Source organism: Rhea americana, unplaced genomic scaffold (assembly GCF_003343005.1).
Source record: "Rhea americana isolate MKP2758 unplaced genomic scaffold, rheAme1 scaffold_282, whole genome shotgun sequence".
In the NCBI taxonomy this organism is placed as follows: Eukaryota; Metazoa; Chordata; class Aves; order Rheiformes; family Rheidae; genus Rhea; species Rhea americana.
Genome location: NW_028186404.1, coordinates 36,173 through 104,034, shown reverse-complemented (window position 1 = coordinate 104,034; position 67,862 = coordinate 36,173). Strand labels below are relative to the sequence as shown.

The window sequence follows — 67,862 nt, the reverse complement described above, 5'->3', positions numbered from 1 at the left end:
CATCTTATATAAGAGATAAATGGTTGAAAAACACAGAAAGAAAAGACAGTTGGCCATGTGATATATGAACACTTTGTTTTCTAGTTAGCTTAATATAAGTGGTTAAAAATAGTCTGAGAATTGCAGACCCAAATATACGTAGTTAGATTACACAAAAGTCAGTTTGGTTTGGCATTGTGCTTAGTCTTCTGGCTTGTAAGCTTTAATACTTTCTTCCATCTTCAACAGAGGGATAAAGAGAGAAAAGGATGCAGACAAACTGAAAGACAGAAGAATGGAAACAGTAGAAGATACACTGAATCGCAGAATTGTTGAGTTTGGAAAGGACCTCTGGAGATGGTCTAGTCTAGTCAAAGAAGGATCAGCTAGAGGAGGTTGCTCAGCAATATATCCAGGAATGTTCTGAATATCTCCAAGGATGGAGAGACTTCATAACTTGTCTGAGCAACCCATCCTAGTGCTCAACTACCCTCACTGTAAAAAAGAGTTTGTTTAAATGGTACTTCCTTTATTTCAGCTGGTGCACATTGACTGTCATTGGCACAGCTGAAAAGAATCTGACTCTGTCTTCTTTAATCCTCTCAGATAGATATTTATATAACCTGATAAAATGCACCCAAGCTCTACCCCTTCAGAGTAAGCAGTCCCAGCTCTCTCAGCTTCTCCTCAYATGAAAGATGCTCTCAGCCCTTAATCATATCTATGRTTCTTGGCATTGCTCCCATATGCCAATTTCTCTCTTGCATTGGGAGCCAAGAACTAGATACAGACCTTCAGATGTTGTCTCACCAGGGCCGGGTAGAAAGGGAAGGTCACCTTCCTTGACCTGCTGGCAAAGCTCTTCCTAATGCAGCTCAGGATGCCATTGGCCTTTTTTGCCACAAGGGCACATTCCTGGTTCAAGGTGAACTTGGTGGTCATAGTTGTCCATTATGACTTGCTGTTCCTTTTATCAAAGTTGCTTTCCAGATGTCAGCTTCTAGACTGTACTGGTGCATGAGGCTATTACTCTCCAGGTGTGATAGTTGTTAAACTTCATGTGATTCTTGGTGACTCATTTTTGTATTGTATTTAAAAGAGTTAGCACTCATCTCCTACCCCTAGGAAGAGCTCCAGCTTCTCTCTTATGTAAAGTGCGTCTCCATCTCYTCATCTTCTTGGTCTATGCTTCTGGAAGAGCCTGTATCCACCCACTGGAGTGATGGCTCCAGTTGTGAGCTATTCCATCATATCTGTGATCCCAAATCTGTGATCCCAATGAGATTTTAGCTGTGCAACTAGTTGTCCTTGTGACACACTTCTAGAGGGGCGTCTGAGATTTTGGGGTTAGCTGCACTGAACTCGAGAGATCATCATTTGTCAAGTATGAGAATTTATTAAAGAAAAGATGTAAAGTTATAACAAAGCTAAAAATATAGTAAAGCTAGAAATATAATAGAGCTGAAAATGTATACACAATGGGTGCACAGTACAGTGACTACATCAGCAGGTGACCTCCCACTCAGGCCACAGCCCTGCTCAATGTGTAGCAATGCACACATTAGCAGGTCATTCTGAAGGGAATGGCTGCATAGGAGCAAGAAGTCTATGGTGTAGGTCTGCGATGTCACTTTTCCTTTGTGTGGACTTGTCAATCATGGGGTCATTAGAGGGTGTGCTCCCAGGCTACAGCAACGCCACCCCAGAACAGATCCCTCTTCTATGGGCCCCTCATCCAGAGTTCCACGCTTGTCTGTGTGGTGTTCTTCAGACCGCTTGCTTTTGTCCCATGCTTTGTGTAGTAGTATACAAACATTTCAGAGAGAAACACCCAGTTACATCCATTTCCCAGGAAAAAGCATGAGAGTTTTCCCCATAATGCTATCCTCTCAGACGTTCTTTATTTGTGTGCATATCTTTGAGGTACTCCCTGTCTTGTCTTGTCGCTTACAAGGTCTCTTGTCCACATCACCCTGTGCTTTGCTTAGCAACTCAGTCTACTACTTTCTCATTTGATTGTGTCATCATCTTCATCTCCCTTCATTCTTATTTTAAAGCTCTATTCACTATGCTGGCCAACCTGTTGGAGAGGATGCTTTTGCTTTTGCTCCACTTGTTTAGGTGGATCCCATCTCTTCCTAGTAGTTCTTGTTCCTCAAATGGTTAAAAAAAAAAAAAAAAAATCCCTGCTGCCATCAGCAGCTATGCAAACAGCTGTTGATCTGCAAAATCCATCCATATCTCCTCAAGCCCTTCCTCCCTCACTAGCAAAATTTGTGAGAACACCAGTTGTGTCCCCATGCCCTTGATCCCCAACCCCAGAGCCTTGTAGTCATCCTTCATATACCCCAGATCTCCCCTGGCAGTATCGCTGGCTCAAATATGCAAGAACAGCAGGGTATCCCTTCTGAGGGCATGACAAGCTTCAGCAACCTTTCTACAGTGTCCTGAATCTGAGCTTCTAACAAGCAGGAAACCTCCCTAGACAGCAGGCCAGGTTGGCAGATGGTGACATCAAGCTGCTGCAGCAGGGAGTCTTCTGCTGGCATCACTTGCTGCTTCCTCCCAGTACAGCTGCATGGCTCAGACTTATGCAACTCAGATGCCTCACTGGACACAGCTCACAGACTCTCATCTGCTACCAAGGGCACTGGCAGTGTTACCAAAAACCCRAAAATAAAACTCCTTAACMCCAATGCAGCATTAAGAAGCAGGCATTCCTTTAACAGGCACCAGGGATGGAGAGGATCTTTCTGCCTAATACACCCCCTGAGACCATGAATCATTGAGCTTATATCTGATTCCGCTCATACATATTCATTACAATTCTTGGAATTAATTTGGGTATTCATTACTTTTCCAAAAATTTGATTATATTTTTACATATTATTACATGTGTGCAATTAGTCCATGAGGGGCTGGCTTGGGGGGTTGCAGGAGTCTCTAGTGGCAAGCAGGTRTCATACCAGAAGTACTAGGCTGATGGCTGTACTTTTTCCCAGAACTTCCATATAGGTCTTGACCGGAACTTCCATATAAGTCTCAACTCGGCTCTTCTTCTTGTTTGTCATACTTATTGGTGTTACAGTTTGGGCCAAATTGATCTGTTCTGTTCTGATATTGAAGACCTCCTGATGTTATCTTAATGGTTATGGCTAGCCGGGTGCCAGTTACATTCTACTTCAGGGGCTTCAAGGCCTAGCTATTTTTCACAATTTCTTCAGGGTTTAGTTACGTACAACAGTAGAGCAAATGGAGCTGGAGTCATTCTATCACAGGATTGTCCATTTCCCAGGCCAACAAATGCAGATTTTGCCTGCTTCTCTTTCACTGTAGTTGATGGTTTATGATCTTTTAGCTTTAGAGTCAAAGAGAAAATCCAGTCAATCTCTTTTACATCACCTTTGATCACCTCCTGCAGCTCATTTACTTATTGAAACAGATCCTCTGTCAGCATACAGCTCCTGCATTCAAGGACACCATCTGCCCCTGCCTCAGTGAGAGGCCCCAGACCTGGAGACCTGCATCTTTCCTCAAGAAGCTCAGTCTGAGTTAAGGCATCTTACCTACCAGGGGTAATGGTTGCTGTGCTCTCCAGCAAGCTGTCACCATTGCTGAGCACATTACATAGCTTCTAGCACCCTTCTGTACGAACTATTGCTTGTTTTAACTGAACTCTCTTAACTGCACTTTAGGCCTCTCCCTGGCAACTGCTAAAAGAGTCTTTGACCYTTTAGGGGGTTCCTAATCRGGAGTCAGCTGGAACAAAAGCTCAGAGCACCTTTTGGTCAGGAACAGCTGACAGAGCTTGTTAGAAGCTGCCAGAGCTTGCTGGTAGTCATAGTCTCTGGAAGCTATCCTTTAGAGATGCCGCAGCAGGCATCCTCCCTGACATTCCTTAAGAGATATTATCTGGGAGTCCTCTCAGAATCACAGATAAAGTTCCCAGCAGATCTAAAAGCTCTCTAAGCAGAGCCCAGAAACAGCTATGCAAACTGATGCATCTGGTGGCTGTTTCTTAGTTGATTTTTTATTTTTTGTTAAGTTTTGTGCTAACAATTATGTGAGTATAATGGTCGTTATCACAGATCATTAAAAAAATAATAATAATAATACAAAAACCTAACTACAAAACCCCAAATCTGTCAGGCTTTTTCAGATGATATTCATTTCACCTATTTTAAATATATGCAAAACTACATTTGAGCCAACCAGGCTAAACTCTCTTCATTTTTACTGGTGAGAAAGAGACTTGATCTATCTTAGATATTTACTTGAGGCTATGAGAATTATTCCCCAAAATGCCTATCTTTCTATACTTACTATAAACAGGCTTTAAACAAGTAATTTCAAATTACTAGATTTCTGTATTCTGGATATTTAAAGCTTTAATATCCAGAGATGGAAATTTATCCCATCTCTGATGCCTCAAGTACTCAGTTCAAGGAAAATGTTTTTCATGAACTGGGATGGGGGCTGCACAGAAGAGTGCATGGAGATGGAATTCAGCTCCAAGACGCTGTTAGTGTTGATACTTTTGTCTGATTTGGGGTCGGTGAAGATCTAGGACTCTATATCGGTGTCTAGTGTTATCTGGCATATCCAAAATTATTATGCGCATGGGCAGGTATGATCCTCATACACTGCTACACTGACAACTGATGGCCAGAAGGGATATTTACCAAACTACTTCCAGAACATAAAGAACTGCTCAGCTATTAAGCTGAGCTCAGGTATTGAATTGACCTTCAATAGCTAAGTAGAAACCTGCTTTTTGTCTTCTGAAGAGCTCCCAAGACTCTAATTATATTGACTAGATTGTAATCAATACCTATTGATTGCAATGTGAATTTAACTAATTTAACACCTAACTCACATGTAGCATCTACATTACAGATGTCCTAGTTTAAAATATCTGAGTTTGAATCTGATTTCAGCCCTGCCTTGTCTAACAATCCAAGCAATGAACACTACAATTTGTATCATCAAATAAAAATTCTATATTGCGATTATAGATAAGAATCATACAGAAATTAACAAAGTATAGTTCTTGGTAATAACGTCTCACAACGCACAGTCTCATCAGTCAGTAAGGAGAATGCTGGATCTCAATATATATACTTCTAAATAAGAACTGACTTATTCCGAAGCAATCTTACCCTGTATTGATCAAGAATTGGAAAATCAGGCCACTGTTAAGCTATTGCCTAAAACAGGTGAAAATCACAATAATTTGGGCATGCTATCAATCACTGAATATTATATCTGTGATATATTGCAACTTCAAATAAAAGCCTCCTTCCTAGTCTTCCCAATAGAACTACTTTCATTATACATGTGTTGTTTGAAATCTTCTCTGCTGATTTTTGCAGAACTTTCTTCAAAGTTCACTGTTTGTTCAAATGCCAGGTGAAAGTTTCTACTTTGCTTTATAGTGCTTTATAGTACAGCTTATATTACTCTTGGGGAAAGAATAAGTGTCTGTTGTGTACTTTGGACTTTACTTTTATCTATCAGCCATTTTAAAACTTTTTTAAAGAATGTCTAAGAAGCATTTTAGTTTCTGAAACAGTAAACATTGAGAACCATGGAAACTAGCATGGCTTGCTTCAATAGTATTTTCAGCATTCAGAAAAAAATAGTTCGACTCCAACTGATTAGCATGCTGTGAATAATGTAAATTTTATCAACTAAACTCTCACAAAAAAAGTCAGTGCATTAAAAAAGATTTCTAACGTTCATAATTTCATTCACTACAGTTTGGATAATTGTAACACAGAATTATTGTAACGCAAACTCAAATTTTTACCCCCTGCTTATGCATATAAACCATCATTTAAAAAATCCATAAAAATCACAAAATACAAAAGATGATGGATTTGAGAAGAAGAGCAAAGAGAAAAGAGATGGAGAAAACCTTCAGTACATCCATTTTTTTCTCTTATTAACCTGTATTTTTCTTCTCCCATATAGCATGTCACAATGCCTTTGTTCAGCCAGTAGAAAGTCTGTGAATTAATTCAGAAATAAATAAGGAGATGCTTAGCTGAAGGAGAAGAAGAAAGGTGGGTTTTTTATTTATTTATTGATATTAATAAGACTGTAATAAATGTCCCATGATAAAGGAAAGCCTTCTGATTTTTTTTTTTTTTTTTGGTTTTTTACCCCCAAAGACATAGTTTCATCTCTTCATGACCACTATTTACCAGCAAGCCCTGCTTTTCACTAGGAAAAGTATAATGAGTTACTTCAGATACATGGGCAATCTATTTCTGTCTGTGCTTGATAGATCTTCTTGAACAGAGGGGACAGCTCCTAAAGCCATTTTTTGTCCATTAGTAGTCTCTTTTTTTCTTGTTATTTGTGGCAAAGAAAAATTTTCCCTGAGGGAAAATATTTGTTGCCTTTGCTGAAAGATTAGCAAGTCCTCTGACATATCACTGTAGCAAAATTGGTTTGAAATATTTTGTTAATTTTACAAGACAAATATTTTGCCAAAAAATGTACAGTTCTAACATAAAAAATATTTCTCCCTTTTCTTTTTCCTTTCTTTTGTTACTTGCAATTTGTGAGAAATATTGCTGAAAAAAGATAAATTGATAATTTGATATAAATTTCAAAAATATTTTAAATATTTTATAAAATATACATCAACATATTTTCCATTGTTTTAAAATGAACATTTGGTTATTTTGGAAAAAAAAAAAGAAAAGAAAGATGTGATCAAGTTTAATTTAAAGGGCCCTTATTTATTAGATGTAATCTGAAGTATCATAAACGGTAACACTCTAAGGCTGTAGGGCCCTACTTCTGAGAACGCTTACATGCTTGAATCTTGTTAACTTCAAGACACGTCAACTTCRTATTCTGAAATGAAATATAAACTTAACATTTTTTCTGCATCTGACKACTTGAATGTTTCCTAGAAAAAAATAATGAACCAGTGAAAGGTAAAGAGAGCTTGTATAACATRCTATTATCCATCTATTCTGTTGATAAAGGTAGTCAATTTTTGTTTAACCAACAGGACTTTTTGAGAAGCCTTGGTCATTCTACTAAATAAATGCTAAAAAATCAAGAGTTGAAGTAATGAATGTAAATATGTATGTGTGCATAACTGYTGGCAATTCCACTATTTTCTACAGTCAATGGAGACATTCACCACTGGAAGCACTAGAAGAATAAAATTTGACAAATTACACAACAAATGACACTAATGAAAAATATAAACAAAAATTTCTAGTTAGTACAAATATATCATCGCATCCTGCTCATGACAAAGTTGGAAAATAATTCCTATGTGTATAAATATAGAGTTTATCACATTCTGAAGCAATCTGGGAAAGCTCACGTGCAGAAGTTCTCCAGTACTGTACATCAAGTCAGTATATAGCTATTACTACTTTCATCCTAATAAGTTCCCTTTTTACTGCTAAAATAAACTTGTGTCTTCCTTTTCAGCGTAAGAAAGTTCATTTACAATCACTAATAAAGGACAGTTCTATTTCAAATCTGTGACATGTATTATGTTAAGCATCCTTCCAAAAACAAAATTTTGAAAACCTGAAAGTGATAAAAATAACAAAATATGAAACAATACTACATAGACATTGGAAGGATTAAAGCAGTAGAATATAGCATTTTGAAAACATTTCAAAGTAGATCATAGAAAAGCCAAGAAAGCTAGGATAAATGTATACAGTATTTCTTTTACTTTGTTACTTGAGCAAGCTAGAAGTTGTTAAAACACATTGTGAGTACTAAGTTATCACATCATTTTGCTCATAAATGAGCAAAAAATATCCTTTCAGATGCATATATCAATTGGAAAACAAAGAAATTATGAGATTATAAAACAACACAATTATTAAATGTTTTATCTTTGGAGTTTATTTGGTAATGGTAACAAACATGTWAATGGTAGTCTGGAAATATCAGAATAATATAGGATTTTTTTTTTTCCTTTGTGCTACACAACATTGGTTATGAAAAGAGGAGAAGTCTAGGAAAATCAAATGGAAAATGAGTAATTCATGATCTCCAGAACAAATGAAACCTAATGAAGCCTGTTTACATGTTTTTATATTTGATGATTGATCTTTGAGTGTCAGTTAAAACTCTTATCAAGTCTGTGGAATTTATAGCTCTCTGCTTTCCTTTTGTATTCCCTGGAATCCAGTAATGAAAAACTTCAAATTTCCTTCTGCAGAGGAATTTATGGGTGAAACTACTAGGGGCTTCTACTGTCTTAGGAAACAGGAATGTAAGTAACTTCTACTTGTAAGTGACATCATACTTAAACCTCTTTACACTCTAAGGAATGTAAAACCTCCACTACTCCATCAAATTTGATTGAAGTCATAATGCACATTCCAAAGTTAACAGGTAAAATATGCAAATAGAAACATAACTTGTAAGGTGTTTCATATGAAATCAGACCAAAAATGCATTTCTGTTCTATTTCATTTAATTCTGCTAAATTTGATTAGATTCTATATTCATATTGGCACACATTTGTTAAAGACAAAATAAGAAAATGTTCCCTATTCTTAAAAGATGAAGTGTATAATAGTCCTTTGCTCCATAGGGGGTTTATTACATAGTCTATGTTGAATTAATTTAATCCAAATATAACTTTAAAAAATCAGAAGAAAAATCTCAACTAATACTGTAGACTTTCTCTATAGTCTATTGAGAGTATAAATAAATAAATAGTTTCAGGTTCATCCTACATATATTAAACACCTATTGTTCCCTAGAGGAACTTCTCTTATTACTGACTACAGGAAGATCCTAAAAATATGCTTAAATGCTTAAGTATGCTTAGATGCTTAAACTTATAATCTGGGATGGCAACAAGTAGAAGTCTGGTGTCATTTTAGGTTACCTAGATTATCTAGCCTGGCCAAAAACTGCTGCTCCAAAAAGTTATCAGTCTTCCATACAGATGCCTTATATAAACTAAGGTTTCTGAAATAACAATAAATGTTAAAAAATGAAATCAAACCTCTATTTTTTTTTCTCTTTACTGGAAATACAAAGAAATAGATTCTTCAAAAGATCAATCATCTCATCYCAATGTTAATGTGTCTAGAGTGGCTCAGATAAATCATGTCTTATTACTCTTCACTGACTACAGAGCAAACCAGGACACAAAGTTCAGGAACAGACAGTTGTCTTGTGGCCATCATGAAGTAGACTAGTGGAACCCCATGCCTTAAGTTCATTGAGATGAATCCTGTCTCTTAAGAAAGATCCCTTTGCTGCGTAGATGAACTTAACCTTTGTCGAAAGTTCCACTGTGTCGGACTAGTAAAGTTGTCAGTCTTACAAGTGAGACTTTTGGTGTTCCTTTACATATTCTGATCCCAGGATAGGTAGGATTATCTGCTATGCAGCAGCTGACAGATGAAGATGATACTAAGAAGTAACTCATTTTAGAATAGAGGAAAGAGGAAATAATGATTATCATTAATACATTATGAGAAGCAGGTGCAAATATCTTGGAAGTAATTAGATAATGATACCAAATTAACATGCTTACTTGGCAAGTACTTCCACAATCAGTTAATGTGATAAAAAGTGCATGACTGTCGTTCTCTCATCCACTTCACAACTGGATCAAGTAATTATTGCTTTATCTGCTACTATTTTAATGATGTATTTTTGACTTTTTTTAGGGTGGTTTTAGATAGCAAAAATAAAGTAGTTATCTATCAATTCCTTGTTCCTGGTAACCAATTCCAAATGTTCCAAGCAAGTCATTTGTGCCAAAGGTGACTTTAGACACCTGAAATGCTTAGTTAGGACTTTGAAAAGAGATGAGAAACCTCAATACATCATTCACTTCACTCAGTAGTCTGGATATGATTCAGTTCCATAAACCTAAAATACTATGTGAGGCTTGTAGGGTATCCAAGATATATATAATGCTGGCAGACAGCATTACCTGTGCCTTTTAGGAGTAATGGCTGAAGATGGACATAACACCTTACATCAGCTAAAATAACCCTAGACTCCTGTGTTTGAAAAACTGAATCTCACTGTCTATATTGGATCTCTCCACTGCATGGATTGTCTATATGATTTATTTTAGACGCTTCTCTTTGGTGCCTAAAATGCTTGGAATCTGTTTGAGAGCAAAGCTATATTTAATCATTGAATGGAATCAGTGAAAAAGTTGTCCTTTGAAGAWCTCCATAATTAACAGATTTAGGAGACAAATGTAATCCCATCTCTAATCTACTATTGAAGAAAATCACACATATCTTCTGTTTCAATATGCAAGGTGAATATTTCTAATATTTTATATTATTCTATGTGGTCCATCTAAATTATATAATTATAGAAAAATAGTTAGAAAGGATCCTTAGATGTCACATGGAGAAGATTCCTCTGAATGGCAGCTCCACCCTTTACRAAATTAACAGTTCTCCACCTTGACGTCATCCTCAGACCTAATGAGGGTCTATTYCCTCCCATTGTCCAGGTTGTTAATGAAGACATTAATTAGTATTGGCTTCAGTATCAGCCCCTGAGGAATGCCACTAATAATTAACTGGCCATCAATGGGACTTCAAACTATTGTCCACTACGCTTTCAACCTGATGGTCTAGTCAGTTTTTCACTCAGCTGCCAGTTCACCCCTCCACTCCGTTGAGTTTTGCCTCAAAGATATAATGGAGCACCACGTTAAAAGCTTTGCTATAGACAAAAACCAGCCACCCAAACAAACAAAAAATCCAATATTCTCCTCTCTTTCTTTGTCCAAAAATCCAGTCATTTAATTGGAGAAGGCAAGTAGATTTATAAGACATGTTTGGCCTTTGATGAATTTGTTCTGGTTGTTGTCGATCACTTTTTGTTTTTCAGAAACGTAGAAATGACTCCATAATTTTCCTGGGGGTTAAGAAGAGGCTGACTGGTCWGTAGTTCCCTAGATCATCCTTTTGCTCTTCTTGGAGATGTGCATGACATTCAGCCATCTCTTGGGGTTTCAGATTGGTCATAAGTGATCTTCCCTAATTGTCAAACCTTTAAAAGAGAACAGATATTTACCTCAYAATGCCACCAGTCAGCTTCCTCAGCACCCTCCGACGCATCTCTTGGAATTGTCTCTTGTGGTCTTGGAGATGTCCCTAACTCACTCTTCATCTACTGTGGATAGAACTTCACATCCCAAGGACTTCCAGTAAGCAAAGAAACCTGAGAGACCYGAGAAGAACTTACTAGTAAAAACTGAGGCAAAGACATCAAAGATTGCCCCAGTTTCTTATATGCCCTCATCCCTGCCTCACTGATGAGGTGCCAACATTTTCCTTCATCAAATTCTCCTTTTGCTGTGTCAATGTGTCAATAGAAGCCCTTCCTGCTCCCCTTCAGATTTCTGCTGTATTTATACATATTTGTGCTATATTCTGTATGTTGCTATTTAATAGGACATTTCAGAAATTGCATTCATCATTTCTGGATGAAGAAAAATACCTTTACTTCTAAATTTTAATAAAAGTAACATGGTTTGTGATACATTGAAATTAAAATTTTCTATCTAATTATTTTCATGTTATAATTTAAACTATATGATATGAAAATAATTGTAAATGTATCCTTGGAAAACAAGGGATCTTAAAAATATAGTATAAGAATTCATATATATTGTGCAGCTTGACTGCAATTAATGACAACACTTGCATGAGTATAATGAGCACAATTTCACTTTTTATCAAGCAGAGAAAACAAATGCTGATTTTTTGTATTAAAATAGGCTCTCATTTGCTGCTTGTTTTATATAATCAATTAAAAAGCATAATTTTCAACACATTAGACAAATGCCAGTCTCCTTTTTCTGATAGTGAYCACCATTAGACACTTATGAGATGCTATGAAATTATAGCCAAAATAATCAAGAAATCTACACATAGAGTAATTTTTTTTCAATCTTTAATCGTTGCAAGTCTTTCAGTGTCTATCTTGCATTTCTGCCAATTTTTATGTAGAAAATGGTATATCAACATCAGAAGACTTCTGGAATTACTTATCATGTGATGAATATATTTATCCAGGGAAATGTGCAGATGGTTCAAAACCTTATTGTACCCATTAACCACATAAATGAAAGCCAATTAGAAACAGGAATTAATGCTGTATACAGCAGATGGTAAATTAGGTAGTTCTGGTTCAGTGTCTGTAAAACTTCTTGTTCTTAACTGATCAAGTTCTTTCTAAAATAGACCCATGATAGAAATAAGACTTATTCAACAATGAAAACAATTTATCATGGGTTAAAAAAAACGCAAAATCTGTCATTCGTATGCATTGTTAATAATATACTTAATTCTCTCAAAAAATAATATACTCAAAGTGACAAGGGTCCAAGACAGATCAGAAAATGATTAAAGTTGGGGAATAGCTATCCTGCAGGAATAACTCAGTACTCTTCAGACTGAAAAAATGATGACTTGGGGAAGGAGGTATGCAAGAGGTCAATGAAATCACAGATACTGTCGACAAGGTGGGAAATGATAGACTAATCATTAAGGACTAGTTAAGTCCAATTAAGGACTATCAAAAGAAGCCAGGTTCAAAACAGAGTTGAAGGAAGTGATTCTTCATGTGTTGTGTTAACCGATTAAGTCTCAGATGTATTTCAACTAGCCAGGTGAACTGGTGTGCTATGTCATGTCCTGTCATGTTGTGTCCTGTCATGACCRATTCTCATTTCTATGTTCCCCAGTAGATGACCAGAAGCCTGATACTCTCTAATTAGCAGTCAGTTAAAGACTAAATTTGCTGACTATTTTTAGATCATGAATCAAGCAGTTGGATACGGAAGCCCTTTGGTAGTTAGCAGAAGGAACTAAAACAACCAGTTTGGATTTAAAGCAAAAATAAATAAATAAAWAAATAAATAAATAATAAACAAGCCTAAATAGACTTAAAAATACTATTGTATACTATGCAATATATATTTTAATGCATTTCTTCAATAAGCTCCATACTCAGTTATAGTGATAGTTTAGTTTGCTATGCATCCCACCCTGGTGCAACTTTCAGAAACCTTTGTTAGATATGCAGACTTGGATCTGCTTTGTTTTTCAGGTTAATACCAGTGTTACAGGATCCACTCTGAAACACCTCAATAGGCTCTGCTAATGGAGGGAAGAAGGCTAAAAGACTTTTGTCTCATTTCCTTTGTTCTTCTTTCTATAGGAACTATTGTATCCATCTGTAAATATGTTATGAGCAAAGCAACATATTTCAATAGTTAACAGGTGTACTTATGGTTAGGATACTTTTTTTCATTTATTTGTTTTTGGTTTTTGTGCGTAATCCCAGTAAATATGAGTCTAATTTCTTTCAGAGACTCCTAAAACCAGCAGCAGTACTAGCTTGTAACCTACTAGTTAAGTCATGTTGCCTGGTTATCTTCTTTGTAGAAGCTCTACAATCTTTTCTTCAAAGTCAAAGCTATGACAATTGACTACTGAATTCTGCAGTTTCAGTTCTTCACTATTCAAAGTGATTCCTTTGTGGTCCTGGTGTTCCAAGGGTACATTTAAAAGCAAAGAGACAGAGCCTGCATTTCATTGCATAGGCTGTAACTAAATCACACATGTGGTAACTATTCCATGTTTCTTAATAGAAGCAATTCTCCTCATAAATAAAAAAAAAAAAAGAAAAAAAAAAGCTGTAGGCATAGTTTTAATAGTACTAAATGGACTAAAAGTTGTCAATTACCACTTGTAGACTAAACATTGAAATTGTCATCCTGAGGCTTTACATATTGATTCTTCATTGCTGCTAAATCCTTACTTGCAGGAAAAAATCATTGAACCTCTCAGTCAAAATTGTTTTTTCTTTACATTACCATGATAGTTTCCGAGACAGGAACTTAATCCATTTTTACACTGTAGTAGTATTTATGCTGAAAATCCAAATAAAGTCCTTGGAAAAATATACGCAAATAAGTTCTAAAAATCACGGTATCTATAAAGATTAATTTATTAATGCTCTAAAATAATCTTAATGAATTTTAAATTGCAAAGAAATCTTTCCATAATATAATAAGTTTTAGGTTAATGTGAATTTACTTTACCATCAATTCAATAGCAGCAGTTAACCATCTACCGTCTATCAGTTTGTTGCTGTTTGCTACTAGTGGTCCATCTTGTTCTCCTGTGGATGAGAAGAGTAAGTGGTCTTTGTTTTTTTCAAGACTGAAGGTCCACATTCCAAATGAGGACTGAAACCCTTTTATTTATTTATTTAGAAAAKAATGTTATCTATCAATGGTCCATTTCCTTTTGTTACTCTTGTTCTTTGTTCATGTCAGCTGTTCTCTGAGTTTCTCACCAGGGAGCTATTACCTAAAGCCAGCATTTTCCACAAAGATAAACACTCAGTTCAGGGATCCCTGAGCTGACAAACAAAAACTTTTTAAGTGATTAGCCTACCATTTATTGAGTGCAATTTGCTATGAACTTCTTCTTTATTTAGAGTAGAGCAGAGAAATCACTGACTCATCCACATCCGATGTCACCTGACAAGAGGGATCCCATGCTGTACCTGAGGCACTCTTGCATTACACAAGGGAAGGACTTCTGAAGTGTGYACAGATCTGGGCAATGAACATTTTCTGCCTTCATAGTAAGAATGCATTCCATCTCTTATGAGAAAGAAATTCATGTTTTGTATGCTTCTGTATTAGGATTTTTTTCTTTTTGTTTTTGTATTTGTTTTTGGATCAGGAATTTGAAGCGACCTCTTGATTTTCCCACAAAATCTGCAAAGCAGTCTTGGAGTGTATGACCAGGATGCTTTACAGATGAGACTAAACTGGAAGATGTGTTTTATCCTAATGAATTACAAACTCTAAAACAGCAGTCAGTCCAGTCTAGAGATGATCCAAAGAAAAAACCCTAGAAATTCATATGCTGGAGATATGAAGTCCTCAGCAACAYTATTTGCTAGCGTAGACATAACCTTTGTTTTCTCTACACCAACAGTATCCTCCAGACATATTTTTGTGGTTGTTGTTGTTAAATGTGATTGTACATCTTAGTTTCTAAGGCTTACCTGAGGTGTAATTATAACTATTTAGCAAGACCACTATCATTATTTTTGAATATCTAAGAACAGAGACTTCAGAAGTGTAAATAATCAGGAGCATGTTCCAAGAACTTTACATTCTTGAACTGTGTTTCACTTTACATCAATGCTGTATTTGCTTTATCTAATCAGTCATATGCAAAGAGAGTACTGATCGGCATGAAAACAAAAGTCTCTCTCACACCTCAAAGTTAGTGAAATTGTGAAATTACAAAACTAAATCATTGTAGAAGACAAAAATCAACTCTTTTTCCATTGTGAATATGCGTACTTTGTTTATGTTCTATGTTTCCCCATTGTTCCACTTTTACCATGGATGCAACCCTAGTCAAGCTTTTATCATATGCCTATTACATGTTCATTTTACAGTGCAGAGTTTTGAATCTTCAGGCAAAGCATATGCTCTTTGAACACATTTATAGTTATAACATGATAACTTACCTTTAAAAAACATTTTCATATTTTCAGGTAATTGCCTTATCTCTTGGTGAATCCTGGGAAAATCCTTTCTTGTTTATTGCAACGTTTAATTTATGATCAGTTTCACCCGTGAAATAACCTTTCATGAGAGATTCTGGATTCGTAACAGAAATATAGATGCACTTTTTTTTTTTTTCCTTCACATTCCCTCTGTATCATTTTGTTCATTTTCACACCCTCCTACTGCTATGGCTCTCTCAATAGTCTTTAAGTTTTGCTGAAGCTCGGAATTTGGTTGAGCAGGATGTACCCCTAAAGCTGCTCTGAAAAGTGTTCTGTCCTCAAAAAGGTTGGGATTACCCCTACAGTTCATTTAGAGAAGTCTTTTTTTATTTTATTCTTTCTCACAGATAGCAAAGATATTTGAGATTTCTAACATGTTCTTATTCAGCATCTAGATAAATCAAAACTATTCTAAGACATTCTTAAAAAGAGAGAGATATGAGAGAGGAATAATGCACTGTAGATACACACAGCAGTAATTTGTAATCTCTGACTAGAGAACTCATTGCGTTGAGGAAAACACTATTCAAATTACCCTGATACAGCTTGGGGATTTGAATGTTAAAATATATTTCTCTGCAGTCACAGCAGTTTAGCTTAAGCTAATTTACCTTGCCTCTGAAGTTTTTTTGTAGCTCCATATTGCAGGTGAATGCACTACCAGAAATGGTATACGTGGGGTAAATTCTGCTGGATACGAGATTATTTAAATTCTGAAAAGCATTCCTAGTAGAACTGCTGGATATGCYGCTGAAGAAAATTTCAGTTTCAAGAAATAACTGTTTCTGTTGAAAAATACTTCCATAAGAAAATTTTTTATTAGTTCCAGAACGTTGATTAAACCCTTGAGTTTCCTGTTCTACTTGACTCTCATGTACATTTTGTGCATGTGCATGTATATGTAGGTTGTTTATATATTTTATTAATAGTTTAAGTATTACACATACTTACGTATTCTAGTTCTGTATCTAGGATTTTGGATGCATTAGGCAATGTACTCTTTGTTTTCTTTCTTTTGTTTTCTTTGTATTCTTGAGAAAATAGTTGAAAAGTAGAAAATAATTGATTTTGGTTGTTTTAAAAAAGTTCTTGGTCTCTCTTCCTAATAGAAAAATACTCCTTTTGGCAATTGTCAATACTCTCAGCAATTGCATTTCATCTCTAGTACTAATTTYACCCCAGGCTATTTTGTTAACAATATACACTTATGATCTGCAAAATATTTTAAAATTTGGACACTGTACAACATGGATACTTCTGCTGTTAAATGGATCTTGAMAGACAAACTTGGGAAGCTATTTTGATAAATAATGTTCTAAATTTGCAAAGCATTGAACTTTTGTGTCCAAGGTTTTTGTGTCAAAAGCCTACTGCCTTGTCTAATTTGCTGAAAATAATGGCTAATTCTGCTTCAGTGAATAATTTATTTCTAAAGAAAAAGCAGACATGAATCTCTTAAAGTTTTAATATAGGTCCTATATTTATTTTGTGCCTCAYAGAAAGGTAATTTTGAATCATCCAACAGCAAATTTTTCAAGGAGGGGAATCTGAATGTTATACCTTTAATATGTATATTTTTGTTTTGTATTTTTTTTCCAAAAATTATAAAGTTTATTTAGGTTTTCTAAATCCATGACACATTCAATAGTCATGCTATTTTTCCTATTCATTTTCTTTCTATTCCTTTCCCTGTACGTGTCTTATGTCTATGTCTTATTTTTTTATTTTTTTTTCCCTGATGACTTGTTTAGCTACAACTAAGCTTTCCTTACCTTCTTATAGGAACTTTTTTTGGCACCTTAGCTTGTTCTGATTATTCCTCATTGATATTAACTTCTCTAGATGCCAGATTTGTTTCCTGGAATTGTACTTTGCATACTGTTTTTAATTTTATGTTCCAGGCCACCCTGTTATTTAGAAGATGAGACGTTTAAAATTACAAATGTAATAGTTTTCTCTTTAAATTTTAATCTGCCATGAACTTCTTTGTCTTTACTTTTGTCTTTCTTTTTTTTAACATTCAAATATATTTGTTTCAAATATTCTAATGATATGATGGTCCTTAAATATTTTCATTATTTCCTTACTGCTTTTTGCCTTTGTTCCCTTATCATCTGTATTATAAAATGCTTTGTGTCTGGTACRTATAGTCTCTCTCTCTCTYTTTTTTTTTTTTCCCCTAGTTTTCCATTTTTATTGCTCTTAATTCACACTGCTCTTTAAAGCTTTCCACATAGATTCCCCTTACTGCACAGTTCCATAGCCATTTTCATTTTGTTGTTATTCTGTTGTTCAGCATTAGTTTCGCCATGCAATCTATATGCTTTCTTTGTTATTATATTCCGTTTTAGATGTGGGATTCATGTCACCTACATAAAAACCTTAAGATATCTGCAATCTCAGTGATCTATAACAATTTGAGAATTCATGAAAACAAACAGGTAAGTTTATGATACAATTCACTTGAAATATTTAAGATTTTATCTTAGGACAAAATAGGCTACTATTGTCATAGGTTGATTTCTGTCTATTGAAAGAAAGACATCTAGATTAATTTTATTGCATAGTCCCTTAAGTGCCTTAATTGAAAGCTGAGAGTTTTCGATTCYGTAAACCTACCTTTCACTGGCTCTGTAACCTTTCACTGGTTTAAGCTGTTGTGTCAGTGTTTTTCCAAAGCCTCTGTGGTAGCATTTCTCCCTGGTTGTCCTCCGGTTGCTGCTCTCTTGCTGTTATTTTCATGGCCTTGGATATCCAACCTCTGACACTGTTGTTATGACAGGTTCTCATGGGAAACAATGGTCAACAGTGCAAGAACCACTTCTTCCTTCCCTCAGCTTTTCTTACCCCTTGTTTTGTGGATTTTAATTTATATCAGAGGAAACCCAAAATAACAAAGCTGGTAACAGTTGTTTACATTTCAATAAGAATAAGTGAATACTATATTTGCACAAAGCTTAGCAACCAATCAGTGTAAAACATGTGGACCTAAATAAGCATGCTCCCAACAGCACTGATAGCATCATAAACAGGACCAGGCAATAGGGAGTCTGAGCATAACCCCACGGAAATATATAGTACTCTGGAAAATGCATGGTTAAAATCATCATCATTGTCATCACCACCTGTTGGATAGGAGAGACTGCCCAGTGGAGATCACTTGTCTGGGGACCCCATCGCTGCTTGTTCCGAGTGAGTTTTCCCTTTCCTCACTCTTGGTTTTATGCACTCTGTCACCCTTTCTCTCTTTTAGCATTTGTGTTTTTTTTTTTTTTTTCTTTCTTTCTTTCTTACTGTAAGGTAACTTTAAAGATAATGTATATTATTAGCCAGGGACACCACAAATAAAACTCTCTGTGTGTAAGCATTTCTCAACATCCTTTGTGAAACAGTAACACAAAAATAAATGTGGATCTAAAGGTATATATGTGATGTAATTCCACCTTAGTTCCTTTTACTTCTGCAGTGCTCAAACAGAAGTTGTACCGCTGGAGGTTAGAGTCATCAAAAAGCTCAAAAGCTGTTACATTTTACAATCTCAACTTCCTCTGGGTTTTAGTTTTAGAATATCTGAATATTTAAAGAGTACAGTGTCCATTCTTGAACTTAACATCAGAATGGAGAATTCATATCATTATATATATCTTGGACATATTTAAAGACGTTCAATCTTGAGTTAAAGGCTTTAGGTGACACAGAACCTTTTGTTCCTATGGCTAATTACACTCTTTTTAAAAAATAGTATGTTCTATTTGTAATTTGAATTTATCTAGCTTGAGAACRGGCTACAGGTTTAGTTAAGGTTCTCTGTCATGAGATTAAATTGAGAAGGACTTGGCTTTTCAAACATGAGGATATATTGGGATGACAGTATGGGAAGGCATATCCACTATAAGAATACTGACTAAGTACATAGCAAAGTAAGTTTGAAGGACTTTTAAAGTGATTGACAATTTTTTCTTACAATGGTTTATCTTTCATTTATGTCTGTCAGATGCTTGCTTCATAGATATTCTGACTTTCCAAAAATGAAGAATAAAATGAATCTTCCTATGGAGCTAAGTTAAATAGATTGTGACAATCTCTATGTTTTATGGACATGATCCAGCAGGGTAGTTAAACCTGTGCTTAAGTGCTTTGTTGGATCAGGGCCTAGCAACCTCTGAGGGTACTTTGGAGTTTTTCCAAAATGGCTGATAGGTTTGCCCCGTGACCTTGCAATGTTGTTTGCTGAATATGTTATGAGATGCRCTAGGGAAGAAAAAAGCTGAGGATGTAAAAATGTAACTTATGATTTTTGCTCAGACTACCAAAACAAAGGTAATTCTTTAGCTTAAAAAAGAGAAGAAAAATCAGAAACACAGAATTCAGTCTAAATATCATATTGAGAATTTTCAGAAATACTTTAAGATGAGAAATTCTGGATGCTTCAAGAATATAGTGACTTTTGTGAATTTGAGTATATACCGTACCTTAACTAAAGCATTCTGTAAATGAAGGTCCAGGACAGAACAGAAAAATGGGCATCAACATACCATCCAATTTAGACCATCTACAGCTTGATCTGAAAGTTACTGAATCAGAAAAAAGATGTAATTCCCCAGCCAAAATTCACATAATATCTCTGCAGTTTTACACATTAGTTTCAGAAATACCTTCTACTGGTAATTAAAAGAAAGGAGAACTCCAAAGGGCATTTTATTCTATCCTAAGACATTTTTTTTTTCTGATAAGTAATGTTTTGGAATTGTCTTTCTCACTCCACTGACTGTCACACAAACTTAGATGACCTATTTTGGCTAGGCACTCAAATTTTGGATAGCTGAAATTATCTGCAGCAGGCACCAGGAGAAAGCTGGTGCCTTCAGCATCGATTCCCAGCACATCTCCATTCACAGGATGGGCAGCATATGACTATAAAACTGCTGTATGTCTCACACACTTCAAAACACAGGATCTGGCCAGTGAAAGGAAGGAAGGAAATGTGCCRTTCCAGGAGTGCAGGAGAAGAAGAAGAAGAAAAAAATTACTTGTTATTGCATGCAGAAGATTCCTGAATTCCTTGCTCACATTGTTAGTAGTCTCAAAACCAGGCTGAGGAAGCACAGGATCGGGGAAGGGAGGGTTGTTTTATTTTTCTGTTTCTTTGTTTTTTACTGGAAGATAATCCTTCATTCTCATTTCAGAAACCTTATGCTGTAGGTGACCTTTTGGCGCAATCATGACTTTATCATAACTAGGAACAGCTGGCAGGTAGACAGCGAAATCTCACCATGGACCTATAAAAGTGTAAAATGCTTTGTACCAGATGCAAAATGCCTACGTTCGGTATGCTGGTTTCCTTGTAACTTGTGTAACAGAAGCAACAAAAGATATCTTTATATCTTTATTCCCACTGTGTGGGAATAAATTAGTACTACCCCTAGATGATCTGAGAGTTACTTGTGTGTGTGAATGCGTGTGTGTGTGTGTGTGTGTGCATCTTCATTCATGGGGAAAGCCATGGCAGATGTATCACTGACAGGACTAAGATATTGAAATGTCTCTAGACACCTATTTTTAGCACATTTATCACACTCTTGATATCAAGAGGGGCAAAATACCTGACTTTATATTTAAAACTATCATTTAATATACATATGTCTGATCACATGTTTTGTCATCACAGAAGAAATTCTYGCAGAAAATAGTTAACTTTGTAAGGGGATGAATCTTCAGTCTTTATTCACTGCATCATATCACTTCATAATACCATCTTTTGTTAATACGACAAATATTTTCTCTTTTAGAGGGCTATGTTCTACAGGAAAAAAGACAGTGACTCATTTTGCTATTAGTTTGCTTCCTTAGAAAAGCTACTCTGGGCCAATCCTCAGCTAACAGGTTTTCATCACCGAACAACAATTGCTGCTTCTTTCCTCCTCATCCCCTAATTTTTAACACTCAACTTACCAAATATAAGAGGCAACAGCACAGATCAATTAGGAAGAGTTAATTTTTAAACATTTGTTATTTTACTCCATTCAGGCTTCAGAGCAATCAGTCTGAAATTATTTCTTCCCCATAATCATTTGTTTAAAGAAACGATAACTCAGTTCAACAGCCTTCTACAGGGCTCCAAGAACAGGCCCATCTTCAGTTAAAAAAAAAAAAAAAAAAAATTGCCAACTCTGCCTTAAGAAAGACCCAGATGTAAGGCAATTTGGCAAAATGAGCAAGCCTATACAGTCTATTTCATTAAAAGGCTAATACTAATAATTATTGGAATAAGATTAGAAGAAGAAGAAAAGTTGTGTCCTTTATCAAGGCCTGAGCAAAGAGCAAACATGCTAAATACTACCTACTATTCTAACTACTTCCATATTCTTATTAAACCCTTCCATTTGCCAAGATGTCTAGTCAGATAAAAACAAGTACTGTGATAGCTAAAGAAACTCCAAAGAACCAGAGAGATCTTATCAACTAGATAAGAGAAGTTACAGAGAGAGATCTTGTTAATTTAGCATCCTCTTTTTCATAAACTCTAAAGTTAYAGTGTTCTGAAATATAGTGAGGGATTCTAAATGGAGCTAAAATTATTGATAGTGATTAATAACAGCCTAATGGTCAAAATTATTTAATTAATACAAAGCCTCACTTGGGGCTGCCAGGACATGTTTCTGCCCCCCCGGCAGCTGTCTTCTCAGGGCCCCATTTTTTTCAGACTTGCTGTTTAAGTGATGAAATCCCCACTTAAAAAGATACAYATATAGCCAATTTCTATTCTCATTAAAATATGTTGGCTAAAATTGATCTTGTCTGACAGCAGGCATTTCACTGAAGACTGCTGCTGCTCTGGCTTTAAGAGAACATGAACATACTGGTCTAGCATAGCACAAGATTCTCCACTTCAGAAAAAAAAATATACATATATGTATATATGTATACGCATGTACATATACATATAGCTATATAGAGGTATAACCTCTACAGATCTGTGGAGCGAAATGAGTTACTGAAGAATAGAAAAGGATTTTGCTACATAAGCACAGGACAATCTAGTTACAAATATGATGTTTATGTTCAATAGTATCTGAAAAGCATCTGAATGACCTTGAAGATTGTTTTCAGACAGTATTGTGAGACCATTTATACAAAATGGCTGAAAATATTTTTACTCTTAGTATAAAAAAACTACTCTTGTTCAAAACCTGCAGTTGTAGGAATTTTAAATGTGTAATGAAGTTATATTATTACTCTTATTTCCTGGCTATATGTTTCTTGCATACTTTTCTCACTTAACTTTTGCAGGTTTTTAATATCGACTTTTTAAATACTGACTTTTATAACTCAAAGTATTGATTTTTAGTTATAAAATAGTACTTAGACGGTACAAGAAGAATAACAGTTAATTTTTCCTGCATACTTGCTTAGCTTTTTTTATGTAAATATATATATAAATATTTGCATTCTTAACATTGACTTTCCTAAACATTAACATTCTGAGATGCAAACATGACGTTATAGAGAAAAGCAGACAGCTTTTTTTTCTCTTTTTGTTTACCTGTGTTATATGTCTTAACTCAATGAAAAGTAAGAATAGTAGAATGCAAGTGCACAAAACCAATATCTGGCAAATGTTTACTTTCCAAAATTTCAAAGGTCATTGAATTATTAAACTTCTTCCTCTCCCTTTCARAAAAATCTGAATATGTGAGGCTATGTCAATATGCCAGACCATTTACCTGGCACTATAATTTGCAATAAATGCTTTTAGCTGCGGTACACCCACACATCATAAAATTCTCAGATCCTAGGCCAGTGCTTGGACTTTGATGCTCTGTAAATGCTGGACCACTACTTAAGACCATAAATTTCATAGTCTGCACAATAGAGTGTGGATTTACAAAATATCCTGATTCAGTTCCTAGGTAGGACATTCTCCAGATCATACTCTACTTATTGAGTTGTCAGGCTTTGCCCTGTTACTTCTAACTGACAATAAKTTAAACTTTTTGCAGACATTACCTGTAGTTTTCATCCTCCTCATCTGCTCCTGAAACCTGATCTAGCATGAATAGTCAATAAGGGTGCTTGAAAATATCCACAATCTCAAAATTCTTAAATTTTGTACTGAATTCATGTGCTCCAAAAATACTGGAAACTTCTACTTGTATTTATTTGCGTAGTTACAACTTCTCCTTTTAAAAATCTGTGAGGTAAAAAAATAAGAGAGAGAGAAAAAAAATAGTGGTTTACTGTGAAAATAAAAGAGAGAAAAGCCTGAGGTGACAACAGTAGAATATTACCCRTCATTTGGACTGACTAGAGCTCAAGCTCAGTCTTTTAGAAATGCCTCCACTAAAGTACAAATGCATTCTCTTTGTGGTTCTGTAACAAGAACATCGCTTGACATGTCTCTCTTGCAGGGGGAGAAGGGGAGGTCCTTTGCAATTTTTTTTTTTTTTTTGACAACCTTATGAAGTTCTAAGAAGTATTACAAGCTAATTCATGTTCATTTTTGAGTGTTTAGTGCTGACTTCAATTTTTATTTTCCATTGTAGAAAGAAATAGTATCAAGAAATAAATCAAACWATAAACAGTTGATACTGTGCTCATATAATTTCCGTAATAGTTCAGGTGAAATTTAGCAGAAAATATTTTTATCATTTGATTTATTGCTGTTTGGTTAAAAAATAGCTCCTGAATCAGAGAAGCATGAAGTTTTTAGAATGTACAATGATTTTTGGAAGGCCATGGGTGACTATACATTTAAGAAAAAAGGAGGGGGGGAATTAATAATTGTTATCTCTTTACTTATGCTTCAGTGTAGACAAAAACTGTTAGTTAAAGAGAACTTTTTATATTATTAGAATGTAATCACTCAAAGGAAACAGTAAACATAATCAGAAACATATAAAAATACTTAATCTATTTAATTGTTACAATCCGGCACTTCATTTTCATAGGTTACTTAATCAAGCATATATTATTAGTGCTGTCAAAATCTAAGTATCCAGCTTTAGGAAAATCTGATTACAAAGGAAACAGCTAGCAATAAAAAAAAGAAAAAAAAAGAAAGTCAAAAAGTAAGGCACTAAGGCCTTATCTATACGAAAAGGTGAAAAGGTTACTTTTTTACTGAAGAGTAATGTATGGAACATTCTGTCTCAGTATTAAAAAATGCAGTAAAGAAAAAGAAGCATAGTTTTACCATGAGACATCTTACTGAATTTATTCATGAACTTCTTCCTAGGAATCTGTCAAGTTTCCTACACAATAAAGCAAAATTTCTTATTCGTCACTATAGCACTTTGCCTTTATGTAGTTCTAGAGCAATGCACGCATTTTTAGTTCATCCTTACCCACTACTTCAACATATACTAGCAATAATAAGCAAAGAAGTAATAACTATGATGAAGATAACATGTAGAACTTATTTTACATATATCAATTTTATTCATTCATATATGTAAGGAAGAGTGCTTTCTTTGAGAACTATTTATAACAAAAATATAGAAAAACTATTTTCTTGTTCATAAGTATAAAGATATAAAATAACTACAACAAAAGCAGAAGTTAATTTTCCTATTGTGAATTCTGCTGACTGTGAAAAAAATATGAGAGACTAGAAAGCAGAGTTTAGAGAGCAGAGGAAGAGGTAATGATTCATTTCATTCTAGTAGTACGGACCCATTACTATATGTCATCATGTGGAAAATCTAGCTTTGGAAGGGACACTGACCTTTTCCTACCAGAATGTCTAGAAACATTATGTATGAGAAATCAGAAACAATATGATTAATGGCTTTAGGCCTGGAAGCCTCAAAAAAGATGGAAAGCAACTTATTAGAATTGAAAAGCCTGGGACTGATCATCTCAGCCAAAACCATTGGGTGTATGCTTGCAAAAAACAAATGACAAATTACTAGCAAATATTATGTGAAACAAGGGAATTTTAATTCACATGAATGTAATCATTTACTTAAAATTTTGACATTAGTAATTTCTTTTTTTTCAATTTAGTGTTATTTTCTATCGCTACTGCTTTATGAGCCAGGTGTTAGCAATTATTCGCTCATCACAACTGTCAGACAAGATATAAAAGAAAATTAATACTATCAGTTGAAACATGCAAAAATCATTATTTTATCAGTAATCAGGAAWCACTTTTCTACAGTCTGTATAATCAAACACAGACGTAAAATTCATTTAGGCAATTAAGAACCCATGTAAAATATTTTTAAAGCTTCAAATTATGTCAGAGGGACAGGTAATATTCAGAATATAYGAATAAGGCAAGATAGAGACTAGAAGTCATTGAAAGAAAGATAGCAGACTAAGGACAAACAAATGATCACTAATAACCATTAAAATATTAATAATATACTCATAAGGTGCAGTGCAGTGAAATATTCTATGCCAGATTAAAAGGAGTGGTGCTAGTCACAGTGGATTRTATAGAAAATAAAATGTAGAAAATTTATATTAAGTAACATGAAATCCAGTGAAGGATTAATAAGGCATAATAAGAATCTTCCTAACCTTTTAGTATAAATATTTGAACTAATGCTATTCAGTATGGTCTACTGCTGGTGAAAACCTGTGAATATCTATCTATCTTTAACCAGTAGGAAATATTATAAAGGAGGATCTGCCTATATTATACTTTTTTATCTTTCCAGAATCTTTCACTGTATACAAGTACTGAATAAGAATTCTTCCYCTCTACAAATAAATATGCTGAGTAATAATATTCACAGGATTTTTTTTATTATTATTTTTATTTATTTATTTATTTATTGTCACACAGTGGTTTAGTTAGGAGTTATTGTGCAAAATTTTTATGAAGACATTGCAACAGCTCACAATAGAAAGTGACAGGAAGATAAAGTCCATACTTTTTTTTTTTTTTTTTTTTTTTTTATCTTGAGTCTTATTCTAATTCATGAAACAATTACAATTACTTCTACTCTCATTTCAGACTTAATCAATTCTTGTGTTACTGCTTCTCACTACTACTCTACTACTTCTACATATGTTATGATTTTTACTTGTTCTTTATTGATCTAGAAAATACACTAAACATTTGTATAAGCTGTTCATATTGATGAAATTATATTGTTTTAGAAACAGTGTGAAACAGAAGAGAATCAGGCTTTTCAACATATGCTTGATATATTTTAAGCCATTTTTCAGGCAAATCATCCAGTAAGATATCTTAACAAAACAAGTCATCGGTTAATAAATTAATATCTAGTTGATTTTAAGTGAGAGGAACATTCAGATTAAGAAGTCAAGTACATAGAAATTGGGAAAAAACAGGATTAAGGCTGTATACTTAGTCATAACTTAGAATGGTAATCTAATCAGTCTCAATCATTTTTTTTTCTTCTTATTCTAAGCCTACTCTGAAAGCATAATTATTTTCACATTTTTGGGTCAGTGGACTTTTGAAGGGAAATCAGGAGACCTTCTAGGCCATCATGCAGAGTGACATCAGGACAATCATATTTCAGTTCAGATCAAGCAACTAAACAAATGAGGGGAGAAATATTTTTGTTTAAAATGAAATAAATTGCTAATTTACATGCTGCAAATTCAGTACTAATGTTGCCTTGTGATGTCTTGTGCTTAAAAGAAATATAGCTGACTAGATACTTGTACTACATGTACAGCTGGGACATTTGAATCACACTCTAAGCTAACCTTTTGGTGTCATTCTAAAGAGAAAGGGAGAAGAGATCTCAAAAATAATGTCTATTTTTGCAATTACTGAATCAGTGACCTATAGGAAGAAAGTAGTATGTGATTGCRTAATTAAGGAATATATCATCATGCTTATCCTTACCTACATTTGGATAGATTTGTCTGTGGAAGTCAGTGGTCATAACTGATAATGTCTTTGCCATATTTCACGTCTGTAGTTTAAAGCATGATTATACTTGATTATAACTTTTTAAAGAAAATGTCTCATAAATTTCTTAATATAAGCAAAATAATTCTTTCTCTTACTACAAACACAACTGTTCCACCATTTCAATGTATGTATGTATGTATGTATACATATACATACATTTCGTGTGTGTGTGTGTGTGTGTGTGTGTGTGTGTGTGTGTGTGTGTCATCAAAAGCCACAAAGAAAGAAAGTAAATGAAATATATTTCTGAGAGATTTATTAAGTAACTGATAAGTCAGTTTTGTATGGAGCAGGTGTTGTAATTAGAAGCTATGTCGCAGTCCTACTGATAAGCTTCTTCAGCCTGATTATATCCCTAAAATGTTACACTCTGGTAACTTATTCAGTGAATCAGAAATGATAATAAGAATTAATACATTTTACTCCAAAATGATAAAATACAAAATAATGGTTTTGAGCAAATCGTGAAAAAATTCCATACATTTAAACTATCAAAATATGCTTGGTAGCTTCAGGGATTTCCTAGTCATTTGGGGGAAGCTGGGAACTGCAAAACTATAATTAAGAGCTTGCTTTATGCACTTAGAATATGAATGTTAGGACTTGCCAACAAAAATTACACAGAAATTTTGTCATACAAACCTCTAATTTTCTTTTTTCCTGTATATATGGTTACAGCAGTGTAGATGATTCTGAGCACCCATGTTAAAGTTCTGATCTCACTTTTATAGTTTGTGCATTTGATTTGTTTTCTAAGGATATTCAGGGATTTGTATTTTCTTTTTAAGATAAAAAGSAAATGTTTTTGCTAAACTGACTTTGCATGGTTGCTTGGATTTCAAGTTGTTGATGSTGTCCTGAGATTTAGCTGGGAGCTTCATTTTCAATAAATGTCATAATCATTATTGTTGTTTTTCATAGCTTTGATTGGAAATGCAATTAGATTCATTTCCCCAAACTCATAGTTTTCTTTGTTTTGTTTTATTTGTTCTTGACATTTGCTTCYATTATTGAGTGTTTGTTCATTTAAGACAGATGTGAGTCACCACAAAACAATATATTACAACTTCATAGCCATTTTATAGCTTATTGCCACATTTTAATTGTATTGAGTTACTCATTTGTATATTGGTATACTAGTGAGAACACTGGGATCTTTAATGACATGTGAAGCATTTATTGAACTAATACAATCTGAGCCTCTATTAAATGGGGTAACGACAGTGTTACAAGATTAGCAAAACTGAACAAAATCACATCATTAGCATCACAGTTTTAYGTAGGGGTTGAACTTAATTGAAGATACCCTAAATCATACATCTCTTCAGCTATTTGTAGCTCAAAAATTTTTTCAATAGATTATGTTCTGGTAGAATTTTAAGAAATTTTTTTTCAGAAACTCTTTCTCTGTGCACACACACCCAGACACACAGACACGGACACACACAATCTGTTAGAGATTATATTATTTACTTTTTGTCTGTATATATATGTGTGTATATACACATTATGTATATATGTATATATACCTAGTTAGGTGAATACAAACCACTGACATGGTAGTTAACAAATTATTTGCTCATAGGATTTGATTCATTGTATTATCCCAGTATCAGAGATCTGGTATTAATATGCTGAAATTTGCAAACTTTGTATTGAAAGAAAAATTTTAAAATCTGCATTTTGTGATGTAATGTAGAAAAATGAATATGCAAAAATTACCTAAAACACTAATATATTTGGTAACAAAAAGAAAACAAAAATAACAYGCAAAACCAATGTTCGGATTAAAGCTAAAAAAGATTGTTATCAGATACAGAAGTCAAAATAAGATGAGTTGAAAAGGTGAATTATTTGTGTAACTAGAAAAATAGAATAACATATTTAGCAGCAACTGTAAAAGWGTACTTGTTCTCTCTCCTTGGGATTTAATTTTGTATACAAAATATTTCTATCATCTGTAAACTACATTTTCCTGCAGAATGTAGAATGAAAGCTATAGGCTTCTATGCCCTTGTTATAATTTGATTTTGCATATCTGAAATCCTACAGTCTCTTYGAGAATTAAAAGTTTCCATGTTTCCATTCAATTTTGAGATGATTAGGTGATCTGATTTAGTGRTTCATCTTCTCTTCATTGACTCCATATCTCTATTTCTTTATTCTACCTTCAGAAGCTAGAAATAGTCTTTTATCACAGGAATACTATCAGAATGTTTAAATTCTTTCAGAGATTGCTAGCTACAAGTTTGCTGTGCTAGCTAGTACTTTATTTAAATAGTGAATTACATTTGTTTTCCCATATTATAAAAAGGTTAGACGACAGTCTATTTTTATCTCTTATCATTTTCAATCTATTTCTCGRCTGTTCCTACAAGCCCTTTCCATTTTACCTGTTTTGAACCTTGTATGTTGGAAATATATCTGCAATTTCCCCTGAGGCTGCATAAATTTTAAAGGTTCAAGCATCATATTTCCTCTTTCCCTCCACCTCCAATGTTTTTGACACAGTATTTCTCTATTAAATTAGAAGGTGAAACTGGAGATAGTATTTGTAGCTAATCTGGGATTTTCAGAGCTCATTCAGTTTGTTAACGTTTATAGCTGAAAAAATGACAATCACTGTAYGAAATTATACTTACAAAATCGTTTCACAATGACAATGTATATAACATGCTAATTGTCATTTGTTTTTAAGTAAAATGTATGAAATGGGGAAACAAAGTGTTAGTAAAACTTGATAACATATGATTCTGCAAAGTAACTATCACTTTGACTTTTTAAAAGGTATTACTGAGTATGTTTTTCTCCAGTAAACTGTTAGAAACAAGCAAGCAAACTTTCCTTCTGGAATGYTGAATTTTAATCAAAGGTGTGTAAGATTTAACTGACCTGTAATAATGGCCCCAAAAATAAATCTTAAAGGCCATATTCTGTTTTCATTTACTCCCATATAAAGCAATAGTTTCTTATTCATGAAACTGTAATCATGATATGTGAAATGAATGCAGGTGGGACTAGATTAATGCATCCCTCTGCATCCCTCTGCCTCCCTCCCRGGTAGCCTGCCCCTACTTCCATCTTCTATGCACTTCCTTTTTCCATCTGAGATCATTCAAGATCTCCCTGTTCATCCATTTTGCTTTTTTTACCGTGTATGATCAACTTTCTGTTTATTGGAGTGGACTGTTCTTGTGCTTTGAGGAGGCTGTTTGTAAAGCCTGACCACTAGTCTTGTGCTCCTTTTCCTTCCAGGCAGTGCCCCATGGGATCCTGCCAASCAAATCCCTAAGCAACTCAAAATCTTTTCTTCTGAAGTCCAGACTGTGATTTTACTATTTGTCTTGCTCACTTCTCTCAGAATTTTAAACTCTGTAGTCCCAYGGTGATTGCAGCCAAGGCTGCACTTGACCTTTACATCTTTGGCAATTTTTCATTGTTTGTGAGTAACAAGTCCAGCAGAGCATCTACCCTAGTCATCAATCACCTATGTGAAGAAATATTCTTCAACACACTCTGAAGATCTCTTGGACTATATGTGCAGTCATTTTACCCATTCGGCAGTTATCAGGATGAGCAAAGTCCTCCTTTGGTAGCACAGCCTGCAATTGCATTCTTCCAGCTCTTTAAAAATGACTTTGTCTACTACCTGTTCTTGATCAGGCATTTTATTATAGTCACCTGTGTTGGTCTGTCCTCTGACATTCCTAAAAAGTCTGTACCCACTGATTGCAGCCCTCCAGTTGTGCAAGTTACCCTATTACACCTCTGCAATCCCAGCAAAGTTGTAGTTCTCTGTAACTGCACATAGTTCTGTTGATTCCTGTTTCCCCTGCTCCATACATTTCTGTAAAGGCAGTTAGATGGTGTCCTCATTTTAGCTGCTTTGGCAAATGGGGTGGAAGAGTTTCATGTTAACCAGGGCCTTCCTCACTGCTGTGTGCGCCTTCACATCATAACCCTTATCTGATGTTTAAAGCCCTACTTATAAGGATAGTAAGCCACTTGGAGAATATRCTCTTCTCGCTTTGTCACATCCCTGCTCAGCAGTGCTTGTTCCTTAAAGAGCGACCTGTGGTCATAGAAAGCAAAGCCCAGAGTATGACAACACTGGTCACATAGCCATGTGTTGACMTTCAGGACGGAGTCTGTGGGGTGCTTCTTCCTTTTAGTTCCATTACAGCCCAGGACTCTCAGCTGCTGCTTCTGGTCCCCACCCTCCAGGACCTCTGCACATCACGTCCTTATACTGACCATGGTTTGWCTGAGTTGTTCCTCCCAATCAGGATTAATGTAGCTAAAGGATAAGCTTCATTTCTAGGCAGGCGTGCAGTGACCGCTCCTTCATTTAGTCTTAACACGCAGGCAATCTTACGCCACTCAGTTACACAGAGGGGTTAAGCAGGCTGTCCTCCAACTGAGGGAGTGCGGACTCCTCCACAGCCAGTGTGTTGCGAATTTCCCAAGACATCAAGTCAGGCTGGCAAATGAGTGACTCCATTTCCCACAGGAGAGTAGCTCCAACAGCTATCACCACCCTCTTCATGTGGTTAAGGCCCAGCCGGCCCTGATGCCCCCAAAGATGGGAGGTCGTCTCCCTTGCCCATTTCCAGTGTACTATACCTGATATATTTACATTATCGTGTGTAAATGGTACTTCATTCGTGGTTATGACACACCCRTCAGTAAGGATCTCTGCTTTATTTTTATTTTTTTTTTCTGTCCTGTTCATTTTAAGTATATCTTTGTCAGAGGCTCTGCACTTTCCTGAAATTATGCTGAAGCACTGACTGGAGAGCCAATGTAAACTACAAGGAGAAGCAGCTGAGTTCAAAGAAACAAATGCCTCTTCATTTTACAGTTATCAGCAYAAGAATCAAGATTTCATGTTTGATACTCTATATAGATGGTAAGTAATAAAATGGAAAAAAAATTCATGAAAAGATACCAATAGAAAGGTAGCACATAACAAGAAGAACAGCTGTGGCAGGAAGTGGTTTTGGATAATATTATTCAAATGAAGGCCATTTTATTGCAAATGTCTTTTAAATATTTAACACTACCACAAAGGAATATTTAAAAACATTGACTTATTAATAGTAACAAAGAACTTTTGAATGTTCTGAGAGACACATGGTCTTGTTTTCATTGGTTTTCTGTATACGACGTCTAATTTTCCATTTGTGAAACAGCAAGGTTCAAGGTGTTTATGTATGTTTTTCTAGTATGGATCAAAATTTATGGAGTGACCCTGTATCAGCTAGCAGTAGAAAGATTATTATATTACGTACTATGAGGCAAGTAAGAAAATTASAAATTGCAATTCCAACCACAAAGGATTTAGGAATATAACCTTGGGAGGTTAGTATTTTGTATTCCTATATCCAACAGCTTCAAACTCAGACCATATCACATAGTTTACAAGCCATTCAGACAATCAAAAGAAATAGTTCCAAACATAAAAGAAAAGTAGGTCTCAGCAAAGCTTCTTCTGCAATCTAAAAATCACAGGAGTTTATTCATGGAGTCAAAAATAGTATCAGCTCTTGAAACTAGTTTAGACCATTCAATAAATTCCATATTGCACCTCTTCATCTCTTCATAAGGTTCATGGAATGATGAAACTTTTAGTGTTACACTGTTATCTTAAATCATATTTTTAACAACAAACAAATATCTCAAACAAATGTTTATTCCAGGCACTCCAGTTTGCCCTTATAGTAAAGAGAGAGAAATTGACACTTTCAAGCTTTGATTCACATGGCCTGTTTTAAAATTCTACCTCAAAATGAGACAATTTATGCTTACTTTCCTCTGCTAATTATAAACAGTGTCTAAACTGACAACGCATGTAAAGAAATCTATATCATAAGTGTCTAAAGTTAGTGTATTATATGGTGATAAAAGTGGACTAGTGTGGAATCAATTCTTGGGTGTTATTTTTGGAGTATTAAATGTAAATTTTAAAATTATTATTTGTTTCTTAGTGTTTGAAGACAATTATGGCCATACTAATGTGACAACATTCGCAAAATAAGAAATAGAAATGTAAAATAGTTCCTCTTTCCACAGTGTTTAATCTCATTTTATTGTTAAGTGTTTACAAATCACCATCTGGGGGCACCATGCTCTTTACTTGATTGTAGGATGATCCCAGATAAATAGTTTAGACTGGTATCTTGATTAAATAGCCTGAACTGTAGGCATCACGTGCCATGTGAGGTGCTTCAATGTATCCAAGGTGACTACATAGGCATGACACAGGACCAAGGAAACTGAACCAGTAGTTGGAAGCCCAGTGGGATAGTCTAGGATCTTAAATAGCAGTACATGTTTATTTTTAGGCAACTCAGTACATTTCTGGAAGTCTACATTTTCAAAAGCTTAAATTAGGTGAGAGTATCCAGCTTCCTGAAAATAGACTGCTTATCTTAAAATTTCCATTTGCTGATGAAAAAATGAAAGTGCAAAATAGCTACTGAAATTTCAGATTTTCCAGGGAATGATGAAACTTAGTTTAACACAGGTAAAACCAGAAATGTTTTTATTCTAATTCGGTTCTATATTTTTTTCATATCTTCAGATCCCACTTCCTGCATCTATGTAGTACATGGAATATCTTCATAAGTAGACTTTTTCGTTAATACAATGTGCAACTGAAATTAATAAAAGATGAACCATGATATCTATCTTATTTAAAAATATTTTAAGTCACAATTATTGCAGTTTTTAGGAACTTAAAATCTGATGTTCTGAAAGCACATTTCTCTTATCAATTGTTATATTTTAGAAAACATAAGAAATGTATTTACCACTGTGAATAAACACAAATTTTATGTGGATGAGAAAGGAAATAGATTTGGTTAAGTTCTAAAAATTCTTATGTCAATATGGTTTTATAATTTTCTCAATTGTTAGCATATTCAGAAATATAAATAATCCTGAAATTTGACCTTTTTTTTCTACGCAGGTGGTTCTTATTTGCATTTGTGTAGATYCAGAACAGCTCAAGGGCCAAAACCAAACAAATAAGGAAAAAAAAGAAAAAAAGAATAAAAGAAAACCCTTAGACAGCTTCTTAACTTTCTGCACACTTTCATTTAAAAGCCAGCGTATTACTCTAAGGTACAAACATCATTCAACCTGAAGGAACTCTTATAATTATGTAGATGATGGAACAAGCTGTAATGCATGGATGACTCTACTGTTACAAAAGTAATCAACTCCTCGAGTCAACTATGACAAAACTATACTTTGTCAAGACKTATATTAATATGCTCATATTTTCCCATGTGTATTAAAAAGTGTGTAGTGAATTTAAATGAGCCCTATGAAATATATATGCCAATCATGAATACATATACTGTTGAGGTCTAATGTAAACTGTGACATTTCTTGAGAAATACAGAATAAAGATCTAATTCTGCTATAACTATTTCTTCTTCAAATAAAAAGAATAATATAGAATACTTGAACTGTACAATGATATTTTGTAACACCCAATAACTAGCAAGGAAGAACAATAGGTATTATCATGCATCCTAGTAGTTCAGCAATTATTTTTCATATTGTTGAAAATTTTCTTTGTCTTTCTAAAAGATGGCCGCAGTATTCACATGTCTGCTACTACTGGTAATAGGAAACATCAGTGAGAAGCAGTTATGATCTTTAAAACCCTCTATAATATGTATGAATATAGACAGAGATTAATTCCAAACATTAACTTGATTATTGGTATATACATGATGTACAACTAGAAAATCAAAGTGTTTTCTAATATGTCACAGATTTGTCTTCCTATTTTCACGATCACTGTATTGAAGAAGCCATTTCTCACATTTCTATGTGAATTTCACAGGAGCTTGTCCCATGTGTAAGGATTCCAAGATCAAGCYTTTAGACTAAGCAAACTATACTTTACATGAATCATGGGACTTAAGACAACCACTTCTCTTCCAATGTAAAAAGTGTGATTACCTGAGTAATTCTGTTGTCTTAAAAGTTACTAAAGCAACAGCATATTTTGCAAATGAAAAGAAGTAACCATGAATTTTGAAATGAATGCATTCATTGACAGTATTGTAAGGTATATTAGTTTTCTATAGTTGAAACTAGGAGGAGAATTTCCGTTCTCAGAAATCCCAGAATGGATACAGGAATCAAGTTCTGGTAGATTAGTTTGGTTTGGCAGAGATGTGCAAAATGTAAAGTTTTATTATACAGATAATACTTTATTATCGCTGATCATTTTATTCTGCGTCATACTTTAGAGCATGCTAACAACACAAAACTCCTGCAAAATACTTTAGAAACAGGTAGCAATAGAAAACCCTTGCCTCAAATGTAGCACAAGTGCACCGGCCTGGACTCCAGCAGCCGGGCAAGATGGACCCCCAGGTCTTGAAAACTGCTGGAGCCTGTGGTCTAATAACATCACTTAGSAAAAGGATCTCCAGCACTTTGCCCTTTTTTCAACACTCCCAGTTGAAGCTGGTTGGAACATTTTAATAGACACAGTCAGCCCTGCTCAATTCAGGGTTACCTAATATGTGGAGGTAGAGCAGACTTCTTGCTGCAGGCTATGCAGAACAAGGATATTTGCAGCTGTGATGGCTCAGGAGTGAAAGGGTTTCCTAGCTAAGATGCTGTCAATTAGGAGACACAATTCTGATAGCTTTAGAACCTTAAAAAATAAGGGCACCTAACAGAAATCCCAGACAAGAGAGTTTATTGAGAGGAACGCTGTTCATTTCCTCAGCCTGGGGGTTCTGCCCACTGGCCTGTATGAGCATATTATTCCTGCTAATTAAGCCCTTAATTAACATTAGTAATAGCATTTTCAGGTATCAGTCTGTAAATACTGACTTTTAATAACTTTGTTAATATCTAATTTACTTGCTCTAATTATCTTGCTAAACACCAGTAAAGTACTTCAGCATCCTCTACATCACAGTCTAATAATAGCAGTTCAATTACTTTTGTTTTGCTTGTGTAATTTAAAAGAACTAAATAGCAATAACATTTGCATTTTAGCTTTTCACAGCCTATAAGTATTCTTACAGCTAATATTTAATTACAAAAATATCAATACTGTTCTTAATTTGAGGTTTGATCTGTTAGTGAAATACCCATTCACCGGAGCTGAGCATTCAAATAGAAATCTTTATTATTTGTGTCTTRAAAGGCATAAAAAGAAGACCTCCACATTCAGTTATATTCTGTCAGTTGTTCAGGAATGTATTTTTCATCTCTAACTATCAAAATCTTTYAAATAGGAAAAAACAAATATTGAAGTATATGATGTATATTCAAAAGGTGTATTGTACTTGTGCACAAATTTTGTGCATACATTTAAAAGCATTTTTCTCTTATAGTTGATTAAATATCTAGGCAAAAAACTCTACAGTGAAAGGAATTCTTCAACTATTCATTAAAGGAGGAGAACATTGCAATAGAATCTTCTTTGGCAGAAGTCTTCATAAATACAGTTTCTGTAGTGACTCAGAGTCGAATGAGATCCACAGTAGCTTAAGACCAACTATGGTTGAACCACTAAAAAGTTGTAGGTAGYTCATGTGGGATGAAACAAACAACTTCTCTGGCACAGCATGAAGAATGAAGTGTAGATATTTGTTGTAGATACATTCAGGCATCTAAGCTTTTTGGAAATATGTATTCCTGATGCACTTTATTTTAGTTAAAGATGAAGAACAGCTCAAAATCTGGATGCAAATTGATACTGTGTTTCATAACTCAGATATCTTCAAGCAGACGCAGAGAGAGAGATGAGAAAAGCTGGTCAGCCTTTCTTTGCTTGCCATCAACCATTTCTCATTCACTTTGTGATGGAAAATTCCAAAGTTATCCAAGCAAAGTGTACCCTTTTCTTAGAAAAAAAATGAGATTATATTGTCTCTATCGTACTATGTTAGAGTAGTTTAAGTATAGATCTGTTTTGCTCCAGGCGGTGCTGGTTCATTGTCATCCCAGTAGTAAAGGCACTCAGATTCTGTAAAGTATCAGTTAAAAAGCCACTTGTTGGAGTTAACATTCTAATGAAAAAGAGGACTATTATAGGTAATTTTAGATCTCTTCAGATTCTGGCAATGCCAAGCTACACAGCATTGAACAAGCTTCCAGTCAGGGCATGCACACCCTGCAGATTCTGCCCATGGAAAGGTTACCCCATTTTGGTCTTTTGAGCTCTTACAGGGTTTTCTTAAAGGAAAATAATTTTATTCTTTATGTCTACTCTCAGATGAAAAGGATGTTTGCATAAAAAATCACTTTGCACATTTAGGAAAAAAAAAAAAATAAGGACATGTACCAAACAGGAGATGCCTACAGGGTCCTTCATTACAATTAGCTGGCTAAGTTTACCCTGCAGCCAAAGGAAATGTGAAGCACAGCACAGGTCTGAAGGTCAAACTATATGTGCAGCATAGTGCAGCACAGCACAGGCCTGCACCTATTCGGACTGACTATTGCGTGGATCACTAAATCCTCAATGTACAAGAGTCTTCTGGTCAAGATCACCACAGGATCACAGACCTTACAGGTGATAATAGTAAGGCATCTCCAGCTATCAAGCAGTACTCCAGCAGAAGCTAGGCTTAAAGAGAACACTATATTCATCTCTTCTGGAGTAACGAAAGGATGTTACTCCAAACAGTCCCTGCATTCATTCCCTCTCACACAAATTCCGTCTGTTTCTATAACAGAGACCTATTTCTAGCAATGATGATGTATGAATCTGTCTTTTTGTTTGTTTTGTATTTTTTTTTAATATTATATGGTAATTTAGCTGTAGGGAAAAGGAAAGCTGGAAGGAAACAGTCTCTTTTATTTAACCAAGTATGTATTTACCTCTTTTATTTTACTTTTTTCCTAATCAAAAAATTAAAATTATAAGGGGTAGGTTCAATCTAGCAGCTACTCTTTCCCCATTTTTTCTTCCTCTCTAGATTTTGTTTATTTGCTTCTGGATCTTTCTACATCTAAGCAGCCACCAGAGTAGAAAGAAACCTACTGTCTGCTTCCAAAAAGCAAGAGAGAAATTGCATCAAACAGCTCAGGAGAGGAGATGTCCTGCTAGGCTATCCCATGATAAGCGATAATAAGTGGAACAGCTGCCAGCCCTCTTAAAAAAGCTGTTAGAGGCTCCTTTAGAGGCTCTGCTAGCACTGCTGAGAAGAGAAAAGAAGGGGCAGTAACTAAGAGATATCTGTAACACAGTATTCAGTCTTACTGTGGTGTATATAACAAAACGAAAGAGTGAAAATACACATAATTCTTTCTTTTCTTTTTTTTCCCTCTCTTGAGCTGAGCATTTATCTGAACAAAATCTTTACTGAGATCKAGAAAGAATTGCCTGAACACTGATGAGAGATCTTTTTGTAGAGCAGTTTTGCCATTTAAAGGGACTTCAAATTGTAGGGGTAATTGTCAACATACTTGTATTTCAATTTATTTTTACTCTATAACTTCCAGGTTAGATTTTTTTTTAGTTTTATTTGGGTCCAGGGCAAGTTTACGTTATGTTTATCTTCACGGTGGAGATCAGTCCCAGAGAAGACATATTTCTAAATGATCAATAAAAACTATATTAAATTTAACAATATTCACGTTAGGAACAGAGAATTTCARCTGATTATCATATATAAGTATATGTATAAGTATATATGTGTWTATAARTATAAATATATATGTATATRTAAGTATATATATACAAACATATACTTATGTACTTTTACATATATATGCATATACATAAAAGTTTGTTGTGAATGTGTGCATTAATGGTACCGTATACTTCCWTATATCACACCAGAGACTCTATACKGCATAATTTTTTTGAATTCTGTTTATTTTCTGTAAACAAAAATTGAACAAAAGTGTAGAAKGTCAAATAAGCTAATTCTGCTGAAYTGTATAGCAACCTATTTTTCAAACGTATCTTTGATATCTGTAATCAAGTCCTATGGACAATCTTCTGTGTCTTGTGCATATACTGTTTTGTATGGAAGRAAAGAATCAGTGTTATATATCTGTAAGGCTTCACATATTCCTGTGTTTCAGGAGAGCTGCTTCTTAAGGAAATTTAAATAGAGAACTATCATTTCCTCTAAGTCTGCACGCCGAACAATGGAATCACTGTAGTTGGTAAGAAAGYGACAGACGTTACAAGAATAATGTCCGGTGGTTGGCCATGAGGAATCAGGAGGAAAGATTGCTGAGAGGAGATGGTTAGGGTRGGCAAAGGGTGCAAAATAGGATGAAGGCTTGAAAACAGAGAGAACAAATAGCAGAGAGACAGGACCACAGGGTGGCCATGGCTGCCAGGAGCTTCTGAGACGAGCTTCCACTGCTCCCCATTCACATTTAGCACTGTTTTCAGTTCTGAGATGATGTGAGGGCCTAGGAGAAAGCACCTCCAGTGTTAATCGTCTCCACAACATGTCCCCAAGKRTATGTYCAGWAGCCTAACTCCTAACAAATGGAGCRGTATCTTTGGAAGGAACTTACACCAGTGTTCCCTATCTTCTAGAAGTGAGTAGGAAGGTCTGTTGAAATGTTTTTTCTGAGTAATTTTTTCAAGTAGTGTAAATGTGAAGAAGGGCATTTACAATGGGAGGGAAAATAAGGATGTAACTTTCTTTTTTTTTTTCTTATTTCTTTATAGTAATAGTTTTGAATGAAATCAAAACCTCCKAAAAGTCATTGAAGGTATATTCCAAATTGAAAATGCATAGCCTTCTAACATTAAATGTACATTTACTTGTGCTTACAACTACCACTATTTAATGCATGTTTAACTCCCTTTTTTTCTGTAAGATTTTCTTAACTAAAGTTACAGTAATTACAAAAATGAGTGAAGTTTAAATACTTATCTCTAAACTCTATTTCTTTCCTCTACGCAGAATACTTACATTTAGACATATTTTATATTAAGCATCTTCCATTTAGAGGAAAAATGTAATGTACACATCCTGAGCAAGCTGTAGTTTCTTAGTACATTGATTTGTACCACTTAATTTAGTAGACTTTTGTATGCAGCAGACATAATTTTTTGAAGGGATAGAAAAAAAAGATTCTGATGTTTTAGAACAAAAGAATACATGTTAGAAGTTTTTGTGGATAGTAAATACGTGGAAAAGTTTGAAATCCTACATTGTTTTTGAAGAACATAGCTCAGTTTAGCCAGCCATGTAAAATTAATGAAGCACTATCATATTTTCTTTAGCATTTATTATGATATCTAATATATGGAAACAAAGCTATTACCCTTCCTTGGGAAATTACAGTCATGAGTTGGGATTAGAAAATCCGATTACAGGGTAATATATAACTTTGATAGATCGTTAGAATTAGATTTAACATAGAAATTTGCATAAGTGTGAAGTGAGAAAAGAAGCAAATGCAAAGAGCGGTAAAATGCTATTGTTGGGTTTGAGCTTTAATATTTAAGAGATAATATATAAAAAGTAATTTAAGAAAAAAAAGAAAAAAAGACTATTTAGTGGTAACCACAGAGCACTGCTGTTTTTCTGTGGATTTTTTCTCTGCAAGAAGTTCTAAGTATGTTCTAAGGCTGACACTTCCTTTTGTATATAGTCATAAATCTCACATCTTTTCTAAGGCTGACACTTCCTTTTGTATATAGTCATAAATCTCACATCTTTTCTAGAAATTTAAAAATAAAATTCTGGGCTAATGAATTCTTTTCTTATTATTTTAAAAATAACTTTTAAAGGGTATATCTACTGGAGAAGGAAGCTGAGCTTCTGAGCCAGGTCTTCCAATTTCAAAACATTTTTTTTTTTACATGTAAAAAATAATCAGGGTAGCCTTGGCTGCAGTGACCATGAGATGGTGGAGTCCAGGATCCTGCGTGGAGGAAGCAAGTCAATAAGTAGGATCACAACTCCGGACTTCAGGAGAGTAGACTTTGGCCTCTTCAGGGAACTACTTGAAGGAATCCCACRGGTTGAGGGGACCTAGAAGGAAGAGGGGTCCAGGAGAACTGGCTAGTATTGAAGCATTACTTCCTCCAAACTCAATGTTGGTACGTCCCTACGAATAAGAAGTCCAGCAAAGTGAGTAGGAGACCTGCATGGGTGAGCAAGAAGCTCCTGGCAAAATTCCAACAGAAGAAGAAAGTACACAAATGTGGAAGAGGGATGGGCCACGTGGAAGGAGTGTAAGAACAGCTGGATTATGCAGGGATGCAATGAGAAAGACCAAAGCCTATTTGGAATTCAATCTGTCAAGGGATGTCAAAGACAACAGGAAGAGCTTCTTCAAATACATCAAAAACAAAATAGGGAAAATGTGGGCCTGCTACTGAATGAAGTGGGTGCCCTGGTGATGAAGGATACAGAGAAGGCAGAGTTACTAAATGCACCTTTGCTTCAATATTCAGTGTCAAGGGCAGCTCTCAGGAATCCCAGAGCCAGGAGAAAAGGGAGAAAGTCTGGAGAAACAAAGACTTTCCMTTGGTCAAGGAGAATTAAGTTAGAGATCTTTTAGGCAAACCTGATGTCCACAAATGCATGGGCCTCAATGGGGTGCACCCATGGGTACCGAGGAAGCTGGCGGATGTTGTTGCCAGGACGCTCTCCATCATCTTTGAAAGGTCGTGGAGAACTGGAGAGGTGCCTGAAGCCTGAAAGAAAGCCAGTGTCACTCCAGTCTTCAAAATAGGGAAGATGGAGGGCTTAGGCAACTACAGACTGGTCAGCCTCACCTCCATCCCTGCAAAGCTGATGGAGCAGCTCATTCTGGATGTCATCTCCAGGCATATGGAAGAAAAAAAGGTGATCAGAAGTAGCCAGCATGGATTCACCAAGGGAGAATCCTGCTTAGCCAACCTGATAGCCTTCTATGATGGAATGGCTGGCTGGACATATGAGGGCAGAGCAGTGGACGTTGTGTACCTTGACTTCAGCAAGGCTTTTGCACTGTCTCCCATAACATCCTCCTAGAGAAGCTCAGCAAGTGTGGGTTAGACGAGTGGATAGTGAAGTGGATTGAGAACTGGCTGAAAGGCAGTGCTCAGAGGGTTGTCATCACTGGTGTAGAGTATAGTCGGAGGTCTGTAGCTAGTAGTGTCCCCCAGGGCTCAGTACTGGGTCACGTCTTGTTCAACTTTTTCTTCAGTGACCTGGATGAGGTGACGGAGTGCCTCCTCAGCAAGTTTGCGGATGATACCAAGCTGGGAGCAGTGGCTGACACACCTGAGGGCTCTGCTGCCATTGAGAGAGACCTGGACAGACTGGAGAGCTGGGTAGAGAGGAACYTCATGAGGTTCAACAAGGGCAAATGCACGGTCCTATCCCTGGGGAGAAATAAACACAGGTATGAGGACAGGCTAGGGGCTGTCTCTTGGAGACAGAAARTAGCTCTGCAGAGAAGGACCCKTAGAAAATAATCCTGAAGATGTGATCAAGGGAACAAAATAATACATAGGAATCTATCGTTAAGAAGCTTGTTCTTTCCTTTTCCACATACTTAAACTGTACTRGTGTTTTAGATATGTCAATGGGACATATGTCTTCTCTTGAAGAAGCAGAAAGACCTCAAACTGTGAGTCTCAAAAGGTAAAATTTTTACCATTATTACATCTCAATTCTAAAGAGAATGACTTCAAGCCATGCAGGCTAAAACCATGAAATACAGATCAATTACCYTTTTCTACCGAAAAATTGCATTTGGAGGAAAGTGCTAGTAAGTATAAAAATCAGGATGTGCTGTTCTTGACATTATATAGAAGTAGATTACTCATGTAATGGAGATGTTAAGATAGCACTGCTGCTCTGAGATAATTTTAATTTAATAATCTACCTTCTGGGATTAGATTTGATCTTAATAGATGCATAATGAAGAGCAGTTAATGACTCTGTTGATGAGCAAATTTGTTTTTTTCGAGTACTTGTGACGAGCTGAAAAAGTAACAAACACACCTTGTTTAATGAATAGGAGGTAATKTTAACACAGATAACATGCATGGTAGGTTTCCCAGACAAAATCTACGGATATGTTTGCAATAAAGGAATAGAAGAAAAGATGACCTTCCAACAAAGAATATTATTTGCATTTAATCCAATTCAGTGCCAATACGAACTCAGCTGAAGGAAGTTTGAGGATAGCAGCTAGGAGATGTGAAGTTAGGATCAATTGGCTGCAGCAGATATAATAAAGTTCCTGATCTAAGATATTATTTCCATAAAACTTAAAAGCTTTTAGGGAGTAACTGATGSTCTAAGTGAGAAAAGAGAAGAAAAGAAGGAAAGGAAGGTCCCAACCTAACATTGTCAAGGAACAACGCAGCCTAAAGAACCAACACTAGGACCCCAGAAGCAACACAAAGAAAAGTAAGATCTGAGCAAATTTAGGATAGCAACAGATTTATTTATTTGTAGTAGATATAGAGTTAATGTACTTTGTAGTTTTTGACAATGAACATCACAAATAGTGGGTGACACAGCGTATCATTCTTTGTTCACGGTAAAAGGGAATAACTGTTTACCTTCATTGCAGGGGTTTCCTTACCCACCAACAAAAAGGGGACCAAAAGAYGCCCTTTATGGTCTTGTCTAGCTGGTGAGTGACAGTGGCCTTTGGTTGGTGTTCAACAGGCAGGATACCTAAGGCAGTATTCATATGTCTAAATATAAACATCAAGTATCATTAAGAAGTAAAATACCTTCAACAAAAGGTGTCAGAAGACACTGTCCTCGGGCTGTGTCACCCTGAACAAAAGGCTTTGTGACTGTTCATAGCAGAGATGTAGGAAGGCATCCTTGGAAGAAACTGATTAACATTTTTCTCTGTTTCTGTATCTACAGAAAAATAGGAAAATACGTCATATTTTCACTGAAAAATGCTGATTCTATTCAATAGTTTTGAAAACTTTAAAACTAAAGATATTTTCGCATAAAGGAAATAAAAATGGTTACTTTTTCAAGTAGCAAATTTGGAAGAACTTGAATTTAAAATCATTTCCATATAATTATATTAATGATAAAAAAGAAAACAAAGACMTCTGAAACTGTCAAAATTATACAATAGCTACTTAACTGTATTTTTTTTTCCAAAATATGTGATTCACATAAATTGAGTTTAGAGTTTTCCAGAAGAAAATAGTGATCTTGCCATGGAAATATGTGCATCTTCTTRTAAACAAAAAACAAAATATAAATTCAAACATTTCAGAACTTGGAAAAGAAAAATGTACTTCTATTATTATAATATATATATATTTTATATATATATTATAATATAATATATAATATTATAATATATATAATATTATATTATAATATTATAATATATATAATATTATAAGCAAGAAGAATGTTTTAAAGATGTAACAGAGAGAGAAGAAAAAGGGAGACAGAACAAAACCAAGAGAAAAAGAGAAGTTTTTTTAATTATTATTTTTCTAGAAATAGTTACCTGCAATTGACTAGTAGTTAACTAGATACAAGCTTCATGTGCTTCAGCAGTGCAATATCCTTGCTTGCAAGGATATTGTTGAAAATGGCTGAAGATTGAACAAAGAGTACTCTATTTAGCACAGGAATTTGCAGTATCAAAATAAGGTGTTTTTTGTTTGTTTGTTTGTTTGTTTTTTAATCATAATCTAGAAGTAGACATGAAAGGAGAAAAATGTCAAGAAATAAATGTACATAGATGACAGCTATAACACAGCTTATTTTAGAAGCCACACTACACACTTTGACAAGACCACATAGACTACCAAAGATGGGCTGGGAATAGTGCACAGTATTGTATTTCAAATACCTATATGTTGTCATTTTTTTATTATTATAATTTGACTTTTTAACCTCTCTGATACTTGAAATACTATTGTAAATAAAAATATTTTTGGTCAGAGAAAGACTTCTTTTATTATGTAACAGTGAGCCAGTTCTGCAGGAATTTGGTTTAAGACACCTTCCTATTTCAAGGAAGATGTGCATGATCCAGTGTGGTCAGCTTTGTGTTTCATCCACACCACATGGAGAAGAACCAAGTCTTGTTCTGGAAATTTCATTATCGTGGCAGTGAAGCTCCAGTTCAGCCTCATAAGCTTTGCCAAGAGTCTGACAGCATAGATAAGTCTCAAATCTCTAATAGCAATCAGTTTACTTGATATATTCTAAAATATGTCTTGTGGGACTTCAGGGTGTAGATATTGATTTCAGTTTCAGAAAGGCAGAATAAAAGGGATTACTGTACATTAAAATCTGCCCCCCCTAAAAAAAAGATATATTTTCTAAGATAAAACTTCCTGCTTTTGTTTGTTGAGAGGACAAAGCTAAAGGGAACGGGGAACACTCATGGCTCCACATACCTCTCACTTAACTCCACTATTCCAGAGAGATTTCAGGTCATGTCTTGTTCCACTATTGCTTCTGGGCCAAGTGCCTATGTGACAAAGGATCACAGTGTGCACAAAYGAAGAGCAAAGAGAATTTAAGTCAACTTATTCTAACATGGCCTGAGAGTCTTGAAGAGATAGATGGTGAATCTTAAAATATACGGCACTCAAGCACAGAGAGTAAAGTAAGGGCAGAAGCTCTTGGAGGATTTTATTAGGCTGAGCCTGTAGCTTTTAGGGRGTAGAGAAGGGAGCATATGTTATTTTTGTCAATGGAATTGGAATGTAACAAAGAATCTAGAGGAATATGGATGTATTTTCAAAAAGGCAGTATTGATACATGTAGATGCTTCCYGGAAGGCAAATGGATTGGGAGAAATAGAAGGAATAGAGGAAAAGAGACGAGTATGAAGAGCAGGAGATTTTTACAGCGAGGCAGATGAATGTGGCTGTAATCTAAAGAAGGCAGGAGAATAAAGGAATATAAAGGCCTTTGAGAAAATTGTATGTGTACTRGAAGAAGAGCAATTAGTAACGTCAGGATCCCGATCATATCCTTCCTTACCATATATATTGGGATTTAGAACAATCCTCGTACCTAATTCAGCTACAAAAAGGAAATTCAAATTCAAGACTATCATACCTTGAAGTTTCCCTGGATATATTTTATGTCTGGAAATGAGATGCAGGTGGAGTCTGATGACACTATAAATTTGTCCAAGATTTCTGGACTGAGTGTAGCCAGTCCCCGTTTGGTCATATAATTATATTACTAGAACTTCTGGCTATTAGTAAATCTCMGAAATGCCCATTGCTTATGTGAAGGCTTTTGATGCAATATGATGCAGCGTCCTCACATGTCTAGRACGGGATAGCTCTACTGCATATACATTGTGCTGATGTGATCTGGATGGCACATGACAGTCGTAGCAAGTTTGTCCCTTCAAAGATACTAGATTTACAGCATATATACAGTGCTAATGTTCCATGTATAGCCCATGGACACATCTTGTGTTTATGGATAACTGGATAAATGTATTATTCCAACTGTAAAACCTAGACAACCATTAGAAATCACTTATTTTACTCACTGAATCATCAAAATGAAGTTTCATTGTCTAACGTTCTTGTTTTTTACAGGCACACAGAAATTATACAGCTTGGTGTAACTACAGTAGGATGACTTATATAGTCAAATTGAAACTATCCTCTAAAATAGTTGTTGAATCAAATTTTAAATCATTAAAAGAATTAGTGTATCTATGGAGTAGAAAGGAGAAGAATAAGGTAACTTCTAAGTCACTTTTAATATTTCCACTTTTAATACTGTCCTGTACACTTTCTTGGCTTCAAGTGGACATACAGATCTCAGTTCAGATTCATAAGTGTAATCATCTAGTGCTATCAAATTTCTTATTGGTCTCTACTTATTGCTCCGGAAAGGTATAGGTCTCCACAGTTTCCATGCCACATTTGACAGACACATCTGATTACTTAGGTAACCAGTCATTAAGTATATGAATCAGTAACCAAGGAAACTGTCACTAGTCATTAAGTATATCTACTAATAGTTTGCCTTGGGGTGAGCGGTACAGTTCTTTAGGCTGCATCAACTATATTGAGTTGAGGCTTGATCTGATTACTTACATTTAGGTATCAATTACCATTACCATTTATATATATATATATATTTTTTCCCCTACCACACACAGATATCTTGGATACTTTCAGATATTTTGAATCAAAATATACTTTTAGGCAACTCAGTATCATCCTGTAATAGAAGTATAGATATCAGCTTCATTTCTGGAAGTTTACAGATGCCTACATTTAGAAGTCTACAATCTAGAGCTGCATCTCATGCTTTATTTATATATATATTTAAAGCATATGAAGTTCTGTCATGATTTTATTCTAATTCCTGTTCTTCAATATACCTAGTAATAACTGTTTAACCATTGATAAATAACTGGATGAGAATTTTCTTGCTCTTCTTCTTTTAAAGAAACACCTGATAAAGGTTGTTCTAAATTACTCATACAAAATATTCTAAATATTCTACTATGTTTTTCTAATTCCTATCATTGTCAAATCCCTTCCAGCACAAAGAAACCCTCTCTTCTTCCTTTCCACCAAACAAAAAGCCTATTATTATTAAATAATAAATGTTGATAGAAAGAAAATAGCTGAGGTAGAATAGTTAGATTTATCCCAATATTTTTTACCTTAATCAACATTATACAAATTAGAAATGATGTGGTTCTATAAATGCTATTCAAACTATACTTTCATTTGTTTTTATGTATTGTTCTATTAATTTACTAAAGAGGATCTCTCCTCTTTAAAGATCAGAGAAGCTACGCTGAGAGAGTGAGGAACAGTCAGACAAATCACTAAGCATTTCCTCAGTAATTAACTTTTTTAAAAGAAGATTAAATGAATGGCAGAAAATACATCAGAAAAAGTAAATTAAAAAAAAAGAGTTATAATGGCTTATGTCGTGTACAAAGATTGTTTCATGTATTAGAAATCATTGAGCCATATTATGAACTCATTGCCACCTAAATCTGCACTGGCCTTGATATAACTAGATCATAACACAAGTCAYCTTCTCCTGTGACAGTATTTTATACTACTTACATTTTCTTACTGCCTAGCACAGCAASCTTTACAGTTACTACTTTATGTCTATTTTTGCATTCAAAAGGGAAAAGAAAAAGAGTAAAAGATTTTGTTATTGTAGCGGAAATCTCATTTTCTTTACATTCATACATTCAACCTTTCTGAAACGCATTGCTGTCATAGTCGCTCAAAAAATATAATGCTGAGTTATGCATATTTGCTGTAAAGATTTCTTATATATGTGGAAACTGTTAAAAGAATGAATATATTTAAATAACTAAGAAGAGTAAAAAGTATGTATCCTGTATTTTCTAGGATATTTAGAGTGAAAGCTCACATGAAATAGAAAGGTTTACCAAACAATACCAAAATACATGAAAATGTAAACATTCCTTACTTGTGTCACAAGATCAACTTTCTGATTGATGTTGCCCTTAATGAAGAAAGAAACTTTTTAAAAGCTTCAAAACAAAGTGTCTTACCTAAAAATCAGAAGATGAAGGGAATTTCTTATTTCTTAAGGTAACTAGCAGCCCCATGGTACCTGACCAGGAGAGCAAGTCAAGGGACAGTGACCAGAGTCAGCTGAGAACCTGATGATGGCCAGGTAAGTCTACAGTGATGAGACAGGTCCAAGGCACGGCAGGAAGCAAAGTCAAGGTCATTAAGGTAAAAAGTCGGGCAGAATATACCTACAACGTAGTTCAAGCAAGGACCAAGAGCGAGAGTCTGAACCAGAATGAAGCTCCTAGGCCCATGAGCAAGTAGAAGCATGTATGGCAGACCACGGTGAGGCTTCTCACAGCTCTTTCACGCAACTTAGATGTTTTCACATAAGTTAGATCCAAAGTTACACAGCTGAACCATATCATATCTACATCACTTTCAAAGTAGGTGGCCAAAGCCCGGAGGAACCTGGAAAGAAGGGGTTACAGAGGAAGCTTACAAAGATGGTTGTAGGTTGGTCAATTAGAGCCTCCTGGTTGACTCAGAGCCTTGAGGCAGGAGTGCTATAATCACAGAAACAGGAGCTAGGAAGAAGCCTTTATAAAGTCTGAATAACCTCAGAGAGACTTCAGCAAAGTTTCGTCTGCTTGGTTTTGTACTCAGGTGCTCTTTCCATTTCACTTTCTGCCAGTATTTCTGTTAGTAGTAATTTAAGCTCTTTTCTTGCTCTTCTTTTCTCTTATTGCTTTTTTTGCCTTTTTTTTTTTTAGAGCCTGTCACAGAACTTGAATACTATTTCACTAAAAAGCAAACGTTTTGTAATTTGTGAGTCTGTATTTTGCATGAGGACTCAGGCTACATGCTTGTAACTAAAGAATTATAATATTTGTACAACAGCTTCCAGGAACAAGTAATCACCCATGAAAAGAAGGTATTTTCAATTGCATCTGAAGTGCACACGTGTAGGACATCTAAGATATAATTTTAATATTTTAATAGCATATCCCCTGTCATTGGTCTGTTCTGCCCAAAGTAGATTAGTGGTGTAGGCATTGCAGGAAGCTACATTTCAAGAATTTTTCAAAATTTTTTTTTTATAATTTCAGCTTTCATGTTATAAACCTAGTATCCAATGTTAGCTACCTAACTTTCTTTCAAAGGCAAAATCCGTCTCCTCAAAATTATCTGCAGGTTTATTTAAGCATCTTCTTAATTAGAATGATGACTAGTAATTTTTTTTTCTGTTTTTAAATGCCTAATTTAGCTGTTTCCATTAAGTGACAAGACACTTAGAATTTTTAAACTAATTTCAGATAGTCAGGACTTCAGTAGTTTAGGTATAGGAATTACCAGAGCAGAGCTCTATTAATCCTAACATCATGCTTTGAGAATAAGAGTAGCGGTCTACATAATTTGTCCTCGTAGGGAAGTAATTCAATATCTTTATCATACTTTTCTTCTTTACTGTACCTTTTCTGGTTCTGCGATATCCTTTTTGAAATGGAATGACCTAGTATCAATCAAAATGTAGATATATTCAGTAGCAATGTTTTTGGTTTTGTTCTCTATTCTTTTCCTAACATTTTGCAACAGTCTCCCTGTAATATCTATTAAGTTAGTCTTATCAAGAAAAAAAAAATCTTAATGACTCCAAGACCAATTTCTTCAATGGTATTAAATTACTTGAAACTCAGCACTACTTACATATAGTAAGGGTTATTTTTCCATATGCACATTACCTAACACATCACAAAATTGCGCTGAATTTTGTCAGTTTTCTTTACATGCTGTGAGGGCTTTTGAAACTCTTTGCAGTCATTTTTGAATTTGATTATGCTGAACAAATACRAAACATCTACAGATGTTGTTCTCTTGCTGTTTCTCTCTTTTTATAAATCTTCTGTAGACGTGCTGATAACACACATACCAAYGCAGCTTCTGTGGAGAGCCTGCCAGGGGCATCTTGTGCATGGACAGGAAGATCATGTGAACAGTGTAAGTTACAAGCAGAGCCTTATAACTGTGTCTAGGCAGCTCCACTGATTTTATGAATAGCCCAGTTCCTGACTGCCCTCAGATCCAAACAAATCTACGAACTCTTCCTAGAAACTGGCTTTATTAATAGCATGACAAWAATATCCCTGAGCTTGACTGCTACAGAGATATTGCTCATGGGTTAAGGGCTCTGCTATAAATATTATTCACTCTTTTTGATCCCAGACAAGTGAAAAAAGATTCATATCTGCTGCTTCAATTCTATAAGAGTCAGAATATCTCCCAGCATACAGTTCACATCTGTTAACAAAACACACTTTGCTCTTCAAGCCCTCTGGGAAAACTATGCAAGCCACATAGTCATATATTGACACATTCACCTTTTAAATAGATCTAATTGTCTGATGCAAAGAAGTGTCTCCTCAATGATTCGTATTATATATTGATATTTGTAAACAGTTACCTACCTTGGAACTTTTTCAGAACATATTTATTTAATGCTGGATTTTAAACTGGAGAGATCAAGCCCTCATGATACTTCTGCTAATATTATGAGAGTTAGAAATGCCATGAAAAATTAGATTAGTGTGTCTTGAGAGATCCTTGATACAGAGATGAACTCTTTGTTACAAGCAATTTCCTGAAATAAAAGAGATGAGATGGTAGAAGAATTTCTCCCGGATTTGATTAGACCAACCTTCATAATTTTACTTTTCATTTCTACACAATCTCCTCCTTGAACTTTAAAATAATTTTATTATTTCAGTAGTGTACACTTAATAACTTATGTTTTATAGGATAATCAAAGGTCACTTTGAATTCATAAACTTGTTAAAAAGTCTTTTTTTTTTCCGCATGAAAATTATACTTTTTGGCACTTTAATGTTACTCGACAAATTGACAATCTGCACATTGGAAAGCTCAGCTCCTTTTATAATCTGTTAATCTTAAATGGTTGTTACTTGTCATAAAATGCAGGAGAAAAATGTCTGCACTGCTTCCGTTTGCTCAGAGAGCCCTAAGAGCTAAGCACAGTGTTAAAGATTCTTTTCTTTTCTCTCCATGTTCTGCAGTAACACTTGGAATATTGTTTTCTTCTATATCTATGCTGCAAGATATTTTTCATTCTGCTGAAGGATTTAAACAAATACAATGGTTACCTTTTGCTGAAACTGCCTGCTGTGTAAACTCCTCTGCTCCCCATCACAGTCTTCAAAAGTGCCTGACTTACATCTTTTTTTCTGCACTGCATGGCTTTTTCCAGCATCATGAGTATAAAGACTTACGTATCTCTAATAGTTGAAGGACAGATAGCAGYTGGCATTTATGGCATGTAAAACGGATTGGTTCATAGGTTTCCTACACAATCTTCCTGCACTAGTTTCTACTTTCTGAAAACAAAACAAAACAAAACAAAAAACAAATAAACAAACAATCCCCCCCAAAACCCTTTTGTTTCTTTTCACAGTATCAGATGCAGTTAGTACTCCTGACTACAAGTTCTGTTACCACGCTAACAGATTTTTTTTCTCCTGCTGCACACACACACACAAATGTACATATTTACCAAAGAATACATTTTATTTTCTTTTGACACAATTTATGATTATTTACTCAAAATTTGAAATCTCTCATAACCTTACAAAAAATTGATTCTTGGAATCACATATCAGATATGAGACCATACGCAATGATCTACAATCACCTCACACTTACGTTTTAGCATAAAAATAGTTTAAAACAGATATCAATTTGGAAAATCAGAATAATAAATAAGAATATGCACAGTAATAGTATTAACAAAAAGCGAATCTTCAAGTGTGATTGTGAGTCCAGGCATACGTTTTTTTGTGCATGCATGTGCAAAATACTGTAACACACAGCATATTTCATTAACTTAAATGACATATTCATATAAATTAAATGAAATAACTTTAAAATCTTATAATATATGGAATTTTGTGCATAAAGGTAAAAGAGGAAAAGGTTCATCATCCACATTTATTGTGACAACAACCAATCTATTTTGAGATCTGTTTCACTGTTACATTCTACTCATGCTATCTGTCAGGCTCACCTTCTGCAAATACGTCAAGAGAAGGCATTTGCTCTTCTCTTCCCATGCCAGATAGATTAAATGGTCCACTTGGGAATGAAGGAGAGAGAAGAAGGATAGATAATCATCCCCTCCGGCTTATATAGTGAGATGTAAACTGTCAAACAGRCACGTGGAGTTTCCATTCTTTACCCTAAACGGCATAATAACTCAACAGTCTTGGTATAAAATCAGACTCTTTACACCCGGCTGTTTTCTAAGTCTACTTAACCCCCTATAGTGAAATACTGTACAAGAACAAATCTAACAGCGCTATAATAACAGTACAGAGCTGGGAACAGAGTGTACCTCACAGGACACCAGTCTGATTTCAAAAGAAAAAAAAATGCCAAATCAAACCTAACAAAAGAAACATTCATACATCAAGAGTTTCCACCTTAATTTGTGTCTACTCTGTCCAGTTTCGTGACAAACTGTCACAGGCATAGGAAGCACAGGAAGCTTTTTTCCAAGGAAGAAAGGGACTTACGTTTTGAGCACAGTAACACCACTAGCCTGCCATACAGGCAAGTAGTTATTAACACGTACTGAGAATAATAGCAGCAAACATACTGCCAAAAGTAGTCCTATAAAGCAGTTTGAAAACTGTTCCAGACACCATCTAAAACACCTTTTATGTTTATCAGCAGCTGTTGTATATTAACAATGCACCTAATTTCTTCTAGAGAAAGCTAATGTCTGGGAGCAGGCAATCAGACTCACAGCTGAATTTTCAGAAATACCTGAGTGATTTCAAAGACTAATGTTTATTTTCAACTCAAACTGTTCAACTCAAATTAMTCAACTGAGTAATACCTTTGAGTAAAATCCAAAAATATATCCAGTATAACTTAGCTAGAAGATCCTGATTAAGGACACTTAGCTGGAGATTTTTTACTACTTATCTGTWTTTTCTGTACATATCTAAGTAGATGTCATTGGATAAAAATAATAACTCATCTGAGTTAAGTCAACTAAGTAATAGGCTAAAAAGTTAGATTCCCTCTAGTTTCAGCTGTCTTGCTCTTTGATGTTTCTGAAGGTGATCTCCTTTGACCCATGTTCAGTATTCACAGCTATGGAAACCGCTTSCTCTTTCTCTCTCACGATCTTTAGTCTAATAGTTCGTAGACTTAGTTTCTCAAAAGACTGCATTTTTTTTTTTCAAAGTCCTACTGATTTTAAGGCAATTTGCTTCAARGATAACATTAGATAGGAAATATGCCTGAACATAGCTCAAATGTAATTGCACTACAGTGTATCATATCACAGGATATTATACAAAGGAATACATGTAATATCAAAAAAAAAAAAAATAGCAATGATGTCACAGGTGAACTATGGAAAATAATCTTAGCTTTTATTAAGCTTATGTTTCCTATTTTCATCAAATAGGTGATGCATGTTGTCCATTGTGCTATTTATATAAACAAACTAATAGTCTGTAGAAAAGTAATAAAACATCCTGGCCTTTTGCTTTAGCCTATGAATTGATGCTCATTTAAACTTATTTAAACATACCTAATATTTTCACTGGTTCACAAAACAATGCCACTTACATAGTTATAAGACATATTCCTTAACAATTGCAGATGGGCTACTCACATGGCGATAGTTTCAAAAGAATGATTCATTCCACTAAAATGTCCTGTTGCACAACAGMTACATTTGACATGATGTGTAATCCTAAAAATATATTCCTCATCATGTGTTAAGGTCACTGGTATTTTTAAAGGCAGAGGAGCAGAAGAAAGAGTACACTTTATGATACTTGCCATAATGGACATTTGAATCGTCTTGATGGATGCAGTCTCCTGCTAAGCTATACTTTAAGAGATTGGCCAATTCACGTCACCACCTTTGGTCATATAACTGAAGCGCTAAAAACAGGGTGTAATCATGACAGTTCTTTCTATGGTCARTGGTCAGAAATAGACACTTTTTAGAGAGTGATTCAGATTTAAGGTGACCAAATCACTGCTTTGAAGTGCATACTTCCTCTCTAGCTTTTAGAGGGAGCAACTTAGTATGTGGTGCCTTAACATGGTATTTCAGTTAAACATTTATAGATAGTTGGGATGAAACTATTATTTTGAGCCATACAGACCTTTCAGAGATAAATTGTGAAATTAAGGTTCTCAAGTCTCATTTGTAATTTGTCACAATTCCTGTAATACAGCTTGTCATAGCTAATAAAACAGTATTATACCAGTATCATGTTCCATAGATATATTTTGTCCTATTACTTTGCTTTTCTTCTCTCCAGTTGCAAGCTGATACTYTTAACCTTTTTAGCTCATTCTAAAGCATGTCTTCCACTCAGCTGAAATCTAATACCTCACATTTCATATGTGTTTATGGGAAGATTTTTTTTTCATTAATTTGGGTTTGTGCAACTGAAAACAGGCAAAGCTGAATCTTCTGTAGTGTTAAATGAATTTTGACCTTCCATCAGAGTCTTAAAAAAAAAAAAAAAAAAAAAAAAAAAAAAAGGAGGACTTTGTAAATGTCTCAGGCATTCTAGGTTTCATCTAGCCAAATGTAGATATCTGCTGTGGAGATATTTACATCTGGGCATCGTCTTCAGCAGCATGTCTAAATACAAAGCTTTTTAGGGTGATAATCTTCCCACTGTTATGTAGACAGATCAGAARAAATTCACCCTAGATGTGCCTGTTTCTCTCCACTGACCATAATGGAGTCTATGATGATGATTTCAAGCATAAATATCTAAGACAAATTCCAGATTTGTAAGTCTGATTTTACATATATGTATGAAGTAACCAAACAACCAGCCCTTCTTCCTCTATTATATTTGGAAAACAGTTAAAAAGGAGGATGCTATACTGTATTTAATCAGTTAAATGTTCTCGTGCGGTATCCACTAAAACAAGGATAATTCTATAAAATAGAAAATAAGTATATTGTGTATTATTCCAGACTTGAAATATTTACAAGCAAYGCTGAAAGACTATCAACAACAACAAAAAGAAGTCACTAAGCAATGTGGATGAACAAAGGAGGTACATATAAAACTTTCATTTCTAAATTTAGAAATGAATTTAGAATTTTGTTTCTAAATTCCAATAGCACCCCTCAGGATGAAGAAGATGCTATTGATATCACAGAGCATATTCACTGCAGTCACAGAGCCTTCATGGACGCTTGTGTAGCAACATAAATAGAAATAGATAGTAATGAACTCCCTRAATTAACAAGGGAACATCTATGTAATAACTTTTCTATGCACACCAACATACTGACACTTATATTTAAATACAATGATCCATCTTGCTCTCTAAAATGACTTCCTGGTGTTAGACAAGTTATAAAGAAACAATTACTATTTTTCTCTCTTTGGAGGAGTCCAAATGCTAAGATAATCGTAATCTTTGTACTAGTATAGCCTAGAACTGTTTTGTAATCTGTAACAATAGGTATGTACTTGATATTTTGGTTCACTTGAATATCTGAAAATGGCTGAAACTGTCTATGAGTAATGCATTTTTAAGCCGTGAGTCCGTTCAATATGAAAAGTTATACATTACTACCTTGCTTTACATTTCTTTAAATTATGTTATCTATTAATAGTGTATCTTAACATTGTTTTAAGTTTCTAAAAGCAAGGCATAATAGAAGCCTGCAGACTCTTTCCTGTTTTTTTTTTTTTTTTTTTTTCCTTCTTTTTTTCCTTACCATTTGCAGTTTGTTTTGTTGACTGAATTTTCAAGAATACAACTACACTTACTTTTTTTTTTTTTTTTTTTTGTGTGTGTGTGTGTATATATATATATATATATATATACACATACTTTTTGTCATTATTAGACATGAACTGGTGAATGGTTCTGAAAAGCTCAAAATTCCGAAGGAGGAAAATAAGAAAAGGTTATTGGGGGAAAAAAAAAACAAAAAAAACTTTTTCTTTAATACCGAAAACTGCAGTGATCTAGCGGACTCTTCTGCCTCATAGAAATTTCTTTCAGCTGAGTGTTCTTAAAAGTTTTAAACTGTCTTTATTTTCAGAAGTCAAAAGGCAATAGGGCTTTACTTTCAATTACTACAGCACCATATGCCTTTTGTTCAGAATCTTAATCTTTAGAAAAATAGTCTTTCTAATATAATCTCAAAGGATAACTGCTTTTACTTTCATTAAATCYAAGACTAATTTCCTTGAAACAGATGTCTTTATACTTTGACAAGTGCTGGGACCATTTTACAWTACAAAAGAAATTGTTGTAGAATTGTTATTTACCTCTGACTCTTTTTAGACCTCTTCATCTTGATGCCTCCAAGGCAAACATCAGGGAGAAGTTGGGGGATAGTCCATTCCAGGAGCTACTTTAAGCAGTAAGGAGGAATATGTGACCAGCTGGCCTCCCCTCTCTCTGTCAGGGCCTCCAGGACTAACTGGGAGATCTAAACAGCTTTCAGGGTGGAGATGTAGCTGGTATATATGGGTAAAACACGCTAGTCCAAAAAAAAAAAAAAAAAAAATAAAAAAAAAAGTGCTAATGCATCATGGTGACGTTAGTGTCTTCCTCATTTGTCCTCAAATAATTTCAAAAACATAGACAATAATAATGAAAGACAATAAACTGATGAGTCAGAATAGATAATTTCATCAAAAAACATAGTTTAAATGACAAATATGGATGTTTATAGTGTTTATAGTTTATATTTGTCTCTTTTTCTTACTTGATTCATAATCTCTTGATTATCCACACTACACTGGTTCAAATCTAGGCTACATTCTGGAGAAAATAAAACAATTTTCTTGGCAGACAATACTAGAATACAATCTTTGTCAGAGACAAAGACATTTTTAAGTTAGATAATTTAAGCTTGATTGAAAAAAGAAAAAACTAATCTCTTCCTAGAGTGTGTAAGCTGAATGCAAACCTATAAATACATACATTCTCATATGTATATGTTCTAGTGTATATGTAGAAATTTTGAATTGAAAATGCAACTAATATACATGTTCTAGAAATGAACATGTGAGTAATTATTAATTTTTTATGGTAATTCTTGTTTTTTATAGTTTTTTGAGTTGAAGGAAAACAAAAATTTATAATRTTTGTTTATTTTTAAGCACAGCTGTGTTAGATATGTTGTGTATTTTTTTCTACAAAAGTTTTAATTTTTTTCAATAAGTTTATATAATTGCAAGATTGAAAAAAATTTGAATTTCTGCTAGTATAGTGCGGTATTCATAGAAAGTGAATTTGAATCTATATTAACAAGCAAATCTAAATTAGAAAAATTTAACTATATTTCAAAATATATTAGTTGGAGCACTATGTTTTTTCATTAAGTTCCTCTTTCCCTCTTATATCTATAAGACAAAAACAATTTCATAAAACAGAGAAAAAAATGAAAATTTAGTGTTGTACCTGCTATTGTGAAACTGCAAACTATTTGGATTACTAGCACAAGTGAAAGTTAACCTATATAGAATCACAGAATCAGTAAGGTTGGAAGGGACCTCTGGAGATCATCTAGTCCAACCTCCCTGCTCAGCAGGGTCACCCACAGTGTGCTAGACAGGGTTGTAGYAACAAGGACACCCCTTGCTGAAGCCCAGGCTTGAACCAAGGACCTTTAGATCTTTAGTCTAACGCTTTTCTAGCTGAACTATTTCAGCCCCTGATATGTTTTGTTGGGTCAACTAACCCCATTAGAAGAATCATTAAATTCTTGTGAACAATTTCTGCAGATAAATGAGCAACCAGGTAGGGGCAAAATCCAGGTAATATCTCTGCAATAAGAAGACATCCTCTGTTAATTAATTCCCTTGTAGTCTTGGTAAAAATTAAAAAAAAGAAGAAAATATGCTTTTACTGGAAAAAAAACTGAACTTCTAAAAATTGGCAAAATGATAAATGAGTTAATGCAAATGGAAGCAACTTTTAACTCCTTCAAAGAAAATAAATCCTTTAACTTGATCATATGATGAAAATAGCTGTAATTCCAAGACATATGGCAATATTTTCAAGTATCTCCTTTGGTTTTAATACTGAGTAGGCAGATAGGAAACAAAAGAACATCTTTACTTTTAGTATATGAATTGATAGCAATTGTAATTCAGCATTACAGAATCATAGAATCAGTAAGGTTGGAAGGGACCTCTGGAGATCATCTAGTCCAACACCCCTGCTCAGCAGGGTCACCTAGAGCATGKTAGACAGGGYTGCGTCCAGRCGAGTCTTGAAGATCTCCAGAGAAGGAGACTCCAYAACCTCYCTGGGCAACCTGTGCCAGTGAAACCAAATAAATTACCAAGTAATTACCAAGTAAATTCCAATCAGATATTCTACTGATCAGCAACACTTACATTATTTTTTYCTCTCTACCGCATCAAAACACAGGTTTACACTGTGTTTTTACCTAGAGACAAATAATTTCATAGTCACTTTTTAAATCCTTAAATCAAATTAACCCTCCGGAATTTCCAGAAAGCAATAACTGTACCTGCCACACTGCTGTCTAACTAAATTTGTAGATTTGATAAATCCTTATGATTTTTTTCTGGTAATCCCTTTAAAATGTTATTAATTATAACTATTTTCCAGCTTTTGAGCACATTATCCTATTTAAAAATACCACAGGACAGGGAATGCAAGCAAAGTTTTCTATCTATTCTACCAAATATACAATTATGTCTCATTTTTTCCTATAGYTGCAGATTGCATTTCTTTGGTATTCCGTAGAAGTAGCTGATAGACATCTGCAGTACTCTCATTTCCTGGTGCTGGACAGCTGTGTGACTGTTCCCTTGGCTGTCTGCATGAGCACTGGCTGACCGAAGGCGCAAAGAAAGCAGGCTGAAGTTGTGAAGCAAGGCAGAACTTCCCAGGACTTATTTCATCCCACTTCCAGTTTGTTTGYACACTTACTCTCAAAGTTATACATGTACTCTGTACATCTTTTGTACTCTGTTTGAAAATGTGGTCTCTGTAGTTTCTGCTGAGATCTTCCAGGTGGCTATTATTACTTTTCTTTTATTACTTTTAGTGTCCCAGAAAAAAGACAACTGCATTCCTTCGGTCTTTAGTACACCAAAATCAAGGCAGGAAAGAATTTAGACTCTACTCCCAAAAGAAAGACACAGAACACAAGAGCAATGGTAGTGATACAGCAGAGGCTGATTTATTTCTTCTGACTGATTTTTCTGGATCTCAGATAAAGCTATATCATGTATTTAAGAATTAAAGACATATAGAGACATAAAGAATTAAATATTTTGGTTTCCTTATGTTAAAAAAGCAATTTCATAATCCTTTTGTTTATTTGTTCTAGTAATTTAACTGTATAGTTAAAAAGCAGTTATAGAGTAGAGTGCTTGAAATACAAAAGTGGTTAGAAAATAACATGTTTAAGTTTTTACTGTATTATAAATCATACTTAATTGCAATATGACTAAAATACGGTAAATGTATGTTATACTGTACTATTATTAAAATGCTTCAAAGTCTAATCCAATATAGATTCTTCTTGATTTTTCAGTCCAGTGTTTGTGAAGTCTAAAGCCAAAGAGTAATCACTGATATTTCATTCAAAAGAATCATAAAGTTACAAATGGAAAAAAAAATATTGAAATAATAATTTAATTCAAAATTACTTTCCCAGATAATAGTAAGTCAACTATTTTATTTTCACACACTTATCCTCAAATAACTTATTTTACTAAGGTTTCTCATAGAACAATTTTCAGACTGCTTAACTTTAGGAACTTAATTTAGGGGCCTATATTATAAATCTCACCTCATTTTGATTCTCATATAATGAGCCACAAAAAACAGATTCCTCCAGATGTCAAATTCCACTGGCAACTAAGTTAGATGTCATCCCCAAATTGCTCTCTGAAGGAAACTTTTCATTAATTTTACAAAGAATTTGTCTCCTATCTTAAGGATCTACAAAATGTACCTAGAGTTATATATTATAAATAATTATGGATGCTCACCATTGCATCATCATCATATCATCATTTATTAAATAATTCCGTACTATTGCAAACTGATGTAGTTTGTAATTAAAAGAATCTCTAATAACGATTGAATTTACACTAAAACCCTCCTTCTCTCTCTCTCTCTCTCTATATATATATATACATATAAGACTGATATCTTGTCCAGTTTTTGCTTAACAGATAATGTTTTCAATATAAGTCATTTACTTAATGATGATATTTTACCTTAGATACAAGATTTTCAAAATGACTAGTTTGGTACTTTTAGGAACAGATTTATCTTTCCATTAAAATGATACGAGTTCTCAGTAATATACCAGATGAGCAGCTGCAGAGGGGTCCACACTGTCTCTGCAACCAGATGGTAAATTGGAAATAAAAAAATTAAAAAAAGAAAAAGTCATTTTAAACTAAGAAGAGTATCTGTTTTACTGACTGGCACATTCCCTTTTTTATTTATTTATTTTTTCCCCCCACTGTCTCCATCTGACTATATAAAACTTACATTCTTTACTTTGTAGCCTAGTTTAAATTTGAAGGATGAAAATTGTCCACATCCTTRAGTATCTCTAACATCTAAAGAGCAATTAGAAAATAAAGAGCCATATCTGAAAGAGATGAACTTTTAATCCACATTTCCTATTTGTGGATTGTGTTTTGACCAGCAGGCTGTAACACAAAAATGTGTGTCTACATATTCAGTACTCTAACTCCCTAGTGGGATGCATAATCACATGTGACTCCTAGATTCATACACTCAGTCAGATACTTCTCCAGGCCATTTCTATGTGGTTTCCCACTAAATGTGTACAAGCACTTAAACTTTGCAGAGCAATGCCTGGTTTTCTTAGGCAATGAATGGAGAAATACTAACATAGCTATTCTGAATCGTCCTCGGGAGGCCATCAGAAGTTCCTAGACCTTTCCACTGGTTATTCAAGAAAAGAACAGACTTCATAGTCACAGGAACACCTAAATTAGGTATCTAATGTACTATCCCAGGTACAAATTATGCAGTGAAACATGAAATGCTTTAATTTTAGTCTAATGTACAGGAGAATATATATACGTAACTATAACCTGACAGATCTTCACCTCAGTCCTTTGAACTACCTTTAATTTAAAAGCACTCTAAAAGGAAGCATTTGAATGAAGTACTCTTTCCTATATTTTTTGACACAAAAATTCTCCCCATAGCATATACTTAAAAATTCTGTTGAAAGGAGAAAAGAGTTAGTGTCCAGGCTTTTTTTTATGTTTGTCAACTGATGTCAGTGAATCATGAAACCTCTCACTAGATTCTTCCTAGAAAGCAAAATGTATGCTCTTGCAACTCTCTTTCATGAAACAATATAACCTTAAAATAAATTTGCTTAGAGAYGATTACATTAAATTAATGAGAACGTACATATCATTCCCTAAGAGGTACTTGTAATTTCACAGGAGTGTGTTCTTATTCATATTGTTATTAAGTTGTTGGTTTACAGCATAAATACGTATGCAACTTTACAAGGAATCTGTTCTCAGAACGTTACATCATAGATTAAATATAACTAGATTTGCTATGTTCTATATGTCAGACAGGATGTTCATACAAAGATAATCTAGTGGACTTTCTTGGGGCAAAAATACCTCCAATTAATACAATATTGATCTTTTGTTAAGTTGGCAAGTTTGCATGGATTCAGTAGAGTCTTTTAGAAATCTGAATGTGAAAAGTTTTAAAATGCATGGAAAATATTCTGCAGTGTAGCTGAACCGCTGTGAATGTTAAGTAAGGTAACTCAGAATTGCCCTCTAAATCAATTAAGAGTGTGTGTCAGGGGAGGGGAAGYCATGTGCGATACATATATTCTTTTAATTACATGATTTTAGCCTTATTTCCCTGAATCGAAAAGAGATATAGATCCAGGATAATCAAAATTGTTCCTATAAGTGTTAGAAACTAAATGACTAATCGCAAGCATTTTCCCATTTYTGACATTTCCTAGGACTTTGTTAAGTACTCAAACTCTCTTAGACACTCTAGCCCTTTAAATAAAACTGTCAGTGCAATAAACAATCACTCTGAAATATAGAAAAAAGTAGATAGACAGGTTCCATGTAAGAAGAAAGCACTATTTATCTTTAATCAACATCAACATTAATTCAGTCCTTTACACAGGAACAAATGTATAACTACACGGAAGGAGAGAATGAGAATAAAACTTTCCAAAGTTTCTTAATTGAGTGCRTGTAGAAAAACTCATAACTCCAGATTTTCATGATACCTCCTCAGAAAAAGAAATCTTACTAGCATAAGGCTCAGCATAAGAGTTATTAACATTCTTTACTGCATCATGATATCTGCTAATAAACCCTACTAGAATTAAATGTTCAAGTCTATCACCACATTATTTATCTGTACGGCTGAATAAATGAGCTTAAGAAGTAGGACCTGAGCCCTGGACTCTTTACTGTGCATGATCCTTAATTCTTAGGCTATTCCTGGGCCCTGTTCTGGACTACTCCAGCTAGCTCTGCCTAAGACAGGCACGCAGGTATGCTCTGCAAGTGCCTGGCTGCCTCCYGTTTATCAGTACAAGCTCACGCACTGTGTCGTTAAATCACAGAACTCAAGCGTTCCCTCACACCAAGAGCCAAAGGGCAGAGTTTACTGCCTCATGCTCAACATCATGCTAATTTAAGTAGCTGGTTTTTGGTTAGTTTGGAGTGTAGACAGAGAAAACGTTGTCCCCTTGTAAACATCCATGTAAACACACTTCTTTTGYGGTCTTTATTGCAAAAAGTGTATACAAAATTAATAATTAGGGTCACRTTCATAGAGCTTAATAAGAATGCTGTAACCATGTAACCAAGTTATGAGCTGGTTCATGTCCAGTTTGGGATTACTTCATTATTGGAGCACTTTGTGACTCTAAGTCATAAYTATAAATTTGTTTATTTGTGCAGTGATTTTACCCATGAAGTGTTTTTTTGTTTTTGTTTTTGTTTTGTTTTTTGTTTTTTTTTTGACAGATGGGATACTGTGTGACATTATGTGTGAGCGTTTGAGAGCACAAAACCTACTAGAATACTGCTGAAAAAGATCTGTAGTGAGAGTGAGCCAAATATGCTGTGGTTTCATCCATACTATTTGTCGGGAATAGTCAGTTCATGGAGTGAACTCTGCCATAAAATATGTTCAGATATTGTTTTGRGACTAGCATACATGATCTTGTGCCTGTTGCTTGAACTCCCTTTCTGGTCCTTCCTTATATAGGGTACCTTCCTATATGGAAGCTGATAGCATAATCAAAAATTAGTTAATTGRTTAACATGATTGTTCTCAAAGAGGAAGTGTCTTTCACCATATAGCAGTATGTAACACAGTYGCTCTGCCTCTCAGTCCTCTTCATGGGAGGGTATGTGAATTTGTATCACTGTTTTTCGGTGTGGGAGAAATCGGCATCCAGTTAATGTTTTACTGACAAATGTCAAGAGGTGGTGTGTGGGCTACTTTTGGCACTTCCTTGCTGGAAGTGTTCATTGGTGCAACACGTTAAGAGATTCATGTGCTTGCTACTTGAATTATGCCAATCAGTATTGCCATGACTTAGCAGTATGTTTGTCTACAGTGTGAGAATATATTCAATATAAACTATACAAATCTTGAAAGAAAAAGAAGTGTTCAAGTTATCTACTGAAAAGCTGTGTATGTTTGTGTTAAGTAGACAGGTTCCTTATAGAATTGTAATACTATATTTAGTGAAACTCTTCTTAAATGTCAGAACTTCAGCCTGAAGCTCACTTGGGTGTTTGAAGCATGTTCTAAAATTCCATACGTATTTTTTAACACAATAACAAAGTCACATAAATAATGCATACAATAACAGCTTCTGAAATCTGATGTTGTCTGAAGAAAAAAACATGGAGCATACAATAAGTACAAACTCATGGATAGTTTTTTTATCCACTAAGACTGCCAGGTTCCTTTCTGCAAAGGTGCTTGCTAGTCAGTCAGCATTCAGATGTCTCAAATTTAATAACTATAATCAATCARTGTACCGAATTATAGATTTATAACTTGGACAATTGTGATATTTTTGATCATCAACTCCCACTAGTTTACAAGTGTAAATTTATAGTGCTTAGCACTTCACAACTAAGCAATTTAAGTGACTTTTCTKATTTCAACACTTAATTCAAGGACTTTTTATACATTTTTTTCAAAGTAAATGATTTTTAATAAAAAAGCATAAACTTGATAAACAGTACCTTGAATTTTGCCAATCGAAAAAGATAGAATATTATTAAATAATTTCATAAACAGTTCATATAGGTTTTCAAAAGTTGAATGGGCATAATTGTTATTTAATGTCATTCCATGTATAGCTACTCTTGTACCCAAGTAGAGCAGCAGAAAGAATTTATTGGCAAATTATTTTTCACATATTTGAATGGCAGACTAACATTATAAGCAGATAAATCACTTTAGTGTTTCAGAAGGTCTGCACATCTTGCAGTTATTGAAATTTCTGGATATGATAACCATCTGTATTACTTTTCTACTTTAATGCTTTCTACTATATATTTCCTACTAACTTCAAATATTTAGATAATTTCTTCTTCAGGGAACAGTTCAAGGTTAAAAATACCTGAGTCAGCTTGCTTCTCAAGATTTAATTTATCTTCTGTAAAGCCTCTCACACAGTCAGATCATGTTGCACAGAAGCTTTCAAGGAAAATTCCACTGTAATGACTTTTGACATTACTACAAGTGCTGTCTAACATTAGGGGCTGAATGATGTTTCCATAGTTTGACARACATCAATAACTGACAGCAGCTCTGGAAAAATTAAATTCTTGGAGGTTTGCAGACTCCAGATAAAGGAAATTCTGGCCACAAGCAAAAGACTTAAGTCATGAATTTAAAGAATGGGAAGAATATGGCAGGAGATCATTTTCTGTGCTGTTTCCCATCAAAGCTGTCAGAGAGGCAGCAGGAGCATGGCTGTTCTGCAAAGGATGACGAGCTAGGAGTTGCAAGTGACAGCAAGACAGGAAGGGGCAGAGTCCTTGCTAGTGAGGGCACAGTTCCTACTTGAACAAGGCAAACAGAACAGGTCTTGGGACAGTGATGAGGTTCAGCAAAGAGTCCAGTGATCACCAAAGAAATATGAYCACTGACCTCAGACACAGCAAGTCTGAGGTCAACATGGGAAGACCAGCTTGTGAGACAGGTTCAGCAAGAGGCAGGATTGGACGTATGCCTACCTACAACATAGCTTAGGCAAGGACCAGGACAATATTGCAGATACACTCACAAATGAAGTGTTTTTTTTWAAAAAGGAAAACAAATTTATTGGGATCTTGGATATGGTAATACTCACATGGGGAACTGCATCTCTCAAACAGGACAGTAAGCCAATCCATTGGTGACAATAGTGGTGTCTTCAGCTGGATCAGATTAGTGTCTCTAAAGAACTGTTCTGCTCAGTTTTTATAACGCAACTGGCCTGTGATTCTCGGTGACCACTCTGGTATTTGAATCTCTATTAATTATCTTGAGTATATATGATATATTTCTTAAATATCTTATCTACATACAAAAGACTGTTCTGTGTGACCATTTCTGCATCTGTAGGAACAGTTTTACTAACTATTTAAATATGTCTTATTTATCTAACAATTAATCAAATCTGCAGCAGGAACAGCACCAGGGAATCTCTCTGGAAGGGCCAGATTCTCTCTCTAGGAAATTAACTAACTTACTTAAGCATCAGATATGCCAATGTACAGCAGAAGTACACTGTGTGTGTGGAGTCTTCAGGACGGTTCAAAATTCCCTCCAGCAGGGCTCCTGTAATAATCAGTTAAAATTTAATTGTGAAGGTGCCTGGTATTTCAAGCAAGCACCTATTYTCATACTGGTTTATTGCCTCATGGCAGTTCATTGTCTCACCTATGCAGATGACTAGACAGAGAGTTCATGGACCACTGCATGGACCAGTGACGGAAGCACACTGGATGTGCACATAGGCACAGCCCTGATACCCAGCTACACCACAATTGTAACTAAAGAACAACTTTATTTTTCATACTTATAACTCACAGCCGAAGTCCCATAGCTCTTGCCATAGCAAGGTCCTGAGTTCAAACGTTACTCCTGACTGGAGGCCCCCGGTGAGGCTGGACAGGACAGGTAAGGTCTATTGATGCATGCAGCACCCTGGCGGTAGCTATCATAGTCAGGCATATGAACGATCCACATTTGAAACGCACTGCAGGTAAAATTCATGTGACTGCATGCAAGATAACTACAGTAGGAAGTTATACCTGCAGCAGTCATCTAAAGACTCTTTATAATCAAGGCATAGAAATAAGCACTTACAGGAAGTGATTCATCTCATTTCATGATAATCATATGAAATTAGTCAGGTGAACTGTGCATAAAAGCATCTGATTCTCTCCGCTGATTTTGTAGTGTCTAGATGACTGAATCACCTGTACTTACACAGGCAGCAGATATCTAAAGTTAGATGAGAAGATTTCCAGATTTAGTTTGGATAGAAAAATTCCACCATTAGTAAGGCAGAGCATATTCTACTGGGGAAGAACCTACAGCTATTTAATTCCTAGATGTGTTTATAAAGTTTTTAGACAAAGTCCTTCAGAAAGTATAGTGCTTGATGTTTTTATAAAGGAAAAATAAAACAAACAAATAAGGCTCTAAATCCTAATGCATTAATCATTAAAGCAAAACTGTGGAATAAGGTTGAAGAGACGTAAACCACTGTGGCTAAAGAATTACATCTATGGAAAACATGGTAAGTTAGTAAAACTGGATGGATATACAGGGTGCTCAGGATATCAGAGAAGAGAGTTATATTTT

The 67,862-nt window shown here is 34.8% G+C and overlaps 1 long non-coding RNA gene across 3 annotated transcripts; it reads right to left on the bottom strand.

Annotated features, from left to right (window-relative positions):
• Positions 1–7,851: 7,851 nt before the first annotated feature.
• Positions 7,852–52,159, bottom strand: LOC146593707 (uncharacterized). 3 transcript variants are annotated; one of them, XR_014896331.1, is made up of 3 exons: positions 52,079–52,159; positions 44,175–44,310; positions 7,852–11,013 (listed from the first exon to the last, which is right to left on the bottom strand). It is a non-coding gene; the product is annotated as an uncharacterized LOC146593707 (long non-coding RNA). The 3 variants fall into 3 exon arrangements; XR_014896329.1 differs by lacking the exon at positions 7,852–11,013 and adding an exon at positions 35,680–37,478; XR_014896330.1 differs by lacking the exon at positions 7,852–11,013 and adding an exon at positions 39,251–41,466.
• Between the last annotated feature and the right edge of the window lie 15,703 nt (positions 52,160–67,862).